Below are 60,213 nucleotides of genomic sequence, written 5' to 3' on the forward strand. Positions count from 1 at the left end.
GATAGTACTGAACCTTATGTACTGTTTTTTCCTATACATGCATACCTATGACCAAGTTTAATTCATAAATTAGGCACAGTAAGAGGTTAAGAACAATAATAGGCCAGGTGCAGTGGCTCATGCCTGTAATCCCAGAACTTTGGGAAGTCAAGGCAGGCAGATCACTTGAGGTCAGGAGTTCGAGACCAGCTTGGCCAACATGGTGAAACCCCATCTCTAATAAAAATACAAAAATTAGCCAGGCGTGGTGGCATGTGCCTGTAATCCAAGCTACTCAGGAGGCTGAGGTGGGAGAATTGCTTGAACCCAAGAGGCAGAGGTTGCAGTGAGCTGAGATCATGCCACTGCACTCCAGCCTGGGTGACAGAGTGAGGCCCTGTCTCAAAAAAAAAAAAAAGAACCATAATGATATAGAGAAATAAAGCGATGATAGTAATATGCCAGCATCACTGCTCTTGAGCGGTGGGGCTGTTATGAAGTAGAATAAGGGTTACATGAGCAGAAGCATCTCCACAGTCGATCTGATAAGGGATCCGGCTACTCAGTGGCTAATGGGTAGGTAGTGTCTACAGTGTGGATACGCTGCACACAGGGATGTTCTAGACATGATGGAGTAAGACGGCACTAGATTTCATCACACTACTCAGAATGGCGTGCAATTTAAAACTTATACATTGTGTTTTTCTGGAACTTTCTCTTTAATATTTTCAGACTGTGGTTGGCTGCAGGCAACTGAAACTGCAGAAAGTGAAGCTGTGGCTAATGGGGGGCTACTGTGGTGTGATTTCCAGGCAACATGAGGGCCCATTTGAGGCTAGTGGCCATGCGTTCGAAACATCAGTCAGCGTGGTTCTGGATTTTTCTGTGGCCACTGTTTAGCTGGGTGAGTGCAGACACAGAGCTGGGGACAAAACAAATTTAACCAGGGTTCTGGTTTAGTCAAACAAGGATGTTGAAGCTAGCGGGAGGCAAGACAGTTGAGGGGTACAAAAGGGAGTGACCCTGGCTGGCCATGGAGCTGAAGACTGGGAGAAAGGAGATAAAGACCGAGGAGGGGCTGCTGTGCACACTCTGCCATGTGGAAAGAGGGGAAGCAGAGCCCGAGTCCCAGATAAATCTTAATTCCAGCACTAATTAATCCCCATGTGACCTCAGGCAGGACACTGGGACTTCAATTTCCTTTCCTTCATCCTGGGAAAGGGAGGCCCTGCCTTGCCTACCTTACAGAGTTGTTGAGGGATTCAAAGGAGGTATGGAGAGAAGGTGCCTTAAGAAGCATAAAGCAGACTAGGTGCAGTGGCTCATGCCTGTAATCTCAGCACTTTGGGAGGCTGAGGCAGGTGGATCATCTGAGGCCAGGAGTTTGAGACCAGCCTGGCCAACATGGTGAAACCGTGTCTCTACTAAAAATATAAAAATTAGCCAGGCCTGGTGGCAGGTGTCTGTAATCCCAGCTACTCAGGAGGCTGAGGCAGGAGAATCGCTCGAACCCGGGAGGTGGAGGTTGCAGTGAGCTGAGATTGCACCACTGCACTCCAGCCTGGGCAACAGAGCAAGACTCCTTCTCAAAAGAAAAAAAAAAGATGCATAAAGCAGGATACAAATGCTAGAGACTAGCTTTTTTATTTCAGAATTTTGCCTAAGACTATCGGGAGACTCCTTTTCTGGGGACATAAGGCCAGGCTAGAGCAGCAGTGACTTGCCATGGGCTAGGAAGAGACATTTAGGAAGTGCCTTGAGGCCCTGCTCATCCTCTTGCTTTGCCCTTGGAGAGCAACAGCTGTTTTGGACTAAGCACTTAAGAAAGGTTACCTTGTTAGTACCTCGTAATACTACCTCTCCCCATTCTCCAGAGAGAGAGAAAAAAAGAAGTTTTAATTGCTAGTAGCTATTAGAGGTGGGATTAAAACCAAACTCTAGGTCGCTTGTTCTATGATATTCTGAGTTTCCAGGCAGGATGTCCTGAGGCTTGATCTCTTGGCCGAGGACTCATTATTTCTGGATCATTGCAGAGATCTTCTTAGTCCCACCCACAGTCGACTTACAGCCCTCAGCAACCCTAGGGCAGGGGAATGCAGGGGTTTGATGGGTGGGGGCGGTGCTGGAGCTCAGGGTCTTGATTTCTAAATCATCTTCCACCTGTGAAGTGCAGGCTGTGCCACCAGGAAATGGGATTGCGTGACTGACAACAGATACCATGTACCCAGAGGCCTGGATACCTGTGTGGAGTTACTAGCCGTGGCCCCTCCTCTGCCCACCTCAGCTGGCTCCCCTGTTACGGTGCAGGCCCAGTGCCTGCCTTGTACTCTGTGACCAAGTCAACAGGCCCTGCCCTCCCAGGCCGTTTCTAACAACATCCACCTGCTGAGAGCCACCCAGAGAGTATAAGGAGGAGGCTGGCTGGCCACTGCAGGCCTCTCACAGATCTATCGCTGCTCGCTATCCTGCAGCAGACAGAGAGACAAGACCCCAGCCAGCCCCTGTCCAGGCAGCATGGTGAGTAGAAGGGGCCTTGCGGGGACTGAGCATGCAAGTGAGGGTCCCAGTGGGCCCAAGATATCTGGCGTGAAGGTACCTTGGGAGTCCACATGGTGATGGGGCTACAGTATGTGGTGAGGTGGGGAGAGGGAAAGAGACTTCCAGATGTGGCTGTGGCCCCCAAATGTGCAGGTGTGGGGGGCATCACAGGGGGTAGGGAAGGAAAGTTTGATGGTAACCAGGTTGTGGGGCTGAGCCTAGGCTGAGAAGCAGGGCTGCTGAGGGGGTCTGAATTTAGGTGCGGGGAGTGTGGGGGAAGCAGGACTTGAGCAGAAAGTGTAGGCGATTTCCTCTGCTGGCTGAGGATCTCCAGACCCTGGGCCTTGCCACAGGTTCACTGTTGGGCTCTGATCCCACCTTCCCACCATGGGGACACATCCTCCATGGAAGCTTCTCCCCTCTGGTTCCTCCCTCCACCCTGCCCATCTGCTGTGCCTTTGACCTCTCATGTCAGTTACAGATCGGTGGGGAGAAGGAGGAGGGAAAAGGGGGTGCTCCCATCTGTCAACAGCTGGCTGTGCCTGGGGCTTATTTGATATCTTTTACGCACCTCCCTACCAGGCAGGATAGAAGAACAGTTAAGAGCATGGTTGGTGCCAGGCTGTCCCTGCTCTAAATATTCTTGGTTTTGCTCATGGCCTTGAGCAAGCTACTTGACTTCTCTGAGGGTCAGTTTCCTCATCTATAAATTGGGGGTAATAAAACTACCTACCTAAGGTGAATGTGGTAAAGATTAAATGAGATAATGTGTATAAAGTGCCACCTTCACCTGGCACCTTATTAGTGCTTAATAAGCAGAACTAAGCAATGTAACAACACAGGCCGCCGGCTATGAGATTCTTCTCTTTCTACAGTCATGAAAAAGGTGCTAGAGAAGCTGAGGTGAAATGACTTGTATTGGATCACAGAGAGATGGGGGTTTGAGGCCAGGTCTGTGTGACTCCAGAGGCTGAGTTCTTTTTTTTGTTTTTTTTTTTTTGAGACGGAGTCTCATTCTGGAGTGCAGTGGCGCAATCTCTGCTCACTGCAACCTCTGCCTCCCGGGTTCAAGCGATTCTCCTGCCTCAGCCACCCAAGTAGCTGGGACTACAGGCGCTTGCCACCACACCCGGCTAATTTTTGTATTTTGAGTAGAGACAAGGTTTCACTGTGTTGGCCAGGATGGTCTCAATCGCCTGACCTTGTGATCTGCCCACCTCGGCCTCCTAAAGTGTTGGGATTACAGGCGTGAGCCACTGCACCCGGCCAGGGGCTGAGTTCTTTGCCCCAAAACTGCTGCCTCCAGTGTGAGACATCATTCCCAGAGGGGCCAGAGACACCTTGCATGGGCTAGTAGTTCTGGGGGCCAGGACGATGTCTGGGTCTGTGGACAGAACTGGTTGGTCAGGCTCAGAGGTGCAGCACCAGGCAGGTAATTGGTGAGCCAAGGCAGCCCCAGGATTGGACCTGGGATTTCTCCTGTCCTTGAGGTCTCAGCTCAACTCATTATCTTTTTTTTTTTTTTTGAGACGGAGTCTCACTCTGTTGCCCCGGCTGGAGTGCAGTGATGCAATCTCGGCTCACTGCAACCTCCACCTTCTGGGTTCAAGCAATTCTCCTGCCTCAACCTCCCGAGTAGCTGGGATTATAAGCATACACCATTTTTGTATTTTTAGTGGAGAGGCGGTTTCACCATGTTGGTCAGGATGGTCTCAAGCTCCTGACCTCAAGTGATCCGCCTGCCTTGGCCTCCCAAAGTGCTGGGATTACAGGCTTGAGCCACTGCGCCCAGCCTCCATTCATTACCTTCTGTTACTATGACATCAGGGATTGAGGGTGGGAAATTGGAAGGGGAACCCAACATGCATGGCACACCCTAGTGTGTGTTAGGCAGTGGGCCAGGCACTTTGCATGCATTCTTTCATTTAATTCTCATAGTTTTTCTAGGAGGGGCTCTTATTATTGTCCACATTTCAAAAGGAGAACATTGACAAAGAGGTTAAGATTTTTGCTCAAGACAAGTAGAGAAGTAATTGGGCTGGAATACAGATTATTTATGGATTGATCTCAGTCATCTAAAAATCATGAAAAATCAGGCCTTTGTGTTATATAAAAATAGTCAATGAAGTGTTACATTTTTGGAAAAGTCATCCTCATTAAACAATTAAGAAATATTTCAGGAATGCAAAAAGGTATAAATAATAACATGATAGGCTGGGCGACGGTGGCTCATGCCTGTAATCCCAGTACTTTGGGAAGCCAAGGCAGGTAGACTGCTTGACCCCAGGAGTTTAAGACCCACTTGGGAAAGATGGCAAGACCTGTCTCTACAAAAAAATTTAAAACTTAGCCAGGCATGGTGGTGCATACCTGTAGTCCCAGCTACTCGGGAGGCTGAGACAGGAGGATCCCTTGAGCCCAGGAGTCCAAGACTGCTATAGTTAACTATGATCACATCACTGTACTCTAGCATGGGTGACAAAGTGAGATTCTGTCTCAAGAAAAAAAGAAAAGAATAATGTGATGAACAGCAGCTATCAAGCTTGAGAAATAGAATCTGTCTCCAATTGCAACTATCTGCTTCCCCTGCCAGAGAGCACCATTATTCCAAATTTGGAGTTAATGTCTCCTGTGCTTTATCTTTGTACTATTTTCCCTTGCTTCCCTCACCAATGGCTCCTAATTTCTTTCTGGACACTGGTGGGTAGATTATCTTGCACTTCTAGATTCATTCGATTCCTTCAATGTTGCTCATTGAGACAGGCACTGAGCAAGAGTCTATAATCTCAGAACTGCCCGCATCTTCTGCTTCCCCCAATGATTTTGGCCCAGCCCCTACAGCCGATGCCTGTTGCTCCTCAGTGCCACCAGTAAATGCTTAGATGCAGGAGGCGAGGCAAGCAGAGTAGAGTCCAGGAACCTTGGCCCTCAGCCAAAGAGCCACTCAAGGAAGGCAGGCAGGAACCATGTCCAGGCATGAAGGCCGTTCTCTGCCCTTTGCCCACTCAGTGTGAGTGCATCTCAGTCCACGTGGGGCAGGCTGGTGTGCAGTTGGCAATGCCTGCTGGGAGCTCTACTGCCTGGAACATAGGATTCAGTCTGATGGGCAGATGCCCAGTGACAAGACCATCAGGGGAGGGGATGACTCCTTCAACATCTTTTTTAGTGAAACTGGGGCTGGGAAACATGTGCCCCAGGCAGTGTTTGTGGATCTGGAGCCCGCTGTGATGATCAGTCCCAGCCACGATCTTGTCCCTGGGTACCACAGCAAGTCCTACTCCATAACTGCAGAGCATGGTGTCTGTGGTATAGCTTCCCAGGTGCTGCAGCCAATTAGAACTCCACATGTACAGAATCACTGCTACTCAGCTCCTGAGTCTGTAGGCCACTCCACATCCCTTTCCTTATTGAAAAACACATCCAAGCAGCACAAACACATCCAAGCAGGTAATAGCAGCCTGAATGCAGAACCTGGGACCCGGTGACCCCACTCCCTTCAGGTCCCCTGGGGCTCCAGCAGCTGGATTGCAAAGGAAGGTGGGGCCCAAAACTCTGCCCACTGCAGACGAAGTCTGAACAGGCACATACCGCCAGATCTTCCATCCAGAGCAGCTCATCACAGGCAAGGAAGATGCTGCCAATAACTATGCCTGGGGCCACTACACCATTGGGAAGGAGTTCATCGACCTGCTACTGGACCGGATTCGGAAGCCGGTGAGGAAAGGACTGAGGGCTGGGGCAGGGAGAATGAATCTGGATTCCTGTTGTGAGGTAGCCTGGACACCAGATTGGGGAAGGACAGCTTCAGCCTCTGGGAGAAACACACAGGATCAGGACCAATGAGGAGAGGCCCTGCACTCTGATCGGGGGGCCAACTGTAGGTTCCAGCCTGGAGCTGGTGTCCCCTGTATCTCCGAAGTGGCTGGCCTGATGCTAGGCAGGGTGTCCATTAAGGCGAACATGTTGATGGGCTGCCTGGCCAAGTTGTGGGGTTCCATAAGCGTTCCCAGAATACCACCTTGTGTTACAAGGATGTGGGCAGAAGTCCCTGTGAAAGGTAGGGATTCAAAGAATGTCAGCCCAAAGCCTCTGTGATTGGCTTTGGCTTCTACGAAGGATGGGGATGAGGTTCCTGGATTGTTGTTCTTAGTAGAGAAACCCTCTAGAAACATCCAAAGTTAAATCAGCGGGGCATGGGTGTGATGGTGGGTGGAGTTGGCAAGTTATGACGACAAGATGAGGGAGCCCTGGAGTCCTGTGCACTGGTCAGCCTAGACAGCCAGCTCCACCCACCATCACACCCCTCTTTTCCAGCACACAACAGAGCTCTGTGTTAAGGGCCTCAGGAGATTTCAGAGGAAGAGGGACAGGGAGGAGAAAGGGTGGGCCCTGGACCCACTCTATGAGGATCTCTTTTGTGCTCTTGGAAAAGTCTTCCAAGGATTTCATGAAACTTTTGGGAATTTAAAATAGCACAAGTTGGTTCTTTCCTGTCTATCAGCTGTGCTCCATGCCCCACATTTCCCCTCCCCTTCCCTGTCTAGGCTGACCAGTGCACAGGACTTCAGGGCTTCCTGGTGTTCCACAGCCTTGGTGGGGGCACTGGCTCTGACGTCACCTCATTCCTGATGGAGCGGCTTTCTGTTAACTATGGCAAGAAATCCAAGCTGGAATTCTCCATGTCTACAGCTGTGGTCGAGCCCTACAACTCTATCCTGACCACCCACACCACCCTGGAGCACTCAGACTGTGCCTTCATGGTGGACAACGAAGCAATCTATGACATCTGCCACCGCAACCTAGACATCGAGCGCCCAACCTACACCAACCTCAATCGCCTCATTAGCCAAATTGTCTCCTCCATCACAGCTTCTCTGCGCTTTGACGGGGCCCTCAATGTGGACCTGACAGAGTTCCAGACCAATCTGGTGCCCTACCTCACATCCACTTCCCCCTGGCCACCTATGCATCAGTCATCTCTGCAGAAAAGGTATACCACGAGCAGCTGTTGGTGGCAGAGATTACCAATGCCTGCTTTGAGCCTGCCAACCAGATGGTGAAGTGTGATCCCCGGCACAGCAAGTACATGGCCTGCTGCCTGCTGTACTGTGGAGATGTGGTGCCCAAGGATGTCAACGCTGCCATTGCTGCCATCAAGACCAAGCGCAGCATTCAGTTTGTGGACTGGTGCCCCACAGGCTTTAAGGTTGATATCAATCACCAGCCTCCCACTGTGGTGCCTGGGAGTGACCTGGTAAAGTGCAACGTGCCATGTGCATGCTGAGCAACATGACAGCCATCACTATGGCCTGGGCCCGCCTGGACCACAAGTTTGACCTGATGTATGCCAAGAGGGCGTTTGGGCACTGACATGTGGGTGAGGGCATGGAGGAGGGTGAGTTCTCCGAGGCCCGTGAGGATATGACTGCCCTGGAGAAGGATTACGAGGAGGTGGGCATGGGTAGTGTGGAGTGGAGGGAAGAAAAGATAGGGGGTGAATACTAGGGGAATACTGTGTGTCTGTCCTACATAAAGTGCTGTGGCCTTATTGTCTCACGAATGTCTTTTTCTCTGGGGGAAAACCATGGGGGGAGGGCTTCTTCTCCATGAGAGATAGGAACGCTGGTGTCTTAGCCTCTATTCCCCAGAAAGCAGATCTGATTTTAGATTTCATTACAGAGTGCAATTACAGCGAATAGAATGGGGGCCAAGGGAAGTAAGGCACAGAAGGAGGAAAAATTCACCCTAGAGAAAATGCAGCTGAATAAATGGCATCTCAGAACCATCCTTGGGTGAGTGGGCAGGTGAGGGCTGGGGGTGGGGTTTATGCACTGGCTGTATTCTTCCACTGGTTAAACTTTCGCCCCATCAAGCATTAATTCCCCTGCACTGGTGGATTGCACACACTTGGGCTGTAGAGTCATCAGGAAACCCTGGGCAAGGAGGAGGTGCTATTAAGTTGCACATATGTGAAGTCACTGGGACCCCACATGGAGCTGCAACAAGAGCCTGGTGAGGCCAGGAGGATCCGAAGTGATCCTTAAAGTAATCTAGTGCCCACTAGCCCATCCTGCGATCTGGAGGCTTGTCTTCTCCAGGCAGGAGGTTGGGGTAATAGAGAGCCCTGACACTGGAGTTGGTTGAGGCAGAAGAATGGTGCAGTGGCTGCCACACAGGGAGAATGGCTTGTAAGGATAGGAGGCTTACTTCCCAGTAATCTCTGTCAACACTCACCACTTTTTTTTTTTTTTTTTGGATGGAGTTTTGCTCTTGTTGTCCAGGCTGGAGTGCAATGGCACGATCTTGGCTCACTGCAACCCCCGCCTCCTGGGTTCAAGCTATTCTCCTGCCTCAGCCTCCCAAGTAGCTGAGATTACAGGCATGCGCCACCAGGTCTGGCTAATTTTATGTTTTTAGTCGAGACAGGGTTTCACCATGTTGGTCAGGCTGGTCTCCAACTCCTGACCTCGGGTGATCCACCAGCCTCAGCCTCCCAAAGTGCTGGGATTACAGGGGTGAGTCACCATGCCCGGCCCTGACACTCACCACTTTTTGATAAAGACAGGTGACCTTTTATCAGTCCTGTGGCATCATGCACACACAGCTTCCCACCCCCACTTCCAAACAGATGGCAAATTTTAAATCCTGAGACTGAGTGAGGCAGGAGAATCGCTTGAGACCAGGAGGCAGAATTTGCAGTGAGCTGAGATAGTGCCACTGTACTCCAGCCTAGGTGACAGAGCCAGACTCCATCTCAAAAAATAAATATAAATAAATACAATACAATACAATAATATTTTTGTAAGGACAGGATCTCACTATGTTGCCCTGGCTGGTCTCGAACTCCTGGGCTCAAGTAATTCTCCCACCTTGGCCTCCCAAAGTGTTGAGATTACAAGCATGAGCCACCATGCCTTGCTAAAAGGGCTGACTTTTAAATCTCCATATATTTGACTTATGCGTCTTTCTATCAACTGGTTTCAAACTTGGGAAGGGAAAAGGTGTTACTCTGGGAGCCCTTCACACCCCAAGAAATAGCCATCATTTAGTGAGTATCTACTATGTGCTAGATCCTGTATCCATAAGATCTTGTTTAATTCTGAGGTTAGTACAGTTATTACACCCACTGGAACAGAAGCTCTCAGACAGGCCTTGGACTGTTTTTCATTGTTCTACTCTCAACACCTCAGTGTTGCCCGGCATATTAGATGATTAACATTTGTTGGATGAACTTGTTCAATGAACACCTATTTTATAGATGTGGAGACTGAGACTCAAAGACTCGCCCAAGGTGGTAAATGGAGGAGTTGGGATTCAAACCCAGGTTAGCCTGCACCAAATCATATGTTGCTCCCCCACCTTTTTCTTAGGTGCCCTCACTTCCTGCTCACAGTGGTTCCAGGCAGCCCTCCAGACACCACCTCTTCTCAGCCTGCCAGATCCCGAGTGCCCAGACAGTGACTCAGGTGCCTCAGGGGCAGGGAGTGGGTGACGCTTCACAATGCCCTGCCCAGGCTCTGGGAAGGAGGGCATCGATGTAGAGGGGAGAGTCCCAGCTTCTGGGTCTGAATGGGGGTAGAGGCTTCTTTGGGGCCAGATTTTGGGGCTATCAGTGCCCTTTGGAAAACATCCCCCAACATCTCCTAGGAGGTGGTGAGGGCCTGGGAGAGGCCAGGATTGGGGGTGGGGAGGGAGGTGAGCTCTTCACCTGCCAAGACGGCTAGGGATTGAAAGAGGCAGCTCGTCTCCCTTCCTGTCTGCTGAACCAGCCAGCCCACCCTGGGCGGCTATATAGCCATCTCCCTGAGGTCTTCCTGCTAGGAATACTCTGCTGGCAGGCCCTGGCAGGCCTGGGTTGGACTGGGTGTGGAGAGGTGGCAACCCAGACCTCCTGAGGCAGCTGGGAGCACCACCCAGCCTGGCTCCTGGGGACTCCCTCAGTGCAGGGGAAATGCTTTCATCCCTGATGATTCTAAGCCAAAGTACAATTGCCTCCTGCAGGCAGACAAAAGAGACAGGTTCCCAAGCTCAGATTCTACCCAACAAATTTATTCCCTGGGCTCTGATGTGTCAGGAACACGCCTGGCTTCAAAGCTGTGTTGTCACCATTCTCTCCTTCTGGAACGCCACCTCCCCCTGCTTGTCTCAATGTTGCCATTCCTTCCAGCTTAGGTCACAGCCATCCAGAACCTACCCAGCCCCAGGGAGCTCTCCCTCTTCTGGATTCTTTTAGCACCTACCTCGGTCTCTATTTTTCATTTGGCACTTTGTGTGGGCTGCCTTGTATGATAGCACTTGGCTTCTTGTCAATGTCGTATTTCCCCAACTCAATTTTTAACAATTGGTATGAATTTGAACAGTTATTAGGTGCATATGCTTCAGAATTCAAAAAGTATCAGAGAGATTTAGGAACAAGAAAAATAAGTCTCTTTCATTTTGTTCCCCTCTTGGCAGCCACCACTGCTAATGTTTTTGTTAGTGTTTCCTTCCAGAGATGTCTACATATATATAGGTTGAATATCCCTTATCGGAAATGCTTGGGAACAGAAGTGTTTAGGATTTCAGATTTTTTCAGATTTTGAAATATTCGCATATACATAATGAAATATCTTGGGGCTGGAACCCAAGTCTAAATACGAAATTTACTTATGTTTCATATACACCTGATACACATTGCATGAAGGGAATGTTGTATAATGTTTTAAATAATTTTTTTGTTTTGTTTTGTTTTGTTTTTTGAGATGGAGTTTCACTCTTGTTGCCCAGGCTGGAGTGCAGTAGTGTGATCTTGGCTTACTGCATCTCCACCTTCCAAGTTCAAGTGATTCTCCTGCCTCAGCCTCCCAGGTAGCTGGGATTACACGTGCCTGCCACCATGCCGGCTAATTTTTGTATTTTTAGTAGAGACAGGGTTTCACCATGTTGGCCAGGCTGGTCTCAAACTCCTGACCTCAGGTGATCCTCCCGACTTCAGGTGATCCTCCCACCTCGGCCTCCCAAAGTGCTGGGATTATAGGCCTGAGCCATCGAGCCCAGCCTATGTTTTAAATAATTTTGTGCATGAAACAGTTTGTGTATATGAGGTCAGGTATGGAATTTTCCACTTGTGGCATCATGTCAGGTACTCAAAAAGTTTTGAATTTTTGAACATTTCACATTTTGGGTTTTTGGAGTAGGGATGCTCCATCTGTACTGCCATGCTTGTATGCACATTTAGTATACACTTTGTTCTACACCTTGTTTTTTCACTTAATAATAAATCTGGAAGATGGTCCATATGAATACTGTTAGCTATGCCTCATTCTATTTGGTCACAATATAACATTCCATCATATAGCATACCAACACTTGTTTTACCAGTCTGCTATTAATGGGTATTTAGATTGTTTCCAATCTTTTGCTATTAAAAAGAATGCTGCAACCCTTGTATGTATTTTTTATGCACATATGTATGACCATACATTCTTAGAATTGAGATTTCTGGGTCAAAGATTATGCATTTTAAATCTTGCTCTCTTTAAAAGTCACACCAGGCCGGGCACGGCGGCTCACGCCTGCAATCCCAGCTACTTGGGAGGCTGAGGCAGGAGAATTGCTTGAACCCGGGAGGCGGAGGTTGCTGTGAGCCAAGATCGCACCATTGCACTCCAGCCTGGGCAATAAGAGTGAAACTCTGCCTCAAAAAAAAAAAAAAAAAAAAAGTCACATCAAATTATCCACCCTCCCACTACCAATCTATAAGAATGCCTGTGCCCTCAGCCTTGCCCATACAATGTATTCAACTTTTTTTTTTTTTTGGTCTTTGTCAATCATCCAATAAGTGAAACAAAGAATTTTGTTAGGGCCATGTGCCCGGGTGCAGTGGCTCTGGCCTATAGTCCCAGCACTTTGGGAGGCTGAGGCAGGAGGATCATCTGAGGCCAGGAGTTTGAGACCAGTCTGGCCAACATGGTGAAACCCCATCTCTACAAAAAAATACAAAAATTAGCCAGGGGTGGTGGCACATGCCTGTAATCCCAGCTACTTGGGAGGCTGAGGCAGGGGAATTGCTTGAACCTGGGAGGTTGCAGTGAGCCAAGATAGTGCCAATGCACTGGAGCCTGGATGACAGAGCAAGACTCCATCTCAAAAAACAAAACCCCAAAGTATTTTGTTGTAGCTTTATTATTATTATTCTTTTAAAAATTATTATTATTATTATTTGAGATGGAGTTTCACTCTTGTTGCCCAGGCTGGAGTGCAATGGCACCATCTTGGCTCACTGCAACCTCAGCCTCCCGGGTTCAAGTGATTTTCCTGTCTCAGCCTGCCGAGTAGCTGGGATTACAGGCATGTGCCACCACGCCTGGCTACTTTTTGTATTTTTAGTAGAGACAGGGTTTCACCATATTGGCCAGGCTGATCTGAAACTCCTGACCTCAGGTGATCTACCCGCCTTGGCCTCCCAAAGTGCTGGGATTACAGGCATGAGCCACCATGCCTGGCCTGTTGTAGCTTTAGTTTACAGCTTTTTTGTGAATGAGATTGAGCATCTTTTCATTTGTTTAAAAGTCAGTATTTCCTCTTCTGTGAGCTGCCTGTCCCTTTGTCCATTTAAAAATGTCATTGTCTTTCATTAGTTGGCATTTCTTTGTGGACAAAGGAAATTAAACCTTTGTCTGCTAGATGTGCTCCATATAATTTCCCTCGGTTGTTATTTGTCTATGTCCTATCCCCTTGAGCACAGAGACTGGAATTTAAACTTCTTTATATTCTTATTCTTAATATAACAAGACATACAAGGTAGGTGCTAGACAAATGTCTGTTGGCACAGCAGAGTAAGAAGAAAAAGGCAGAGATCTGGAAAACTTGGAGTGACTTAACCCAACCACTCCTTCCTCTTATACCAAGTCTAACCCTTAGTCTTTGTGTCAGTCAGGACTCTTGTAAACAGCAGAAGCTAACTGGCAAATTGTTTCAAGTCCCCTGCCCCCAACAATTATAGATATCGGATAGCACACAGAATCAATGCAAGGGCCAGCAAACAAGGGTCAGCAATCAGACAGGCACCTAGGGAAGCTGGGCAGCCTGTACCACAGTCAAGGTTGGGCACAGGACAGCCTGTGTAGGAGACTCCTGTCCCCTCCACCCTCCGCAGTGATCCTCCTAGTCTCGTCCCTCACCTGCGGCAGTAGCGCTGACACTTCCTCCTCCAGACACTAGAGGCCGCTGTTGGCCCCATCGCCTCCACCGCCGCCGCAGAAATGAATTCCTAAACCAGCCTTGCTATTCCGTGACTTGCTCCAGATTCAAAGTCCCAGTTGGAGCATCCGATTGGCGGAGCTCATGTCTTCTGCCTGCAACCCTAGAGCCGAGTCAGGGAGAGCAAGCATTGGGGCTTTGTGGCAAATGGTGGCCTGCTTTCCATTAGGGCCCTTGCGATGGGAATTCCCCAAATGTAGGCAGGAGGTTCTGATGGTGGGCGGCCAGGAAACCAGGACACTCACACCACCTTCTTCTCTCACGTCCGGCTCAAGCCCTTCTCGTTGGCGAAGTATTCGTGGGTCCCCCAGCCTAAAGCACTTTTCTGGACTCACATAACCATTATTGCTTGAGCCAATCACGATGCCAGCGAGGACCGTAGTAACACCTAATTCGTACCATGTCTCATTTGACTTTCAAACAACCCTAGGCACTACCTATATTTAGTGAGAAAAAAAGAGTGCTCAGAGATTTTCCCAAGTCTCACAGTAATGCCAGGTTGTACTCTGTTTCCAAAGCCTCGGGTTTCCCAGCGGGCTACACTGATGGGCTGGTATCTTATCAAGTTCAAGCTCTGCAAAGGCAGGGCTTGGGCCACATTCTTCTTTATACGGCCTGGCAGCATCTTGAACGCAGAAAAATGCTCAGCTAACGCCTTTGGATTGGCCTGGATGGGATCAAGGAGGAGCCAGTTCTGGAAGGTTTCCTAACTCTCCAATGAGGCCTGAACCCAGGCAGCATTTTGAAGTGGAATAGGCCTACTCAGGATCAGTTTGGGAAGACTTGAACCTGGGGAATTCCGTTGTACGGCCCCCTTTACCTCACCTCCCCCAAATGTGTCAAAACTGTCAACAAGAGGTTTGCAGGTGTTCATTATTTATTCATCCCACGGGTAGTTTTGAACCCCTACGACTGCTCTAATAGACCAGTGAGAAAAGACACACAATTCCTGTCCTGTGAAATCGACATTCTAGTGGGGGAGGTGAATGGTAATCAAAATAATCAAACCAATAAATGCTAATTTGTGGCTCTAACAAGCCTGATGAAGGAAATGCCACGAGATGCTGTAAAAGGCAGTTCTGACCTACTCAGGAAAGCCAGGGCAGCCTGCTGGGGGACCTGGGGCTGGAGCTGGGAGCTGAAGAAGGGGGAGGAGTTAGAACCGTGGTGGGGGGAGGGAGGGAAGAGTCTGAGTCCTCGAGGTGGGTGAGTAAGCATGGATCATCGCTCATGTTTATTAGAAAGTGACAGAGGGACCTGGGGGCCGAGCGGCTTGTTTGTGGGCTGCCCCAGGCTCCGTGCGAGCGCGTCTCGCCTGGATGGAAGCGGGGCCACAGTCTCCCAGGTCCCAGCTGGGGCTGACGTCGTCCTGGTGTGTGCCCAAAATAGCCGGCTCCGCCCTCTTCTCCCGGCAGCCCCTGCAGGCCCCCACCCCCCCAGGGGACAGGCGGAGCCGGCCTTCTCCCGGTCTCTAGTAGTTTCCGCACCGCTGACGCATGCCTGCGCGCACAGCTGGGCCGGGCGCGTCCTACGCAGCAGCCGCAAGCCGGGTTGCGGGTGCCAGACGGTTCCCGGCGGGGGGCAGGGGCGGGGCGCCGCAGGAGGCCGGGACTCCTGGCGGAGGAGGTGCGGCCGGGGGCCCGGGTCAGGCTGGGGGCCCTGGATCGGACTGCTGGAGTTGGGGGGCCCCGATAGGGCTCCTGGGCCTGGGCGTCGAGATAGCTCTTGGCCCCGGCCTGCGGGGGCAGATAAGGCTGCCGGAGGGAGCCTAGTCACCGGCCGCAAGCAGATCCCGCTGTGCTCCGCTTCCAACTGGGAGCGCCTTCCGCCACCCGGGAGGGGGACTGCTGCAGCCACAGGGTGGGGCTCTTGGTTCTTTCCGCCTGACTCCTTCTCTTCTGCAGCCCCAAGGAGGCCCGCCTGACGACTGACCAGTTGCCATGGCATCCTACTACGAGATCCTAGACGTGCCGCGAAGTGCGTCCGCTGATGACATCAAGAAGGCGTAAGTGCCTCCGTGTGCAACAGAAAACCTCTCACCCTCCACCCGCCACCACCATGGGGCACTTCAGAGTGACACCTGTAGGTGTCTGAGGGAACCAGGTCGTTAGAAAGCACTGGGGTGCTTCTTCCGAGTGACACCTGCAGGGAGGAAAGAGACCCCTGGTAGAGTACAAGGAGAACGTCCAGATTGTGAAGTAGTTAGTTCCGCTGGGAGCTGCACTGTGTTATGGGTTGTTCTCCAGTTGATCTTCCCCTCCTCCTCCTCCTCCTCCTTTCCCCTCCCCTCCCCCTTCCCCCTAGATTTGGGCATTCTCAGGCTGCAGTGCAAAGATGCAGTGCAAAGAGGCTCTATGAGGAGGAGGGGCCGGTGTCCCTGTACTCTTCGAGGCCACATGTGCCCCAACCTTTGCAGCCCCAGTCCAGTGAGCCCTAGGGAGGGGCTAGGGACCCTGGCATTGTATCCGCTTGTACATGTGGTCCCAGCACTGGTGGCGGAGGAGAGAGGGTGGAACTTGATGAAAATATCACAGCAGCGGCAGCCCTAGCAGCTGGGGTGGACCGGGACCCGGGGGTGAAAGGACAGTGATAGGCTAATGGGAAAACAGGTCGTTCGGTTCCTGGGTGGGAAGTGCCTGCATTTGTCCCCCGACTCTCTCCTCTGCACCCACTTTTTGCAGGTATCGGCGCAAGGCTCTCCAGTGGCACCCAGACAAAAACCCAGATAATAAAGAATTTGCTGAGAAGAAATTTAAGGAGGTGGCCGAGGCATATGAAGTGCTATCTGACAGTAAGGGCCGGGGTCAGGCAGGACCCAGCACATCACCCCCTACTTCATGCCCCAGCTCACATTTTCTTAAAGCAATGTCTCTGCCACTTAGTTTCCTCTGTGCCTTTTTCCAGCCTGACATTTAAGCTCCCCCCTCCCACAGGGACAGCTCAGTGTCTGCTCCCCAGAGTCTGGTAGGAGTGGCTGGCATGAGACCTGAAAGGGGAAGGAAGCAGGGCAGGTAACTCATGTGAGCTGAGCCTCCTGCATGCCAGGCATTGGTGGGTGTCATCTCCATGAGTTCTCACAGCCGTCCTATGAGGCAGGTTCTATCACCCCTATTTTACAGGCAAGGAAACTGAGGCTGAGAGAGGTGAAGTAACTTGCTCAAGGCCACGCAGAGCTGGAATATGAATCCAGGTCTGCCTTTTTATTGATTCATTCAAAAAGTAATTCAGTGAATGGTGACAGTGTCCGGCACTCGCTGGGTGCTGGGGAAACTGGAGGACAAGCAGGCACTGTCTTTGCCCAGAGGGGCAGGGAAGACCAACACCTACCAGGCACACACACAGACACAGTTACAGCTTGTGAAGAGTATTCCGAGGGAAGAAACAGGGCAGGTGGAGTGCTAGGGAATAATGTGCACTTGCTTTAGTTCTGGTGGTTGTAGAAGGCCTCTCCGAGGAGGTGACATTTAGGCTAAGCCCTGGTGAATAATAATGTAGTAATCATTAGCTAACATTTATTGAACACTTCCTATGTGTCAGGCACTGGTAGGCAGTTTATGTGGATGGTCTCATTTTATCTTTGCAACAACCCTGTGCGGTAGGTGTTGTGATGACAGCCATTTTCCAGATGAGAAGAGGCCAGCTGTGTGAAAGGCTGAGTCGCTGCCTAAACTCACGGGCCTATAGCCCGTGTCCCCTGGGTCCCCTGCTGTGCCTGCTTTCCCCCGCCAAGTGTCAGAGTGTCAGTCTCTGGACAATCCTTTGAGCGTCCTAGCCTGGGAGGGTGAAATGATCTGGTCTCTTTTTGCAGAGCACAAGCGGGAGATTTACGACCGCTATGGCCGGGAAGGGCTGACAGGGACAGGTAGGTGGAGTGGTGAGGCCCAGGAATGGAGGTGGGGCAGGGAGGAGAGGGGCAGGGCAGATTCTTGCAATGGAGGCTCTCTCAGGCTCCTGGCTGTGCCTTAGGTGAGGTCCCCCGGCTCAGGGCAGGATGCATGCCCTAAGCTCTCTCCTCATCCTGCCTTTCCAGGAACTGGCCCATCTCGGGCAGAAGCTGGCAGTGGTGGGCCTGGCTTCACCTTCACCTTCCGCAGCCCCGAGGAGGTCTTCCGGGAATTCTTTGGGAGTGGAGACCCTTTTGCGGAGCTCTTTGGTGAGTGGACTCTGGAAGACTCTGAATGGATCAACTTCCCCCTCCAGGCCTGTCCTTCCACCAGCTGGGAGGCCCTGAGGTGGAAGGCTGAGAGGGGACGGGAATGCCACGGACAGAAGATTTTGTGGAGCTGGGTCCAGTGAGAGCCGGGACAGAACCTCACGTGTGCCAGAACCCCCGTAATCCAACAGTGACACTTCACAGACTCACCTTATTAAATTACAACAATAATACATTGTTAGACTTCTATAGTAACAGCCATGAAAGCAAGACTCAAAGCATCTTGTGACAGTATTGTTATTATTACCTATAAAACAGATACTGGTATTTTTTAATGATAGATATGTGCCAAATATTTTACATTTTGTAAGTCTCCAGTGAACCCTGACAGGTGGGCAATTTTCTCCCCATTTGCAGATGAGAAAACTGAGGCACAGTTAATAGCCCAGAGTCACATAACACATGGCAGAGCTGGACTCCTAGCTGTGTCTGCCTGTCATCGCGTCATGATGATTTGCCTGTACTGAAAGAGCCATCTGTCCTCCATCCCTCTTCCCCCTCCTTCCTTCCTTTATTCTTTATTGTGGACAGAATTAACCAGTGAGCGTTTTCGAATTCAACATTAAAAAGGAATTTATAAATAAGCCCAACTAAAAAGCGGAAAAGAAAAACCCTACCCAGTTGCTTAGTGGTTTATACTTCCAGACTTGGGCTTACACACTTTTGAGGGGAAATGTCATTACCAGATGACTGCTAATCTGTTTACTTGTTGCAGATGACCTGGGCCCCTTCTCAGAGCTTCAGAACCGGGGTTCCCGACACTCAGGCCCCTTCTTTACCTTCTCTTCCTCCTTCCCTGGGCACTCCGGTAAGTTCTGCCCCTTCCCACGTTTGCAAGCTCCGATTCCTGGAACCCCTGGCTTGAGCTTGTTGCTTTTCCAAGCCTGTCTCCTGTGTTGGGAGCCCTGCCTCCAGCAGCCCTGCGAGGAGGTCTGGAGCCTCGGTGACCACAACAGGCAGCGCAGTCTTCTTCTAACCACCTCTCCTCCTCCTCCCTTGTCCCCATGCCAGATTTCTCCTCCTCATCTTTCTCCTTCAGTCCCGGGGCTGGTGCTTTTCGCTCTGTTTCTACATCTACCACCTTTGTCCAAGGACGCCGCATCACCACACGCAGGTGAGAGCTCCTTCTGGGGCCATAGAGGGGTGAGAGGTCTGCTGGGGAGCTGTGTTCAAATAGAAAGTTGGCTCCTTGAGGGCAGGGCCCAGTCTGCGCTCTCTACTGCGGTGGCCAGAACTGGGACCAGCGCCTGCAGGATTCTGTCACTGCTCGTTGCCTGAACTGTGCTGTCTCCCACAGAATCATGGAGAACGGGCAGGAGCGGGTGGAAGTGGAGGAGGATGGGCAGCTGAAGTCAGTCACAATCAATGGTGAGGAGCAGCTCCCCTACCCAGCCCCTGGCAGGAAGCCCCAGCCCCAACCTCAGCAGCCTCCTCCCCAAACTGCTGCTCTCTGAACTCACTTAGGGCTTGGGAGGGAGTGGCAACAGGCCAGACTGGTAGGATCAGAGATGGCAATGCCGGGAAGGGGGCGGAGGAGTCTCACGAAGCCATCGCCGTCACTGTGAGTGGGGTGCCTTACATTTGCAAAGCACTTTACTATTTTTAAAGCACTTCCAGATATACGATATCCTCTGTATTCTTCAAGCATCTGGGGGAGTACACAGGGCAGATGGTATCCACTCAGTTTTAATTTGGGGAGCCTGAGCTGCAGCATAGTTAAATGACCCTAACTTCCAAGTAGCCCAGGCCCAAGACTCTTTCCTTCCAAGTAAGGAGTAGAGCCAGGAGTCAAACTCAGGACACACGATTCCCGGAGCAGAACTGCCCCTGCAACACCATGCTGTGCAGGGCCGTCACCACAGCTAACCTTTCACGCCTGCTGACTCCCAGCACTGCGCACCAAGCCCTTTACATGGGCTGACATATTTAATCATTGGAACAATTTGAGTATGAAGGCACTATCATCATTCCCATTTTCTTTCTTTTTTTTTTTTTTTTTTGAGACAGGGTCTTGCTTTTGTGCTCAGCCCAGCACGATTATGGCTCACTACAGCCTCGACCTCCTTGGCTCAAGCAGTCCTCCCACTTCAGCCCCCTGTGTAGCTGGGACTACAGGCGTGTGCTACCATGCTCAGCTAATTTTTAAAATATTTTGTAGAGATGGGGTCTCACTATGTTGCCCAGGCTAGTCTCGAACTTCTAGGCTCAAGTGATCCTTCTACCTCGGCCTCCCAAAGTGTTGGGATTACAGGCATGAGCCACTGTGCCCGGCCATCATTCCCACTTTCTAGATGAGGAAAGGGAGGGGTAGGGATGTTGAGTGACTTGCCTAAGGGTAGGAGCTCCTACCTGGTAGAGCTGAATACTTCCTTGTGCTCAAAATCACAACCCTAGGTGCCAAAATGCATGTGTGCCAATTCCAAATAAGAGACTCTAAGTGGTCAGGGTTGTTACTGTGTGAGGCAGCCTGGCAGTAATACCCCTGGCTCAGGTTGAGGCCTCATGGTGGCTGTGACTCTTGCAGGTGTCCCAGATGACCTGGCACTGGGCTTGGAGCTGAGCCGTCGCGAGCAGCAGCCGTCAGTCACTTCCAGGTCTGGGGGCACTCAGGTCCAGCAGACCCCTGCCTCATGCCCCTTGGACAGCGACCTCTCTGAGGATGAGGACCTGCAGCTGGCCATGGCCTACAGCCTGTCAGAGATGGAGGCAGCTGGGAAGAAACCCGCAGGTGGGCGGGAGGCACAGCACCGACGGCAGGGGCGGCCCAAGGCCCAGCACCAAGATCCAGGCTTGGGGGGGACCCAGGAGGGTGCGAGGGGTGAAGCAACCAAACGCAGCCCATCCCCAGAGGAGAAGGCCTCTCGCTGCCTCATCCTCTGAACACCGGGCCCAACCTGATCTGATCCAGATCTTGACTGGGGGTCTGACTCACTGTGGGAAGAGAAGAGGGGAGTACCCTGAGTTGTAGCAGCTGCTTTCCAACTCCATGCTCCCTCCCCAAGTTTCCCTCCCAGGCCCCCCGCACCCCAGTGTGGACTTGGGATTTGCTGTGCTCAGCCCAGGGCTGATGGGTCCCTGGTGAAGCCCAGGGTGGGGGGTGTCAGGGCAGTGGAGGGGCCCGAGGAGCCAGGTTGCATTTATTGGATGGGGAACTCCAAGGGGCATTAGTGGTTTGGGCTGGGCCTTTTGTGCCCAGGTACTCTGCCACCTGTGTTGCTGATGGTGTCAAGGAAGGAGGACTTGGCCTAGGGTTGTCTGAGCTGGAGCCGGCAGCTCCACTGGAGAGCAGTGCAGGCAGAGTGGAGCCTCCTGCTCTCCTGGACCAGCTGCAGACCCCCAACCCTGGTTTCTGTGCCATGTTGCGCTCTGACCGTCTCTGTTGCTTCTCTTCTGGTGTTGCTTCTCCTCCCTCCCATTCTCTCTGCAACTCCCTGCGGGCCGCATCGCTTGCTTTCACTGCCGTCTGGCTAGGACTCCCTTCTTCCTTTCTTCCCCGAGAAGGCCTCAATGTGGCGAGGAAGATGCTGGGGCCGGTAGGGCTGTGAGATCTTCTGGGGAGGCTAGCCGGGTGGGGCGGGAGCCTCTCAGCTGTCCAGATTCAGAACTGGAGCCCACTCCTCCTCCCTCTCGTTGCCTCAGCCTGCCCTCACCCTCAGGACTAGGCAGAGGTGAGGCTGGCTCACCCTGAAGAGGTGGGATAGGACCGGGGGACCCCAGAGGGAGGCCTAGGAGGGGACTGCACCCATACTGCTTCCCTACCACAAATCAGGGCTCAGGGAGAGGCCATGCGGTCAGCCCAGGTCTGCATGCTGAGCCCCATCCTCCACAGCTTGCAGCTGATGCTCTCTCCTGTCACCCCGCCCCTGCTCTCTCCCCAGATGTGTTCTGAGCTGGATGCCGGGATCCAGAATCGCTGCACAGTTCCAACAGGACAGCGCCTTCCCCCATGCGCTGGGAGGGGACCCTCCATTTCTCCCCCTCACCCATCCTGAGTGTAGAGCCGGGGCCTGGGTGGCGGGCGGGGGCCGGGTGGGAGGTGGCAGTAGTCTTAGTCTGTGCACTCTCTTCCTTGGGTGTTTGGTGCTGGCTCCTGGGGACTACAAATCCCAGAGTGCAGTGTGCCCGGCCTCATTTCCGATAGATCCCGCTTGGGGGAGGTGGTGTGTGGTTACGGAGCTGTGCATCTTGGGACATGTAGTAGCCCAGGTCGGCTTGTCACTCGCTGTGAGATGGGGAGATTTTGTCTTTTGATTTATCCCTGTAGGGCTGGCAGGGTTGTAGATGAAGGGGGAATGATCTGAGCCTTGGTTCCCCTGACACATCTTGCTAGCCCCAGGGTTAGAGTGGGCAGGGCAGAGCCGCGCAGCACCTGGGAGCGGTACCTTTCCCTTGGGCAGCCTGGGGTCCCAGGAACAAGCCAGGGCGAGTAGCATGTCTGCCTGAGCAGGGTGTGGCCCCAGAAAGCTGAGGAGTGTGGGCTGGCAGAGAGCTTCGAGGGCGAGGCCACCCGCGGGGGCGTGTGTGTGGTGGGGCTTGGCATGTGATGGCAGCTCCAGGCATGCCGCTGCTTGTATGGCTTTCTTTGGCCGCTGACCCTGCTGCCCATTCTTTCCAACATCACAGATGAACTGCCTCTCCTCCTCCCTGCCTGGGGAGCCCAGTGGCCAGGGAGGGGAGTGGTGGAGCCAGTCGCTGTAACACTGAGCCTCAGAGACGAACCAAAACCAGCTGGGCTGAGCTCAGATCCAGGGGGAAATGCTGGAAGTCAATAAAACTGAGTTTGGAGAGCTTGGTGGTGTGTTGTGTTCTTGCGTTCCTACTTTCCGGGGTGGCCCAGGAGGGCCTCTAAGGGACAGCGGGTGACACCTCAGGCCTCACACCTCCCTTTATGCCCCTACAGCTAGAGGTGCAGGCCTTGCCAGTTGAAGGCAGAAATGCCCTCTTTGACCAGGCTGCCCTCCCCAAGTATGTTATGGAACCCCAAGCAATGCTTCATTCTTTGCTTTCACCTCTTGGGGGCCTACAACCGGCTTTCCCTAGCAGCCGATGTTCCCCTTATGAGTGGCCTCACCCCCTAGTACTCCACAACACAGCTAGGACCATACTCAAGTTAAGACTTAACTGAGGCTGGGCGCGGTGGCTCACGCCCATAATCTTAGCACTTTGGGAGGCTGAGGCGGGCAGATCACTTGAGGCCAGAAGTTTGAGACCAGCCTGGCCAACGTGGCAAAACCCCATTTCTACTTAAAATACCAAAAAAAAAAAACCCCAAAAAACAACAAAAACACAAAAAGCTGGATGTGGTGGTGGTGCATGTCTACATGCCTATAATCCCAGCTACTCGGGACGCTAAGGCAGGAGAATCATTTGAACCTGGGAGGTGGAGGCTGCAGTGAGCCAAGATCAAGCCACTGCACTCCAACCTGGGCAACAGAGTGAGACTGTCACAAAGAAAGAAAGAAAGAAAGAAAAGAAAAAAAGACTGAAAGCACAGAAAGCTGAGAACACACAGTGAAACCTTTAAACGGTACCCCCATGAGGCCCACAGACTAAGCCCCTGGGTAGGTTTCATTGGCTCAGCCCGAGGTGTGAGCCAGTGGCACGTGGAGTGGCACGAGTCCAGCCCACCCAGGGCCCAGGCCCCAAACTCATCAGGGCCCACGGAAGAAAAAGCCAGGTACCCCTTCCCTTTCATCTCCTGCTGCTGTGCTGGGACAAGCACCTTTCCGTTGTCAGGCAGGGCCAGGTGGCTCCCCAGGCCTCTCTTCCATTCCAGGACAGGCTCTTCACCGTCAATCACCAAAGGGCCTCTACTATATTTTTCTCAAAGTGAAGAAGCAGCCTACCCTGAAAGAGGAATTTCAAACCTCCATCCTGAGTTGGGTGGAAGTTTGCAAATGGCTGTTTCTTCTACGTCTGTCTAGCCCTTGAGATGGCTATCACTGACACTGAGCCTCAGCAGAGTGTGGGTGAGACAGCGGGAGGGCCTGTGGTCTGCTGGCGGGTCCCTTCATTCCTGCTCAGGGCAGATGGTGTTTGCCCTGTTTTTTAATTAAGGAGACTGAGTCTCAGCACAGGTAAGTAGCCCTAACTCCCAAGTAGCCCCAGGCCTAAGGCTCTTTTTGCCTCATTTCATGTCCACCCCATTTGTCCAAGGACACCTCCTGACATGCAGGTGAGTGTGCCTTCTGGGACTATACAGGGTGGAGGGTTTTGGGAGCTGGGGTGAGACAGAAAGTGTCCTTTATCCCCAGGGGAACGCCTGTCCTAGCATCTCACAGGCCTAGCCTAGACTCACTGGCAGAGTTTTGCTATAGTTTTGCCTAAGGTGTGGCAGACACTTTGCTAATATCACTTTGTTCAGGCCTCACCTCAATCTGGCAGCAGAAGGGCACAAAGCAGCTGCCAAGAACTGAGAGGAGGCTAGGCGCGGTGGCTCACGCCTGTAATCCCAGCACTTTGGGAGGCCGAGGCGGGCAGATTGTCTGAAGCTCAGGAGTCCAGACCAGCCTGGGCAACATGGCGAAACCCCGTCTCTACTAAAAATACAAAAAATTAGCCGGGCTTGGTGGTGGGTGCCTGTAATCCTAGCTACTCGGGCGCCTGAGGCAGGGAAATCGCTGGAGCCCAGGAGGCAGAGGTTGCAGTGAGCCGAGATCGCGCCACTGCACTCCAGCCTGGGTGACAGAGCAAGACTCTGTCTCCAAAAAAACCCCCAAAACAAAAAAAAGAATTGAGAGGAGAGGTAGTAGAGAGGAGGTTAGTCAGCCAGGTGCAAACTCTAACTCCACCTTACAATCTTTTTTTTTTTTTTGTGAAACAGGGTCTCACTCTGTCACCCAGGCTGGAGTGCAGCGGCATGCTCTCGGCTCACTGCAAACTCCACCTCCCGGGTTCAAGCGATTCTCCTGCCTCAGACTCCCAAGTAGCTGGGATTACAGGTACCCGCCACCACACACGGCTAATTTTTTTGTATTTTTAGTAGAGACAGGGTTTTGCCATGTTGGCCAGGCTGGTCTCGAACTCCTGACCTCAGGTGATATGCCTGCCTCAGCCACCCAAAGTGCTGGGATTACAGGCACGAGCCACCATGGCCGGCTAATTTTGTATTTTTAGTAAAGACGGGATTTCTCCATGTTGGCCAGGCTGGTCTCCAACTCCTGACATCAGGTGATCTACCTGCCTCAGCCTCCCAAAGTGCTGGGATTACAGGCATGAGCCATTGCGCCCAGCCACCTTACAATCTTACAAGTTGTGTTACGTGTTACCACAAGCAAGTTCTGTGCCTCAGTCTTTCCATCTGTAAAATGGGACTCATCATGTAAAGCACCTTGGAGACTGCTGGCTGCGTAGGAAGCCTCGTTCTAACGTAGTGTTCCCACCTAGAAGGGCCTTACTGGCAGCTGGCGCTCTCCTGCTGTGCTCTCTGCACCTCCTGAGAGACCAGCAGGGACTGGCTCCGGGCTGAGGCTGGGGCTGGAGTCCAGATGCACAGCGGACAGAAATGTGTAGGAGTCTGGGTTGCAGCTGCACAGACAACACACTAACTTTATTCACACTGGTACAAAAGTAGTTTTTTCTAGAAATGTTCTCTTGCGCCAGAAGGAGAGAGGTTGAGCAGCGCATGGTGGGAGGGTGGTGGGAGGAGGCTGGGCATGAGGCCAGGGAGGGCAGAGCGCCCGAGTGTGAGTCAGAGGCAGGCCCAGGGCTGAGAAGCAGGGGGAGCCGGGTGTGGCGACCCTCCACCCCATTCTTCCACACTGGAGCATAGGGGGACACACACAGATGTTGGGGGAGCTCCCAGAACCCCAGGAGAGCTACAGGAGAGCCAGGCCAGGGAATGTAGGCAGGAGAAGGCTCTGGGTAGAATTGCTACCCATGTCCTTTCCTCTCCTCCTGGCTGTAGCACCCCCATGGGATGCCCTGGGCTCTGGGATGCCCCAGGCTCTGGCATGCGTGAGGCTGGGCAGGCGTGCCCCTTCTGGCTTCCCCTTCCTGACTCTTCTAGGAAGGGCTGAGCATGCCCAAGAGGTGGCTGGTGGGGCAGTGAGGAGTGGGTACACAGAGATGCTCATACAGGCAAAGAGGGACAGAGGCTGGGCTGCCCGCCAAGGGGCCCCAGGGTCTCACTGGGGCAGGGCCTTGAGGATGGCATTCACTTCCTCCGCCACGGCTGTCAGGGCAAATTCAAACTGGTCCTGGGGAAGGGCAGTGGTAGGATGGTCATGGAGAGGCCTGACCTCTGCTCTGCCCTCAAGGTGGGGGGCTTTCGGTGGGGGGAGGGCCCTGGTCAGGTCCCCTGGGAGGAAGGGAGTCCTCCTGGAGGAGGCGCAGAAGCAGGTGGGAGAGGTTGGCAGCTGCTGCTTTCCCTGGGGTGGCCAAGAAGTGGGTGCTAGGGAAGGGTGGGAGCTGGGGTTGGGGCAGGAAGGCATGGTCACCTTAGAGCGGACAAGGCCAGGCCGCTGGTCACGGACATGCTCCAGGGTGGCAGCGATGTCAATCTCCTTCACTCCTGGAGATGGAGGTGGGGATGGGGCTGCTCAGGGGGTGTCCAGAGGAGGACAGGACCCAGAAAACCTGAGGCCCCCTGGAGGCGAAGAGCCTTGGAGGGCTGGGCAGAGCCTGGAGGTTGACAACCTGCTCTTTCTGAGCTCCCAGGACCCTGTGTGCTGGGGAGCCTCTAAAAAGGGCCTGGGGGCTGCGGGCACCGTGGGGAAGCTCCCTACCTTTTGCCATGCGGTTCAGGACCATGTCGATGAGGATGTAGGTGCCGGTCCTCCCCGCACCATCACTGAAACAGGAGTTAGTGACAGGTTTAGCTTGAGATGCAGCAGAAAGGGGGAGGGACGGAGGAGGCCTGGAGGCCTGGGGGAGGGGAGGACACTGGGTGACCCGTTTGGGTTGGCTTGGAGAGGGACAGTGAGCCGAGGATGAAGGAAAGCTCATAGCACCTGCACGCTGGGACTTGGGCCTTGAGAGGGGAGTCTGTGACCTGTGGGTGTCACTTGGGCAATGGGACAACCAAAGAGGAGAGCCATGGCTCAGCCCAGAAGCGGAGGCAGCAGGAAGGAATTGGATGGGCCTCTCTAGCCTTCAGCCAGCTTTTTGTGTATAGGGGTCCAATGGTCAATATTTTCAACTTTGTGGGCCACATACAGTTTGTATCACATACTTTTCTTCTTTTTTCTTCACCCATTTAAAACCGTGAATGCCACGCTTAGGTCTTGGCCATTAAAAACAGGTGGTGTGCTGGATTTGGACTATGCCTGCAGTTTGCTAGCACCAAGGGGACAGGCAGGCAATGTGCACAGGAGACGCACACAAGGAGTGGGACCAGAGAGATGAATCTCCTCTCCACCCACCTGCAGTGCACGATGATGGGGCAGGAGCGGCCCCGGTAGCACTTGTTCACCTTCCTGCAACAAGAAATGGGTGTGAGGGCCAGTGGGCACCAGCAGAGAGGGAAAGGGAAGCTGAAACACATGACGTGGGCCTCTCTTTCTTCCTTTTCTCCCCACCTGCCCGGGGCAGAGAGGGAAGATGGTTGGAGAAAGGAGCCAGGGCTGGAGGCAAAGAACCAGAGCTGGTGTGGGTGGCACTGGGCTCGCCTTGTCACTTGCAAGCTAGGTGCCCAAGCTATGCACCTGGAACAACTGATTTAACCTCTTTGAGCCTCAGTTTTCTTACCTGTAAAATGGAGGATAGTAAGAAAAACCTCCTTAGGGTTCTTACAATGATCACATGAGATAACCCATGTAAAGAGCTAAGTGCTAGGTCTGGCACACAATAGGTGCTCAGTACATGGTAGCAGGTGGCAACTATTAATGATAATACATCATCATATTAAGAGCCACCTCTGCCCAAGTCCAAGGGGATAGCTTTCTGGTGACTTCAAGGGTGTCAGTCTTGCCACATCCCTGCTCTGGCCCTCTGCCATTCTTTATGATCACCCAGGCTGTTTTCCTCCCGACTCAGGCTCCAGTGGTCCTTACCAGTTGTGACATCAGGCTGCCCTGGGCATAGTGTTCCCTGGGCCAGGGGAGGACAACCCCAACCCCTCAACTCGGGACATTGTGCTACTGCTTGTCTCCCTGGAGCAGTCTCACTTCAGCACAGGCATTCTGTGGCTGCGTTATATTCAGACTTGGGGTCCCCTTGGACCTCAGACCTTTCTCCACTGCCCCTGACCACAACTCAGTGAGGAGCAGGGGGCTTCTCCGTCTCTCAGTGGACCCATCTAACCTGCCCTTGTCCTTTATGACCTTTCTGCTTTGGGAGTCACCTGCATACTCCTGATATCCCTGCAAGCCAGAACCAGGGAAGACCTTCTTAGGGGTTGTCAGATTGAAGTTTGGAACTTCACAGTCCTTCAGCTATAGGACCAGGTGACTTAGAATGGCTTCATAGGAGTCCACATGGTTTTCTAGCTCATTGGCTGTTATGTCAGAGGGCTGGGGTAGAACAGTCATCACAATAGTTGTTTTTGCTCATTTAATAATGATAATAGGCAGCATCTAGAATTAACTGAGCCCTTGCTATGTATCAGGCACTTACACTAGATTTTACATACTTTATCAAATCTTGCAACAGCCCTCTAAAGCAGGGGTCCCCAATCCCTGGGCCATGGACCAGTGTCAGTCTGTGGCCTGTTGGGAACCGAGCCGCACAGCAGGAGGCAAGCGAACATTACCACCTGAGCTCCGCCTCCTGTTAGATCAGCCATTGCAATAGATTCTCACAGAAGTGCGAACCCTATCGTGAGCTGCACATGTGAGGGATCTAGGTTGTGAGCTCCTTATGAGAACCTAATGCCTGATGATCTGAGGGGGAACAGTTTCATCCTCAAACCACCCCCTCTCCCAGCTGTGGAAAAATTGTCTTCCACAAAACCGGTCCCTGGTGCCAAAAAGGTTGGAGACCTCTGCTCTAAAGTATGTGTAATCATCCTCATCTCACAGGTAGGGGAATGGAGGGAAGCCAAGGAACTTACTCAGGGTCACTTTCTTAGGGTCTCTTTTATTAATTTGTTTTCCTTCTGGGGGGCTTGACCAAACTGCATTTATTTATTTATTTATTTATTTATTTATTTATTTATTTATTTATTTATTTTGAGAGGGAGTCTGGCTCTGTTGCCCAGGTGGCAGTACAGTGGCACGGTCTCATCTCACTGCAACTGCTGCCTCCCAGGTTTAAGAGATTCTCCTGCCTCAGCCTCCCGAGTAGCTGGGAGTACAGGCGCTCGCCACCCTGCCTGGCTAATTTTTGTATTTTTGGCAGAACAGGGTTTGACCATGTTGGCCAGTCTGGTCTTGAACTCCTGATCTCAAGTGATCCACCCACCTCGGCCTCCCAAAGTGCTGGGATTACAGGTGTGAACCACCGCGCCCGGCCCCGAACTGCATTTATTAAGCAATGGTTTATTTGTTCTGGATGTCTAATGCCAACTGAGTTTACATAATTCCAGCCTAAAGCAATCTTTTAGCTTATCTGTGCAGCTTTAAAACAGATCCATGCACTAGTTCTACCAGGATTTTTTAAATATGGAAAAAAGGAAATAGCTCTGATACCCTGGCACTGCTTTCAAGACGCCTGTGTCTCAGGCCTCAGGGACCCCAGTTAGAAACTGCTGTCCTGAGGTTCAGAAACTATACCCACGTCCCCACCCCCAGCTCTGCTCCTCTGTCCAGTACCTAGAGACATCAGGCCAGCTTGGCAAGGGACAGAGAACCAGGAGAAGGGCGCAGTGTGGGTGCGCCCCTGCCCTTGGTGGTGGGCTTCCCAAGTACCTGTCTGGGGCTAGGAAAAGCAGGGGACGCTGGAGGGCTGACCTGTCTTGGTGTCAGTGTTGGAAAAGGGTAAGTCCCTCAGGTAGCCCCTGTCTAGTCCCCACCTGCTCCACTGAGCCCCCCAGAATCCAGAGATCCTCCCACACTCCTTTCGACAGTCTTTGCCTCTTCCCTGTACCCCTTGCTCCCAGCTCGGGGTGGTCCCCGGGCCACATGTCCTGTCTGTCCATGCAGCAGCCACACCTGCCAATGATCACTTTTGTGACTATGCAACTGGAGTGAGAATACTAGCTGCAGATCACAAAAATGACACTGGCAGCTGTGAGGGAGAGAGAGAAAGAGGGAAGAAGGGAGAGGGAAGGACAGAGAGAGGAAAGACAGGCAGCGGGGGAGAGAGAGGGAGAGACGGACAGAGCAGCAGAGGGAAACTGTTAGACAGGGGAAGGAGGTGGAGAAAAACAGGGGAGAGGGCAGAGAGAAAGGAAGAGAAGCGCGGAGAGGGAGAAATGGAGAGAGAGGGAAAGGGTGAGGCAGAGACAGAGTGAGAGAGAGATGGGGAGAGAGAAGAGGAAGAAAGAGGAAAGGAAAAAGAATGAAAGACACAGAAATAAAAAAGAGGCGAAGAGACGGAGAGGGATGAAGGAGGGATGGAGAGGGATGAAGGAGGGGAGACGGGCAGGCGGGAGTGAGAGATGGAGGGGGCAGCAAGGCAGCGCAGTGCAGGGCCTGGAGACAGCGGGGCAGGAGGGAACTGGAAGGGGAGAGGAAGCAGGGGTCCTGGAGGGGGAGGGGAGACAGAAAGCAGAGGGCCCTCTGGAGGAAGCAGGTGGAGGAGAAGGAGCCAGTCCCGGGAGCGTGAGAGGGAGGGAGCAGAGCAGCAGCGGCCGGCGGGGAGCTGGCCCACGCGGGTGGTGGAGGCTCGGGGAAGGGCACAGCCGGAGCCTCAGGCCTGGTTTTAGGGGTGGGAGCGTGGGGTCTGGAGGGGGCGGCCAGAAGTGAGAGGCCGAGGCTCCAGACCCGACCCGGGGCTCCAGGCCGAGCGGCGGGCGGACCCCGGCTCCGCCCCCGCCCCCGCCCATGCGGTCCCTCCAGGCGGGGGCGCCCGCGCTCACCTGCGGAAGTCCAGCAGGGGCCGCGTGGAGGCCGGTGTGCCCTCTGCCGGCCAGCTGAGGAAGTGGAACTGCGTGAGCGTGCGCGTCTCCTGGGTCTGCACGTTCTTCAGGTAGAAGCTCCGCACCAGAAAGTCCTCGCACCAGATGTGCTCCGACACCAGGTTCACCTGCCCGGCAGGGGCCCAGGCCTGAGCGCCGCGGGCTGCCCCAGTCCCCGCGTTTGCGCGCGCTCTAATCGCGACCTTCTCGGTCTCTCCAACCACCGCCCGGCCTCCCAGGCCGGTTCAAATTCTAAGTTCCAGCGGTCCCAGGAACCCTGGCTGCCTGTCACTTATCTACTGCTCAGGACCACTAGTAGCTTTTCCACCCAGACACAGCTATTGTGAGCCTCTCGAGGTCGGAGTTTCTCCTCCCTCTTCCTCGCAGGGTCTACCAGAGTGTCGGTGCTACACGTGCCATAAACTTGGATGAAATTCTGTAGTATTCTTACTGGATATTTTTCGTTAACCACCAGCAGGACCAATGAAAGGCTTTTAAAAAAACCGTCATGTGCTTATTTGGTGGGGAAAAAATTACTATTGAGGCTCATCTGGTGATGAGAAGCTTCTGCTGTGTTCTTAAGGTTTTTTTGTCTTAGTGGGGACTCACGTTCTCCCATTTGTCTGAAATATTTCTCTTTCCCCTGCTTGGCCTCTGCCCAGTTCCCCCTCCTTCTCCACCCCTCCACCTAGTCTCTCTCCTAATGAAAAAGTTTGTTTCTCTTTTACGTTAGTAACATATGTAATGGGTGGTATGTCTTTCTTTGCTTTGGCCACCAGGAAACTCAGAGCTAAATTAGGCTCAATTAACGTAGGTCTTAATCTCAGTCTTTGGGTATCCTTATCTTCCCTGTCTAATATACACTTAGCTGTTAGCTTCTTACCTCGGTTTCGGTGGTTTTATAGTTTTATCTCTGTGCCTTTATCATAAGTCTCTATGAATGCTTTTTGACTCTAGACAGGACACACACACACATATGTATGTTCTGTAAACAGGACACACACATGTATATATGTGAATATATGGGTATGCATATATGTGTTCATATATATATTCATATATGTATGAATCATGAGCAGGGCCAATAAAAGCCTTTTTAAAAAGACTGTTGAGTGCTCATTTAGTGAAGAAAACGTTACGAAAAGGCCATCATCTACTCTTCCCACATCCATTGTCCCCTTGCTGTGGGGCCCTGCTGACCTCATATACGTGGTAGAGGGAGGCACCCTCATCTGGCCAGTAGCGGTCACACTGCTTGACACCATCCTCCACCAGCGGGGTCAGCATGACGATGACGGTGCAGCCGCTCTCCCACACCATCTAGGGACAGAGACCCAGTTGAGCTCCACTCTAACCTCCCTGGGACCTCGCTGGCCCCAAGGACCCCAGCGAAGCCCTCCCTTTAAGAGCCCACCTGCCAGAAGTCTGCGATGGTATGGGACAGCGGGCCCTGCGTGGCTATGTAGGCTGGCATCCGAGGGTCATGCTCAATCTGGAGGCAGGGAAGATACACCATGAGCCAGTGTGGGCAATGCCACTATGGACAGGCGTGGTCAGAGCAAGTGGGTCAGGGTCTGAGAAGGCTGGCAGTTCCCCCTTGCTAGGATATCAGGCCCCACCACTCCAGGGGGTTGGTGGGGTGGCAGGTGACCACGGGGAAATGGAGTGCATAGGGCCAGGATAATGATGGGGCAGAGGTGGGGGCTGGAGTCAGGGCCACTCACAATGGGGCTGGCGTTGATGTAATCGCTCCGAGAAGGGCTGCTTTCCACCTTCAGTTTTATGCGGGCATGGTCATCTGCACAGACCCGACACCCCACCCCGGATGGCCCTCTGGTCATTGACATTGCGGGACCTCTGCCACTCAGCCTGAGCCAGAAGCCCAACCCCTTGCCCCAAGCCCTCCAGACCTCGCAGCAGAGAGAGGGCTGGGCCAGGTGGGCCAGCAGGGTCCACTCACAGGGCAGGAAGTCAGGATGCCGGTTCTTTTTGATGTTGCCCTCCCCCTGCGCGGTGGCACAGGTGTTTGGCTCTGCTTGGTAGGCACAGAGGGCCTGCCACTCCTTGGCAAGGCGGTCCCGGTTCCGCAGGTGATCCTCCATGTATGCCTGTGGGGGCACCACGGTCTGGCTCTGGCCCACATAGCCAGCCTGGCCTCTCTCACCATCCCATTCCTTCACCCACTCTGGGCCCAGGCCCTGTCCTGACCAGAATCATGTGTCCCGTGGAGATGTCCATGTTGGCTTGGGCCGGCTCCTCGCACCAGGACGGGGTGCTGCTGTGGGAGCTGGGGCTGGCCTGGGCTGCGTCGCTGAACTGGGAGGACACACTGCTCACCCGTGAAGGCTCCGGCGGACCCTCTGCCCGGTTGAACAAGGACTTCGTGGCCATGTGCTGGCGGCACAGGTCCTGTGGAGAAAGAATCAGGTGAGGTCCAAGAGTCCCCTGAAACTTTTCAACAGGGCCCTGGGTTCAACTCTGGGCTCCTAGGCTTGCCCTTGACTGATTTTCAGTGGAACTCAGCTCTTCTGGGGTATGGTCTTCTGCCTGGCCCTGATCCTTTCCAGGGCTGTTTTGCTTGGGTGGTGCTTATGTCAACCTCAGACATGACAGAGCGGAATCCCAGAGCCCCAGAAGCACAGCACCAAGAAGAACCTTAGGCACTGTATGCTCCCAATTCCCATGCGTTCATAAAGGCCCCTACCATACTCCCTCCCACTGGGGCTTCTCCAGCCTCCACTGGACCTTCCCAGGGATGAGGGCTCACTCCCCATTCAGTTCCTACCCTTACTCCATGCAAGACCCAGACTCCCAAACCCCTTGCATTTCCTTTGCTCAATCAGCTTCTGGGGCTGCACACCTGGTACTCAAAGGTAGTGTCACCATGGGCCCCCTCAGGCCCCAGGGCTGCCAGGCGCTCCTTGTCTCGCTGCCGCGCATGCTGCCGCACACACAGAGCCACAGCCAGAGCCACCAGCAGCCCAGCCACACCTGCCAGGGCCACCAGAGTGAGCAGCACTGAGCGCATGGGAGAGGTGCTGTGCGCAGTTCGGGGAAGGACTGCAGCTGCCTCCTCCCTCTGTGGGAACAAGGCTAGAATCAAGGGAGGCAGTGGTATAGGGAGGTTTCAGAGCTGGTCCTCACCCCGGTCCCATGCCACACCCCCTGTTAGGACATCTCCTGGGGCAAAGCTGGGAGAGTAGGGGTATGGTGGTAACAGCCAGATGGGCTCAGATTCTCCTTCTCAATCCCCATCGGATCAACTCAACCACAGTGCAGTGCCAGAGGCCCCCACCAGGAGTGTTTGCATTTAAAAACGTACAGAGAACCCTAGGAACTGAATTGTAGAACGTGAGGCATCAGTGTTGGATGCAGAAGACAAAGATATTTTGAGTATAGGCCGGGCGTGGTGGCTCACGCCTGTAATCTCAGCACTTTGGGGGGCCAAAGGTTGGCGGATCACCTGAGATCGGGAGTTCAAGACCAGCCTGGCCAACATGGTGAAACCCCATCTCTACTAAAAATACCAAAAAAATTTAGCCGGGTGTGGTGGCAGGCACCTGTAATCCCAGCTACTTGGGAGGCTGAGGCAGGAGAATCGCTTGAACCTGGCAGGTGGAGGTTGCAGTGAGCCGAGATCGAGCCACTGCACTCCAGCCTGCACAACAAGAGTGAAACTCTGTCTCAGACAAACAAACAAAACATATTTTGAGTATAATGTCCTTTCTGTGCAAGATGTTCCCTTGGAATTTGGAGACTGCGCTCCAGCAGACTAAGGGCGGCTCAACTAGTTCTCAGGCCTTTTTACTACAGAGGGCTGGTCCTGCAGGGAGGGGACACCTGCGCCATCTGCTGGTGAGAAAGAGAACTGCGGGGAGGGGCTGCTTGGGCGAAGGCCGCCTCCAGCCAGCCGTGCCTACGGACACATGAGGTTTCAGCTCCAGTTCTCCCCTCTGGTTTGCCTCCAGCTCTTGCGGACAACATCAGCCCTCTGGGGACTTGGACTGATTCTCCAGTTAGCGCATACCTGTCCCACTCCTGTCTGCAAGATTTGGAGCCCTGTCTGTGCTTCCAGTTCAGACTTCACCAGCCCTGTAGGGAGGACAAAGGTCAGGCTGGCTCCAGCCCCATGTGGTCTCCATCCTCTGTCTTGCTCTGCCAAGCAGCAGGCAGGGCCCATGTGGGCTGGGAACATTTCAAGGGGGCATCAGCAACAGGCCTGGATATATCCTTTTAGGAGTGGGGCTGGGGCCAAGCCTGGGATTGAGGTCGCAGAGATATTTACCTGCTTGTTGGGTCACATCAGCCAAAGACAGGTTCTGCTCATTGTGCCGGATGCGGAAGGTGAGGGCTGGTCCCACCACACTGCCAGATAGGAGGTATGTTACTGCCTTCTCCACCCCAGACCGCAGACTTCAAAAAAGAGGCCAGCTCTGGCCCTCTCCCCATTAGAGGATGGGGCTGGAGCAGATCGGGGAAGCCCTACAGGGGCATCTGAGGCAAGGAAGATGCTGGGTGGGGCCAGCAACGCGCTGGGTGTGGCTGTACCTTCAGTACAGCTGAGAGCATCCCTGAGCTCAGAGCTTGTCTGCTCTTCCTCCCGCAGGCCCCTCCAGCCACCTCCTTGCTCAAGCTGCTTTCTAGATCTCGGCCACTGCCCTAGCAAGATGCCAGCCCCACCTGATGTTGATGAAGCTGCCTGAGGACATGTGCACATGCTCAGCCAGGATCTCCAGCAGCTTCACTCCTGCAGCCAGGCTCAGGGGCCTGGAGATGGGAGAAGGCAGAGGAAGGAAAGTGGGGCAAGCCTCTCAGTCATTTTCTTAAAACAGGCCACTCCAGGGGTACAAAGCAGCCTGCCAATTCCCTGTCCCTGCACGTCTGGATTTCTGCCCTCTGCTTCCGGCCAGGCAGGCCAGCCCAAATCCCAGCAGACTAGAAAGCTTCCCAGGATGCAGCCCTTACTTCTGATCAGTGACGATGTAGCCATATTCCTCCGCTGCTGGGCGGGCTGAGAGCTGTCCTGCCACCGTGGGCTGGCTCTGGCCCAGTGGGCTTTTCTTCTCTAGCAGGACAGGTGTCGCAGGGGGTCTGGCAGCTTTGGGAGGCTCAGAGGAGACAGGGCTTGGCACCTGCTGGACTTCACTGGAGGTGGGGCTGGCAGTGGGGTGTCCAGGCATGGGGGGTGTGCGGGCTGGAAGCTCTGCTGTGTCTCTGCCCTCCACCGGCCCCTCCATTGTCTGTTCAGAAGAGGGTGGAGGTGTGGCCTCTGGACAGTGCTGGGGGAAGGGGTACCCTGGACTCGGAGCTCTCCACAGTGGAGCTCAGGACCTGCTTTTCACTTTCTACCCCCAGGGACCACTTCAGTGCTGGGTAGAGAGAGGACACCAGAGCATCTGAGACAAGTAAGTGGACGCATGAATGAATAAAGGATTGAATGATTGAAAATGGTCTGTACTAATCCACAGAATGGGGCTGGAGACAGAAAACCCCTGCAGCAAGAGAAGCTGGGGTGAGGGTAAAAGACAAACAGGCAGGCGATGGTTTCTAGACTTTTGTTTAGCCACAAAGTCTTAGAAATCCAACACATGAAACAGAAAGAAGCAGAGCTCCTCCTGCTACAGAAGCTCAGGAAGGGCTCTCTGCTCGAAACTTCCCTCCTCCCCTAGGAATCCTCAGAGCATGGTCTGAAATGATTGTAGTGAAAAGAGGAATGAATTAAGAATTCAGTTTTCTGGCTCCAGTTCTGCCATCAACTTGATGGGAGACCTTAGGCAATAACTTGCGGTCTCTGGGCCTTGGTTTTCCCCAAAATGAGGGGTGGGAGGATACAGATTCTGGGTCCTGAATTTGAAATTTAGGTTTGGCAAGGGGGTGTGCTGCCATGGGGTGATTATGAGTCAAGGAGGTGCTGGGGACTCACTTTCTTGATATCAGCTCCAACATTTACAACCCCTCCTGCGAGACAGGAAAAACAAGAGTCTGGAAAAATGGCCATGGCCAAGGTCTACACAACACAAGTGGGAGAAAGGGCCAGAGACCCTGAGCCTGGAACATTTGCTGTGGTCTTCATCTCAGTCGGTGACCAAGACCCTGTTACTGGTCTCATCCTAAGCCTCGCCTCATTCCTTTCTGCTTCCTCCTCCCAATTTACTGTTTTATTAACTCCTCCCTCTACCATTGGCCATCTCTCTCAAAGCTATTCTTTGTTCAGTTATTTCTCTACCCATCAATTACTGGCTTCTTCTTAGCACTAGCTATGCCCGTTTTTAGGCCCTCATTGTCACCAACCCATCCTTCCCGATGCCTCCTTTTCCCTGCTCACACCCTCTGTTGGCTGCTTTTTCCATTACTTCCACCCTCTAGTCTTTTCCTGATCTAACTCCTAAGCTCGCCACCCTACCCCCTTGCTCCCTGCCTTGCTGGCAATGACCCTATGTCTCAAAGGAACTCTTTCCCCTGAAGCTTGACTCTTCCTCTCCAGGCTACTCCAAGTGGTCTCGAGGCAGGGCAAGAGGCCTCCATGGAGCCGGGAGATATTGGTCCCTCCCTCTGCCTGGACACTTACCCGGATTTCTTCCTGCACCCTTGGGCAGTAGCTGCAGCAGGGTCAGGAGTGTGGAGAGCTGCTCAGGGGTCAGCTGACGCAGCTCTACCCCGTAGCCCGCCAGCACAGCGGCCAGCCTCTGCAGAGCCGCATCTGCTGGGAGCCAGACACAGAGCTTAGGGCTGATTGCGCAGTGAACTTGAGGGATGCAGATGAGTGAGTGAGGGTGGGAGGGGACTAGCATGTTAAGAGAGTCTTCCCAGACACCAGGACACCAAGAGATGCCCTCCCTTTCCCAGCCCTTGTCCACACTTTGGGGGAAAGTTCTTCCTGGGACCCAGATCAAACTTCAGGACATCTTGACTCTCCACTGGAAGGAGAGTCACGTCAACTCCACTCCCCACCACTTCCCTAGTGCCTGGCATAGAACAGCTTGTCAGTAGACATTCCTTAAATGTATGAATGACTTTAAGGAGAAGTTAACAAACGCATAGATTGTCAGGGAAGGGCCCCACCATGGTTCCCCCAAAGCAGCCCTCACAGGGAGGTGGATGCTGAGGACCTTGTTACCTGGCTGCACTGCTGGGGAAGCAGGCTTCTCTCCACGACCCTCTAGTCCTTCCTTCTCATAGCCCTCTGGGGAGTCCTCTGCCCGGCTGCTGCCCCCTTGCTCTGGCAGCCTTGGCACCCTGGCCCTGCTGGGTGCTGGCAACTCCTGGGCCAGATAGAGCAGCCCAGAGTCCTGAAAAAGCTGGGCAGGTGAAGGCCCTGGAAGGTCCCCGTAGGAGTGGCCAGGGTGGTCCCCAAATATGCCCTTGGAGGCAGTTCTGCTGAAGAGGGCAGGGGCTTCAGCCTTGGGCAGGGGGCCGACACTGACCATCCCTGGGGAGCCCTCTGAGACCCTGGAGCCATCACGGGAGCCAAACTGTGGAAAACCAGAGATCTGGGTAAGAGCAGAAGTCCGGGCTGAGGGACTGCGGTTGGGGCGGGACCAGAGTCAAGGACTTACCTGGTGGAACAGGTAGGGCTGCAGCAAGGCAGGTTCGTAACTCAGTGAAGGGTGGGGAGGCTGTGGGGGCAGCAGCAGGTGCTCCAAGAGAGGGGGGAGCAGCTCAGCCTGCAGAGGGGACAGAGAAGAGCTGGCCCCAGCTCCACCTTTGCCCACTGGTGGTTGTGGAAGCCGATGCTGGGCAGCAGGGGCGGAGCCAGTGGGGATGTCCTGTAAAAGCAGCTCCTCAGCAGGACCAGGTCTCTTGGGTGCCAAGCCAGACCTGTAGAGAAAAGCAAAGTGTGTGTGTTGGAGCGGGGGAAAGGGCATAGAGAGCCTGCAAGGCAGAACTATTCGGGGCCAGGCAGGCTCAGCGGTTAAGAGCAGGCCTGACCTCTTTAGAAACTGAGTGACTTCAGGGGAAGAGAGATGGGCTTGGTGGGAATGGGGAGGGACCAGAGGGCCAAGCTGAGGGCAGAGGTATCTGCCTCCCTGGTGAGCATGGCTGAGTCTCTGAAACAGCTGCAAAGGCTGGGTAATCATGAGGCTGGGGATGGAGAAGGGGCAAACAGGAGCAGGGGAAGGCAACCAGGAATTTCTCTAGATGAACTGTGGCTGCAGCTGTCCCCGTTGCCCCTGTGTGCCATGTCCCCACACCTGGCTCTCCAAGTATATGTCCAAATATTCAGGACTGCTCCTCCACCCCCCACCACTATGCCATCTTCATCCTGGTATCATCATCTGAGCTCCCTAAATCTCATTTACTTTCCTCTGCTTTGCAGAGTCTGAATGATGCCTTTAGAGGCCCTAACCACAAAAAGATGATGGTGGCTCCTGTCATATAGAAATTCACATAGTAATGAAATGGAATATTGAACAACCTCAGTCCAGCAGCATTCTAATTTCTCCCATGATGACTACATTGATGCTTCTTTTAAAGTAGCCAATGTCAATGTTTTTCAAAACATTCAAAAAATGCCCCTGTTTTTCTGGATCCCTAGAGATGAGCTCAGCTCCTCTTGGTCATGTGAGCATGTCAGAGAGTGACCATTCCTGCACCTCTTTACCTGTGCCCCAGCATGCTGGCCTTGGTGCCCACTTCCTTCCCCTTCTCTCCATCAATTAGGACAACCACAGATTCATCAGCCTCACCATTGCTAGAGTTGTAGAGAAAGGCTGCCTACCTGTCCCTTGGACGGGGCTCTGGGGGGCGAAGCCTGGGGATGCGCTCCATCTCCTGAGAGATCACATACTGGGTGAGGTCATCGTGCCAGGACAATCCTGTCAGGAAAGAGGACAGCGTAAGTTGGTTCAGGAGTCTGGGGATCCAGTAATGGGGACCACTGGGGATCAGAACTGTACCCTCTGCCCTGCAGCTTATGGGGTTTGTCAGAGTAGAGGGACAAACTCAGTGGGTGATCTGAGCTGTCTTCTTCCCACCCTCAGGTACAGCTATTGGAGCCAGACCACCTGGGTTTGAATCCTGCCTTTGCTACTGATGAATTATGTAACCTTGGGCAAGTTGCTGAACCTCTCCAAGCCTCAATTCCCTCATCAATAAAATGGGGATTTATACCTCCTAGGATTGTTATTATCATTAAAATAACACATATACATATCAAACGGTTAGAATAGTGCCTGTCATGTAGTGAACTTTTAACAAATGCTATTACCATAATTATTATTACTATTGTTATTATTCTTTGTGTTGACCCTGAACCTCAACTTTCTCTGTTTGTAAAGTGGAAACGATACATATTTCAGGGGGCTGTTGTGAAGATCAAGTGTGATCAGGGAAATCAAAGTGCTTAGAAAACTCTAAAGCACAATCCACATGTTTTAAACATGTATCATCATCTTCATTGTTGTCATCATCATCATCATCATCACCATTATCATCATCATCTTATTCATAGACAGCTCTCCTGTTTGACTCTTTCCCCCAAAAAAACTCTGCTCTCAGGAAAGTTCAGTCACTTATTCTAAAGGAATAATTTCCCACTTTTCACCCTCATTTTTTCTTCTCTAGTTCTGGATTTAAAATCTGTGCTGCTCTTAACTTGTATTCTGGTATCTACCAACATCCACACCTGCCTCCTTGCTTATTCACATTAGATGAGCTGTCTGTGTTCCTATTTAAAGCCAGTTCCTCTGAGCACTAGACTTCATCCCCTCTCACCTATTCAGGAACATTCTCCTTGCAATTCTCTCTTCTTTCCTACATAATTTCCTTTGTTCTCTACTGAATTATTCACATTATTCCCTTGCAAACAATATGTAATTTCTTCCATCTTAAGAAAAATACTGCTTGATCCCACTTTCTTCTCTAGGGATCACTCCATATCTTTGCAGCAAGACTTCTAGAAAAAGTTGTCTATACTGACTGTATCCAATTCCTTTCTTTCTATTCCCTCTTAATCCACTTTATTCAGGATTTTATTCCCAGCTGTTCTACCAAAGCTGCTCTCATCAAGAGCAGCTGTGTCTGCATGTCCAAATCTAGTGGTCAATTCTCATATCTTATTTTACTTATCCCATAATCATCATTTGACACTGTTGGTCACTCCTCCTCCTTGATACACTTTCTCCTGGCTTCTGGGACACTGAACACTGTTGTTTTTAATCCTACTCCACTGGTTTCCCCTTCTCAGTCTCCCTGAGAGGAAGTTGATTGTTCCTCTCTTTATCCTGGTCCTCATTTTTTTTTTTTTTTTTTTTTTGAGATGGAGTCTCGCTCTGTCACCCAGGCTGGAGTGCAGTGGTGCGATCTCGGCTCACCACAATCTCTGCCTCCCAGGTTCAAGTGATTCTCATGCCTCAGCCTCCTGAGTAGCTGGGATTACAGGTGCTCGCCACCATGCCTGGCTAATTTTTGTATTTTTAGTAGAGACAAGGTTTCACCATGTTGGTCAGGCTGGTCTCGAACTCCTGAGCTCGTGACCTGCCTGCCCCAGCCTCCTAAAGTATTGGGATTATAGGTGTGAGCCACTACACCTGGCCTGGTCCTTTTAATAGAAGAATTATCTAGGACTTGATCCTTGGTCTTCTTCATAGACACTCAATCTTTTGGTTATCTCATCCACCTCATGGGTGTAATTACCATCTATATGCCAAAGAATTCCAAATTTATATCTCCAGGTGAGAACTCTGTCTCTCAGAATCCAGTCTCATGTACTCAACTTCCTGCTTCACTTGAGTAGACATCTTAAACTCAACATATTCAAAGCTGAACACCCCCACCAAGTTGATCCATTTGCAAGTTTCCACATTATAATTATTGACATCTCCACTGATTCAGTTATTCAGTAAATAAAACCTTTGACTCCTGGCTGGGCGCGGTTGTTCACACCTGTAATCCCAGTACTTTGGGAGGCCCAGGCAGATGGATCACTTGAGGTTAGGAGCTCAAGACCAGCCTGGACAACATGGTGAAACCCTGTCTCTACTAAAAATACAAAAATTAGCCAGGCATGGTGGCGCGCACATGTAATGTCAGCTACTCGGGAGGCTGAGGCAGGAGAATCACTTGAACCTGGGAGGTGGAGGTTGCAGTGAGCAAGAGATTGCATCACTGCACTCCAGCCTGGGTGACACAGAAGACTCTGTCTCAAACAACAACAACAACAACAACCAACAAACAAAAAAAACCCAAAAAAATCTTTGACTCCTCTCTTTATAACCATATCCAATATTTCACGAAATAATGCTGACTACCTTAAAAATAAATGCAGAATTCTGTCATCCTTCATTCCTTCCCTGCAATCACCTTGGCCCCATCCACATTCATCTCTTATCTGAGTTATTGTGGTAGTGTTTGTTTGTTTGTTTTAGTAAAGTGAAAGCAGTTTATTAGAGAAGTGAAGAAACAAAAGAATGGCACTCCATAGACAGAGCAACCTATTGTGGTGGTTTTTAGTGGTCCCCCTCACTAACTCTTGACTCCATCTATTCTAGTCTCACTACAGCAGCAAAAGTGATGCTTGTCAAGTGTAAGTCAGATCATGTGCCCCCAAGCTCCAAATCTTGTAATAGTTTCCTTCTTTACTTAGAGTAAAGCTAATGTCCATACATTCCCCTATGAGGCCCTAAAGTGATCCACATCCCTTCCCCCATTACCTACCTGACTGCACCTTCTACTCTTCCTCTCCATCAGTCTTCTACAGTCCCCTGGCCTCCATGGTGCTCTTCAGAATTGTGCTTTTGTCCTAGCTGTTTGGTCTGCCTGAAATACTCTTCCCCTAGATAACCTTCTGACAAACTCCCCCACCTCCTTAAAAAGTCTGTTCAGATTTCATAGTCTCAATAACGTCCACCTTGACCACCTGATTTCCTCATTTACTACTGTAGCTTTCTACCTCACCATTTTGATCACTTTATCCTGCTATAATATTCCATGCTATTTATCGTCTTCTAAGACACTACGTATTTCTAACTTTTTTAGTGTTTCCTCCCCTTATCCCCCAAACAGAAACTCCAGTAAGCAGAGATCTTTGTTTTATTCCCTGATACATTCCAAATACCTAAAACTATGCCTGCTACATAGTAAGTACTCAATAAATACTTGTTGAATGAGGAATTGGGTGAGTGGAATATTATCCTGGCTGAGGATTCCAGAGTTCTTGGCTCTGTAGCACTCAGACAATGCCAGTGAGAGGAACTGGTCCTAAGGAGATGGAAGCTGGCCTTTTCCAGTGACTTCTTCTAGAAGGCTCCTCTGGGCTTCTCCAGAGAGTCCAAATGTGAATAGCCCATCTCTAGGGTTCCACCTCTTACTCTAGCAAGATCTGGGAAGGTGAGGCTCCAGCAGTAGGGGTGATAGGAATATTCCTTGAAGAGAAATCTTCTTCCCCACCCATAACTAACCAAGTTCCAATCTCTCTCCTCCAGTGCACCCAGACCTTACCTTGGGACATGAGTTGTCGAAGCACACCTTGTAAGCGTTGGAGAACTGGGGAGGTGACTTGCAAAAGGGGCCGGGCCTGCCCCACTCCCACCTGGCACTGCCCAAACAAGCCATCTAAGGGCACAAAAGTGGTGTCAGCAGGGGGCTTGAATAAGAGGCCTTCCAAAGTCCAGGTTGCAAATGGACTGTACTCTCTTCACCTCCTCCCCTACCTCTCCTCCTCCAGGCAAGTCTTCCTTCTTCTCAAGCCCAGTAGCCCTCTTCCTTTCTGGGCCTTCTCTCCCCTTCTTGTTTTTTATTGCCCCTCTCCCCCCGATCTTGTGAGTTCTATGCTTGGGCCTCACTCACCCTGAATACAGACTTCCAGGTGAGAGCAGAGCCTGCGGTCAAATAGACAGCCTGTAGAGGAACAGGTGAGCAGAGGCTCAGACACCCACACACAGAGAATGGGCAGATGGGTGGACAGGCTGGGAACGGGAGAAGCAGATGCAATTTATTCTTTCATTCTAAAGAAGGCCTTAAGCTGGGAGGAGAGTAGGAATCAGGCCTGAATTTCTTAAAAGGAAGCATGGGATCTAGTTTTGGATTTTAAGAATTTGTGAGTCTGTATCCTTAAAAGCCTCTGTTTGCTTAACTGAGTGATAGGGAAGAAACCTTCCAGGTGCAGGGAGAGAGATTCATAGAATTACTGCAGGAGAGATTTTGGCCAAATTCTGAAAGAGGAATTTCCTTCCCAAACATGGAAAAGCATCCTATAATGGCCTGGAACTCAGAAGAGGTTCTAGCACACTTCCCCCGGTCGGGGGAAAGAGGGCATGGGTGGGGCTGGGGAGGGTGTCTCTTAGGCATCTCTCCTCGCGCTCTCCCGAGCCGCTGGCGCTGTCCGCGGTGCTGAAGCTCTGAGTCTGGCGCCGCCAAGGGCTCGCCTTGGAGGCGGTTACCAGAGAGGAAGGGGTCACAGAGCGAGGACTCTCCACTAGACCTGAGCCCTCTGTTCTATTCTGCCAACCCACAGCGTCACAGGAAGTACTCTGCCTCTCGGGCCTCCAAGCCCGGGTGGGGAAAGAGGGCGCCAGGCGGCGAGGCTGCGCCCCTTCCCCCACGCGCCACCCTCCTATCCCCCACCCCCTGCCCGTGAGTCAGCGCTGACTGTCTCTGTCCGCACAGATGTGAGTCAGCACCAGGCCTGGCTGTGGGGAGGGGGACAAGAGAGGACCCTCCCCTCTTCATCCTCTTCTGCCCCCTCCCCGTGCTGTCCCCCGTTACAGGAGATCAGATCGCTGCAATCAGCTTCTCTAGGCTTACGGAGAAACCCTGGCGTCTCTCTCTGCCCAGCTGGGACTCTATGTCTGCGGCCCAGGCTTCCACTGCCCAGAGATCACCGTTCCCTCATGCTCCCCGCCACCTCCCCTTCCCATTCCTCAGCGCCTGTCACCACCTCCCAGGCGCCTCGGAGCAAGTGGCTTCTCCTGTGGTCTCGCAGCCGGTCTCTAAGTCCCTCTGCCCACATGCACCCCGTGTCCTTCTCCCGAACCTGCAATTTTCCCCAGAGCCCAATTCTCTTAGGTCCCGCCCCCGTATTCCCAGCCCCACCTCCAGGCCTACGCCCCTTTCCTCCGAGACGCCCTCTCACCTTCCTCATCTCGCATGCCTCCCCCAACCCATATTCTCCCCGAGCTTCATGACATTTCACCCTCACCCCCACCGAGTTTCGCTCCAGGCCCCAAGCTGCTCCCCGCCCCCCACCACCCGCCAGCCCAAGTTTCCTCCTGACCGTGGGCACTAACGGCGCTGCAGCCCCCCGGGCGGCTGCTCAGCAGCAGGAGACAGAGGAGCAGCCGGAGACCCCCGGATCCCCCGAGACCCCCAGGCCGCCGCGGGCGCCGCATCCTTCCGAGCTCCGGGCGCTCGCTCCCGGGCCGGAGCCGCAGCGACGCTGGCGGGAGCCTGCCGGAGGGGCCGAGGCGGGGCTTGCCGCTCCCCACCTCCCTACGAGGCGGGGTCTACATGCCCCTCTCGCTGCAACGCGGCCAACCGCAGGCGGGTGCTGACGACACCTCCACCCCCGGCTCGTAAGCTAATTTGCGTCACATATGGCGTAAGAGCCCTGTCGGAGCGGGGGACCTACCTAGCCCATCTCTCCTCCATCAAATAGTAGGCGCCTCGCTAGAATTCCCACTTGGCCCCACCCCTGTAGCCCTCTTCTAGGATCACCTCTGTCTCCCCGCCCCAGGGTGGGTGAAAAGGGTTAAGTTGAGTGGGGGGCCAGGAAAGATAGGTGGGTCCAGAACGATAAACCCGAAGACAAGAAGCAGAAAAGTGGGTAGAATAAGTACTCTTACTCATTGTCATTGAAGGTACTGTTCTCTTCCTTAAGAAAAAATGGTTAGGCATGCGTAGATTCCAGTTCTAGCAGGGCATCTAGTAAGGGTATGACCTTGGGCACCTTGTTTAACTTGTCTGCGTCCAAGTTTCCTGATCTGCAAAGTGGAGGTGTTAATAGTTACTACCCGCCTCACGCAGTGATTGTGAAGATTTTGTTCGTTACACTAATATGGATCACTTAGAAGGATGACTGGACTGGTGCATACTACATGCTCCATACATATTAGCTGTCATCATTAGCTTTTATTTATTTTTTATTGAGATGGAGTCTTGCTCTGTCGGCCAGGCTGGAGTGCACTGGTGCGATCTTGGCTCACTGCAATGTCCACCTTCTGGGTTCAAGCCATGCTCCTGCCTCAGCCTCCCTAGTAGCTGGAATTACAGGCGCACAGCACCTTGCCCGGCTAATTTTTGCATTTTTATTGGAGATGGGATTTCACCTTGTTGGCCAGGATGGTCTTGAACTCTTGACCTCAGGTGATCCAACGGCCTTCGCCTCCCAAAAATGCTGGGATTACAGGTGTGAGCTACCGGGCCTGGCCTCATCATTAGCTTTGACTCTCCTTTCTCTCCGTCTGTGCCACCTCGAGGCTATCAATCATTTTATGGTTTCCGCCTGCAAAATACATCCCCCATCAGTCCACTTCTGCCCATCCTCACTACCTGAACTGAAACACTGTGCTCTTTCACCACTGCAACAATCAGCTAGTAACTGCTCTTTTGCTTCCACTCTAGTCATCCAATAAGTAGGGGAGTGAGCTTCTTAAGTTCAAATTTGATCTCCTTCGTCTCTTGCTTTCCAGTAAAATAAAATAAAATTTAAAAAGGACAGAAATGCATAATGAATACTTACATACTCATCATCCATACTTAATGGTTATTGATGTTTTACCATATTTGCTTCTTTTTAGTATTTAAACATGAATGATAGACATCATGACATTTCTCTTCTAAATATTTCATTATGCATCTCCAAGAAATAAGGACATTTTCCTGCATAACCCAAGTGCTGTTACGACACCTAAAAAAATTTACAATAATTCCTTAATATAATTTTTAAAAAATTTTTTATTTTTTTGAGAAGGAGTCTTGCTCTTTTGCCCAGGCCAGACTGCAGTGGCACTATCTCGGCTCACTGCAAGCTCCGCCTCCCGGGTTCACACCATTCTCCTGCCTCAACCTCCTGAGTAGCTGGGATTACAGGTGCCTGCCACCGCGCCCGGCTAATTTTTTGTATTTTTAGTAGAGACGGGGTTTCACCGTGTTAACCAAGAAGGTCTCGATCTCCTGACCTCGTGATCCACCAGCTAGGATTACAGGCCTCCCAAAGTGCTAGGATTACAGGCGTGAGCCACCGCCCCGGGCCATTCCTTAATATAATTTAATGCTCAGTTCATATTCAAATTTCTCAGATTGTTTCCCCCAAAATGCCTTTTCTTTTCAGGTGTTTTGTTCAAAATAACAGTCAATTAAGAACAACCACGGCCTTTGTTATGTTTCTTAATCTCTGTAAATTAGCATAGACACCATCTCCTGTCTCCCCTCCCCCATTTTTGACATTGTCATGTTGATAGACCAGGTCAATTTTTCTTTAGAACTCTTCTTCTGGGTTTATCTGATTTTTTTCTTCGTGTTGTATTTCCCTGTATTTCTCCAGTGTATAACCTGTATATCACCTGTATTTCCTGTAAACTAGAAGTTATATATGAAGTCTTGACTGTATCAAATTAAAGAATTTTTAAAGCAAAATGCCTCTCATTGCATCATTTCAGGAAGTACATGATGTCTGACTGTTCTATTAGTGATGTTAAAATTGACCACTGGTTTAAGGTAGAGACAGCCAGATCTCTGTATGTAAAGCTGTGGTTTTCTAATGTGACCAGCATGTAATCCTTGGATGATACTTTGGCACTGTGAGACTATCTAGTTCCTCATCAACTTTTCACCTAATGGTTTCACTATTCATTGGTGATCCATCCTTGACTAAATGATTTCATTAGAGGTTGCAAAATGGTGATTTTTATAATCCTATCATTCAATTCACATTTATCGCTTATTTTACTTTGTAAAGAAGGGCTTTCTCTCATCAACTGGGTTTAGTTTACACTAAAATGTGCAATTCCAACTGGAAAGGTAACATATATTCTTAGCTTTTTCTCTTTACCCTTCTGCAAAATAATGAGTCTGTGTAGTGTAGTGACCTCTAACAGTGACTAATACATTTTTAAACATTTATTTATTTATTTAGAGTCAGGGTCTCACTCTATCACCCAGTCTGGAGTACAGTGACAAGATCATAGCTCACTGCAGCCTTCAACTCCTGGGCTCAAGCAATCCTTCTGCCCCAGCCTCCTGAGCAGCTACCATTGTGAGCAACCATGCCTGGCTAATTATTATCTTTTTTTTTTTTTTGTAGAGGCCAGGCACAATAGCTCATGCCTGTGATCCCAGCACTTTGGGAGGCCGAGGCAGAAGGATCACGTGAGCCCGGGAGATTGAGACCAGCCCGGGCAACATGACGAATCCTTGTCTCTACAAAAAATACAAAAATTAGCTGGGCGTGGTAACACGTACCTGTAGGCCCAGCCAGGTGTGGTGGCTCATGCCTGTAATCCCAGCTACTCGGGAGGCTGAGGCAGCTGAATTGCTTGACCCTGAGAGGTGGGGGTTGCAGTGAGCCGAGATTGCACCATTGCACTCCAGCCTGGGTAATAGAGAGAGACTCCGTATCAAAAAAAAAAAAATTTTTTTTATCCATTTTTCTGCTGATGGACATTTGGGTTGTTTCAGGTTTGGTATTATTATGCATAATGCTATTGAGAGGTGACAGCATGCTGGCAGCCCTCACAGCCCTCGCTCACTCTTGGCGCCTCCTCGGCCTTGGCGCGCACTCTGGCCGCGCTTGAGGAGCCCTTCAGCCCGCCGCTGCACTGTGGCAGCCCCTTCCTGGGCTGGCCAAGGCCAGAGCCGGCTCCCTCAGATTGCGGGGAGGTGTGGAGGGAGAGGCGCGGGCGGGAACCGGGGCTGCGCGCGGCACTTGCGGGCTAGCGCGAGTTCCGGGTGGGCTTGGGCTCGGCGGGCCCCGCACTCAGAGCGGCCGGCCAGCCCCACCAGCCCTGGGCAGTGAGGGGCTTAGCACCTGGGTCAGCAGCTGCTGTGCTCGACTTCTCGCCAGGGCTTAGCTGCCTCCCCACGGGGCAGGGCTCGGGACTTGCAGCCCACCATGCCTGAGTCTCCCCTCCGCTGTGGGCTCCTGCACGGCCCTAGCCTCTCTGACGAGCGCCACCCCCTTCTTCACGGTGCCCAGTCCCATCGACCACCCAAAGACTGAGGAGTGCGGGCACATGGCTCGGGACTGGCAGGCAGCTCCACCTGCGGCCCCGGTGTGGGATCCACTGGGTGAAGCCAGCTGGCCTCCTGAGTCTGGTGGGGACTTGGAGAACCTTTATGTCTAGCTAATGGATTGTAAATACACCAATTGGCACTCTGTATCTAGCTCAAGGTTTGTAAACACACCAATCAGCACCCTGTGTCTAGCTCAGGGTTTGTAAATGCACCAGTCGACACTCTGTATCTAGCTAATCTGGTGGGGAGGTGGAGAACTTTCCTGTCTAGCTCAGGGATTGTAAATGCACCAATCAGCACCCTGTCAAAATGGACCAATCAGCTCTCTGTAAAACAGACCAATCAGCTCTCTGTAAAATGGACCAATCATCAGGATATGGGTGGGGCCCGATAAGAGAATAAAAGCAGGCTGCCCCGCCGGCAGTAGCTACCCACTCGGGTCCACTTCCAAGTGGTGGAGGGTTTGTTTTTTCGCTCTTTGTAGTAAGTCGCTACTGCTCACTTGTTGGGTCCGCACTGCTTTTATGAGCTGTAACACTCACGGTGACAGTCTGCAGCTTCGCTCCTGAAGCCAGCGAGACCACAAACCCACTGGGAGGAACGAGCAAGTCTAGACGCGCCGCCTTAAGAGCTGTAACACTCACTGCGAAGGTCTGCAGTTTCACTCCTGAGCCAGCGAGACCAAGAACCCACCGGAAGGAAGAAACTCGGAACACATCTGAGCATCAGAAGAAACAAACTCCAGACACGCCGACTTTAACAACTGTAATACTCATTACGAGGGTCCTCCACTTCATTCTTGAAGTCAGTGAGACCGAGAACCCACCAATTCTGGACACACTATTATGAAATTTTTTTTTTTTTTTCTGTCTCACTGTCACCCAGGCTGGAGTGCAGTGGCACAATCTTGGCTCACTGCAACCTCTGCTTCTCGGGTTTAAGTGATTCTCCTGCATCAGCCTCCCCAGTAGCTGGGATTACAGGTGCATGCCACCACGCCTGACGAATTTTTGTATTTTTAGGAGAGAGGGGGCTTCACAACGTTGGTCAGGTTGGTCTCTAACTTCTGACCTCGTGATCCTCCCGCCTTGGCCTCCCAAAATGCTGGGATGACAGGAGTCAGCCACCGCCCCCAGCCGCTATTATGAATATTCCTGTACGCATGCCTCTTGTGTACATACGTGTGCATTTCTCTAAGCTAGTAGTTCTCGAACTGTGGTCTCTGGACCAGCAGTATCAGTATCTGAAAATTTCTTAGAAATGCAAATTCTTGGGTTCCTGAACTACTGAAGCAACAACTGTGAATGTGACTCTCTGACTTTAACAATCCCTCCAGGTGATTCTAATGCATGCTGAAATTTAAGAACCACGGTATACCTGGGAGTTAAATTGATGAGCCATAGTAAGTATATGTTCAACTTTAATGGCTAATATAAAACTGTTTTCTAAATTAATTTTACCAATTGGCTGACCTAGCTAACATGGTGAAACCCGGTTTCTACTAAAAATACAAAAATTAGCCAGTCATAGCGGCGTGCACCTGTAATCCTAGCTACTCAGGAGGCCGAGGCAGGAGAATCACTTGAACCTGTGAGGCAGAGTTGAGGTGAGCCGAGATTGCGCCACTGCAGTCCAGCCTGGGCGGCAGAATGAGACTCTGTTAAAATAGAATAAAATAAAATAAAGTAAAAAAATAAAATAAATAAATTTTACCAATTTATACTCAGGCCAGCAGTATGGAGCTTTAGTTAGTTAGTCCATATTGTTGCCAGACCTGGTATTATAAGTTTCTAAAAAATGTACCAATCCTGTTGGAGTGAAATGTTACTTTGTGGTTTAAATTTGCATTTATTTGATGACTCATGATGTTGAATGCTTTTTTTTTTTTTTTTTTTTTGAGATGGAGCCCCGCACTGTTACCCGGGCTGAAGTGCAATGGCGTGATCTCGTCTCACAGCAATCTCCGCCTCCTGGGTTCACGCGATTCTCCTGCCTCAGTCTCCCAACTAGCTGGGATTACAGGCGCACACCACCACACTCGGCTAGTTTTTGTATTTTTAGTAGAGATGAGGTTTCACTATGTTGGCCAGACTGGTGTCGAGCTTCTGACCTCAGGTGATGCACCCGTCTCGGCCTCCCAAAGTGCTGGGATTACAGGCATGAGCCACCGTGCCCCTCCGATGTTGAATACCTTTTATGAGTTTATAGATTATTTGAAGATCATGTTTTAAAGTACCTGTTCAAGTGTCTTGCCAATTTTTTATTGGGTTTAAAAAATATTTGTCTTACTGATTTGCAGGATTGTTTATATATTCTGGATACCAGCTTTTTGTAGGCATATAAGTAGGAAATATATTCTCCAATCTATGGTTTCCTTTTTCACTCTCTTAATGGTATCTTTTGATGATCAGGTATTCTTAATTTAATGGGTCAAATGTACTATCTTTTCCTTAATTTTCTAGCACCTTTGTTCCCTCTTTAAGAAAACTTCATGACCTTTAATTTTGAGGTCATGAGGATATTCTTACACTATCTTCTAAATTCTTCATTGTTGAATCCTTGGCCTATAATCCACTAGATTCCATTTTTGTGTATGCTGTAAGCTACGGGTAAAGGTGAGTTTTTCTTCTACAAAGATACCTAATTGTTTCTGTACTCTTTATTTTTTGATTTTTTTGAGACGGAGTCTCACTCTGTCGCCCAGGCTGGAGTGCAGTGGCGTGATCTCGGCTGACTGCAAGCTCCGCCTCCCAGGTTCACGCCATTCTCCTGCCTCAGCCCCTCGAGTAGCTGGGACTACAGGCGCCCGCCACCACGCCCGGCTAATTTTTTGTATTTTTAGTAGAGACGGGGTTTCACCGTGTTAGCCAGGATGGTCTTGATCTCCTGACCTTGTGATCTGCTCGCCTCGGCCTCCCAAAGTGCTGGGATTACAGGCGTGAGCCACCGCGCCCGGCTCTGTACTCTTTATTGAACATATTACCCTCTCCTCTCTGTAGTGCTATCTTTAATATAAATCTATAAATCAAGTGTCCACATCATTGTGGGTCTATTTCTGAGCTCTTTATTTTTGTTTTGTTTTTGAGACAGGGTCTTGCTTTGTTGTCCAGGCTGGAGTGCAGTCGCATGGTAATGGCCCACTGCAGCCTCGACCATTTGGGCCCGACTGATCCTTCCACCTCAGCCTCTCCCGAGTAGCTGGGACTACAGGTGTGCACCACCATGCCCAGCTAATTTCTGTACTTTCTGTAGATTTGGAGTTTCACCATGTTGCCCAAGCTGGTTTATTTTGTCTTCTAGATCCACCTGACTGTCTTTACATCAATAGCACACTTTCTTAAATACTATGGCTTCATACTAAGTCTTGATATCAGGTAAAGCAAATCATCCATCATCTTTTCAAAAACATCTTTCTCTTATTCATCTTTCACATTTTTATTTTGAAAGGTTCTGTTATTAATATTATTTTGTTTTCTTAAGGCAGGTAGATATGATTTATTATTGAAGTCCAATTTACATTCAGTATACAAACTTATGTTTACAGCTCTGTAATTATATACACATAGCATATATGTAAAATCCTGTAACCACCACCTAGATCAATATGTAGGATATTTCCAGCATCCCAGAAGTATCCCTCATGCTCCTAACCAGTCAGTATACCCCTACATAGCACTATGCTGATGTCAGATTAGCTTTGCTACTTTTTGAACTTGGTTTAAAAAGTGTGTACTCTTTTGTGTCTGATTTTTTTCACTCCACGTTGTGTCTATGACATCTATATATGTTGCTGTGTCTATCGGTGTATAGTTTAATATTTCCTTATATGAATATACCACAGTTTACCCACTGATTGGTGGACTTTGGGGTGATTTCCAGTTTGGAGATTATTGTATAAGATTACTAAACATTTTTGCATATTGTTTAGTGTGTATTGTGTGTGTGTGAGTGTGAAAATAGTGCTCATTTCCATTAGGAATATACTAAGCAGTTGAAATGTTACCTATCTTCTGGTACCAATTCTCTTTCAGTAGTTAAGCCCATTAATGAATTACAAATTTTAGTTCTTGTATTTTTATTTTTTTGAGATGGAGTCTCACTCTGTTGCCCAGGCTGGAGTGCAGTGGCATGATCTCGGCTCACTGCAAGCTCCACCTCCTGGGTTCATGCCATTCTCCTGCCTCAGCCTCCCAAGTAGCTGGGACTAGAGGTGCCCACCACCACACCCTGCTAATTTTTTGTGTTTTTAGTAGAGACAGGGTTTCACGGTGTTAGTCAGGATAGTCTCAATCTCCTGACCTCATGATCCGCCTACCTTGGCCTCTCAAAGTGCTGGAATTACAGGTGGTTCTTGTATTTTTAAGTTTTAGAATTTCTATTTGATTCTTTTTTTTTTTTTCAAAGAACCAGCTTTTGAGTTGCATTGATTTTTTTCTATTATTTCCCTGTTGTAAATTTTATTGGTTTCTACCCTGGTTTTTATTATTCATTTTCCTCCACTTGCTTTAGGCTTAAATTGTTATTGTTTCTTTAGTTTCCTAAAATGTAAACTTTATTGATTTTATTTAATAATTAATAATAATTTTTTTTTTTTTAAAGAGATGAGGTATCACTATGTTAACCAGGCTGGTCTCGAATTCCTGGTCTCAAGTGATCCTTCCATCTCGGCTTCCCAAAGTGCTGGGATTACAGGCATGAACCACCATGCCCATATTTTATTATTATTATTATTATTATTATTATTATTATTATTATTATTTTGAGATGGAGTCTTACTCTCCAGCCCAGGCTGGAGAGCAGTGGTACAATCTTGGCTCACTGCAACCTCCGCCTCCCGGTTCAAGCAACTCACCTGCCTCAGCTTCCCGGAGTAGCTGGGATTTAAGGCCCACACCACCACGCCCGGCCAATTTTTTTGTATTTTTAGTAGAGATGGGGTTTCACCATGTTGGCCAGGCTGGTTTTGAACTCCTGACCTCAAGTGATCCGCCCACCTCGGCCTCTGAAAGTGCTGGGGTTGCAGGCATGAGCCACTGCACCCAGCCAACGCCTGTATTTTTTTGGGACAGGGCCTTTCTCTGTTGCTGACAATGGAGCACAGTGATGTGATTATGGCTCATTTCAGCCTCAAACTCCTGGGCTCAATAAAGCAATCCTTCTGCATAGCTGGGACTACAGGTGTGTGCCACTAAGCCCCGCTATTTTCTTTCTTTCTTTCTTTCTTTCTTTTTTTTTTTTTTTAGAAACTAGGTGTTACTATGTTGACAAGGCTGGTCTTGAACTCCTGGCCTCAAGTGATCCTCCCACTTAAGCCTCCCAAAGTGTTGGTATTACAGGTATAAGCCACTGCAACAGGCCAGTGTCATTGATTTTAGATCATTCTGATTTTCTAATATATGCATTCATCACTATACATTTCCCGTTAAGCAGTGCTTTTACTGCATCCCACAAATTGTGATAATTTGTATTTTCATTTTTGTCTAATTTAAAAATTTCTCTTGGGGTGGGGCACAGTGGCTCACACCTGTAATCCAAGCACTTTGGGAGGCTGAGGCTGGCAGATCACTTGAGGTCAGGAGTTTGAGACCAGCCTGGCCAACATGGCAAAACCCCATCTCTACTAAAAACACAAAAATTAATTGGGCGTGGTGGCATATGCCTGTAATCCCAGCTACTCAGGTGGCTGAGGCACAAGAATCGCTTGAACTCGGGAGGTGAGGTGGAGGTTGCAGTGAGTCAAAATTGTACTACTGCACTCCAGCCTGGGTGACTGAACAAGACTGTCTCAAAAAGAGAAAAATAAAAATAAAATGAAATAAAATATCTCAACTTCTTTGACCCACGGGTTATTTAGAAGGGTGTTGTTTTTCAGATATTTGAAGATTTCAGATATTTGAGCTGTCTTTTTGTTATTGACTTCTACTTTAATTCCATTGTGGTTGGAGAACATATTTTGTATAATTTCTATTCTTTTAAATTTGTAATGGCCAGGCGCGGTGGCTCACGCCTGTAATCCCAGCACTTTGGGTGGCCGAGGCAGGCGGATCACGAGGTCAGGCGATCGAGACCATCCTGGCTGACACGGTGAAACCCCGTCTCTACTAAAAAATACAAAAAATTAGCCGAGCGTGGTGGCAGGTGCCTGTAGTCTCAGCTACTCGGGAGGCTGAGGCAGGAGAATGGTGTGAGCCCGGGAGGTGGAGCTTGCAGTGAGCCGAGATCGTGCCACTGCACTCCAGCTTGGGCAACAGAGTGAGACTCCATCTCAAAAATAAATAAATAAAAAATAAAAATAAGTAAATTTGTAAAGGTGTGTTTTTATGGTGGTCTGTCTTGGTGAAAATTTGTGAGCTTGAGAAGACTATATTTTGGCTGGAAGCAGTGGTTCATGCTTTATAATCTCAGCAATTTGGAAGACTGAGGCAGAAGGACCACTTGAGGCCAGGAGTTCAAGACCAACCTGGGCAACATAGCTAGACCCCATCTTTACAAAAATTTAAAAATTATCCAGGCACAGTGGCACACTCTATAGTCCTAGTTACTCAGGAGGCTGAGGCAGGAGGATCTTTTGAGCCCAGGAGTTCAAGGCTGTAGTGAGCTATGATCACACAACTGGATCCCAGCCTGGGTGACATAGTGAGACCCTGTCTCTAGAAGAAAAAGAATGTTATTTTGCAGTTTTGGGATGGTGTATTCTACATGTCAATTAGGTCAAGTTGATTCACAGTTCTGTTCAGATCATTTATAGCCTTATAGATTTTCTGCTTACTTCATCTATTAATTACTGATAGAGTGGTGTTGACATCTCCAACCATAAAAGTGAATTTTTCTATTTCTCCTTTAAGTCCGATCAGTTTTTGCCACATGTATTTTGGCATATTTAGTTCTTTTAAAAACCTTTTTTTTTTTTTTGAGACCAAGTCTCACTCTGTTGCCCAGGCTGGATTGCAGTGGCACAATCTCGGCTCACTGCAACCTCCGCTTCCCGGGTTCAAGCGATTCTCGTGCCTTAGCCTCTTGAGTAGCTGGGACTACCGGTATGAGCCACCACACCCAGCTAATTTTTGTTTTTGTGTTTTTTTTTTTTTGAGACAGAGTTTCGCTCTTGTTGCCCAGGCTGGAGTACAATGGCGTGATCTCGGCTCACCGCAACCTCTGCCTCCTGGGTTCAAGCGATTCTCCTGCCTCAGCTTCCCGAGTAGCTGGGATTACAGGCTTGCGCCACCACGCCTGGATAATTTTGTATTTTTAGTAGAGACAGGGTTTCTCCATGTTGGTCAGGCTGGTCTTGAACTCCTGATCTCAGGTGATCTGCACGCCTTGGCCTCCCAAAGTGCTGGGATTATAGGTGTGAGCCACCATGCCCAGCCTAATTTTTGTATTTTTTAATAGAGATGGGGGTTTCACCATGTTGGCCAGGCTGGTCTCGAACTCCTGACCTCAGGTGGTCCACCCGCCTCGGCCTTCCAGAGTGTTGGGATTACAGGCATACGCCACCATGCCTGGACACTGCACTCCAGCGTGGGCAACAGAGCTAGACTCCATCTCAAAAAAAAAAAAAAAATCTTACTCTCTGTGGTTTCTGGTTTCCTGTCAAAAATTATAGTTTGGTCTTTGTAGGTTTGAACATAGCAAGCACAGATGTTTTATGTTGGAACCAATGTTTTTCAATGAAATCACTGTGAGTCTGTTTTTGTTATCTATTGTGCAGAGCATAGTATTTGGAAAATTATCTGTAGAAATAATTTAAAGTTTTGATGGATTTTCATTTATGTCTGCAGGTGCCTGAAAGCACTAGCAGTCTAATATAACCTTAATCCAATTTCAGAGCCATACTGCAGACTGAGCTAGGGTTACTACTTATTTATTTATTTATTTTTGAGACAGAGTTTCACTCTTGTTGCCCAGGCTGCAGTGCAATGGCACAATCTCAGCTTACTGCAACCTCCACCTCCTGGGTTCAAGTGATTCTTCTGCCTCAGCCTCCCAGAGTAGCTGGGATTACAGGCATGCGCCACCATGCCCAGCTAATTTTACTTTTTTATCTTTATGCTTGGAGTTTGTTTCTTGTTCCCAGGCCAAAACATGGAGAAGGTTACTAGAATTCTTCCTTTCACAAGCCCTGGATTCTAACATCTACTCCTCTAGCTCCACAGGGTACCTAAATCAGTCTTTTCTCGGCTTTTTTTCCGCGCCCCCGCCCCCGGCTGAGAGAGGGTCTTCCTCTGTCACCCAGGCTGGAGTGCAGTGGTGCAACCTTGGCTTACTGCAGGCTCGACCTACCAGGCTCAATCAGTGTTGCTGCCTCAGCCTCTCAAGTAGCTAAGACTACCAGTGTGTGCTGCCCTGCCCCACTAATTTTGTTTTTTGTTAAGACGAGGTCTCACTGCATTGCCCGGGCTGGTCATCTACCCCCTAAGAATGGAAAATTTCTCCATTGCAACCCTGAACATTGGATCTACTATCTCTGGATTCTGTTCCTTTCTTGGATCTTTTTCTGTGTCAGTTTCTCCTCACTCTCTTGCTCGCTCCTTGATGGTTTAAAAAAGATTTTGGTAATTTTTCACCCACATTTTTTTTTGAGGCAGGATTTCACCCTGTTGCCCAGGCTGGAATGCAGTGCTGTAATTTCAGCTCACTGCAACCTTGAACTCCTGGGCTCAGGTAATTCTTACTTCAACCTCCCAAGTAGCTAGGACTACAGGCACGCACCACCACGCCCAGCTAACTTTTACATATTTTTTTGAAATGTGATTTTGCTATGTTTCCCAGGCTGGTCTCAAACTCCTGAGCTCAAGCAATCTGCCTGCCTTGGGCTCCCAAATTGCTGGGATTACAGGTGTAAGCCACCTTTCCTGGCCTGAGTTATCTTTTAACTCCAGCCATTGCTGCAGCCAGCAGCAGCATGCAGGCATCATTTGACACCACCTGCCTCACCTGCAGTAAATATCTCTTGTTTTTGATTTGAGTCTGCTCTGCTACGACAGCATTAGGCACTCCTGGGAATCTGTTCAGTCATTCTCATCCATGAAAAACCTGGAAGTATGAGGAAATTAACATCCCATAGGTCAACTCTTGATCCAATGGCGGATGGAAACTAGAAGATAAATACTTCTCTTTCCGAAGGACAATCGTAGGGTATATCTTGTACCTGATGCTTAAAGAGTCCCCAGAAGAACTGATTCCCAGTGGCCTACAACTCATTCTTGCACCCTTAAATTAGCTTTCCAAGCCCTCCTGTTTCACTCTTTTCATTCTCCCACTCTTGATCTTGTGATATCTTCCCAAACTAAACAACCTCTATACAAGCCCTTATTTCGCAGTTTGACTTTGGGAGGAATCAGTCTAAGACAAGTTGTCTTCAGCAGAGGCCTGAGGAGTATGAGCTTGAGGTAATGACCTAGTGCATTATTACCAGAAGCAGAAATTGAGGAAAAAATAAATATAGGAGATATAACAACATGTGTCGATGAAAATGATCAGACATCCAAAAGGCTTGAGGTAATGACCTAGTGCCTCATTACCAGAAGCAGAAATTCAGGAAAAAATAAATATAGAAGATATTACAGCATGTGTTGACAAAAATGATGAGACATCCAAAGAAAAGGTAATGAAGTAGGAAAGAGACCGGAGGACACAGCTGTGTGATGTCCTTAAATGAGCTCCCAGCTTTAACTCTTAAGAGTAAATAAATTTTCCTTCTCCAACTAATTCTCCAGATATTCCTATTCTGTGAATGGCACTTTTATTCCCTCAGTCACAAAATCTCTAAATTCAGGTAAGCCGCCTCTCTCAACAAGGCCCAGTCATCTGTACTAGTTCGCTAGGGCTGCTGTAACAAAGTACCATAGGCTGGGTGGCTTAAACAACAGAAATTTATGGTCTCACAGCTCTGGAGGCTAGAAATCTGAAACCAAGCTGTTGGCAGGGTTGATACTCTGAGAGCTGTGAGGGAGAATCTGTTTCAGAACTCTCTCCTTGCCTTGTAGATGGCTTCCATCTCCCTTTATCTTTTCACATCATCTTTGCTCTAGCTATGGCTGTCTTCAAATCCTGCCCCTGCTTTTTTTGAGATTGGGTCTCCCTCTGCTGCCTAGGATGGTCTCAAACTCCTGTGCTCAAGCGATTATCTCGCCTCAGCCTTGGAGTAGCTGGGACTACAAGCACTGGCCACTGTGTGTTTCCTCTTTTTATAAGGATACCGTGATTGGTATTGAATTAGAGTCTGTCCTAATGACCTCATCTTAACTAACTACGTCTGCAACAACCCTATTTCCAAATAACATCACATTTGGAAGTACTGGGGATTAGGACTTCAATATATGATTTTTTTTTTTTTGGTGTGGGGACAGAATTCAACCTGTAACAGTTGCCAAGGCTTATTAACTCATCCTTCAAAATATCTCTCATACATGTCCTCTTTCAGTCTCATTCAGGTTGTGTATGGGACACCCCCACCATTGCAACAGTCTTTCTAAAATGTTTCCACTTTCTCCTGCTCTCTAATCCATCCTTAAACAGAAATGTAAGGCTATGCTTAAGCACAACTTTCATTGTGTTCTCTTGCTCAAAAACATTGTGTCTCCTCATTACCTATCAGATACTACCCAAATCAGATAACCTGGTCCTCTGCAATAGGAACTGAACCTGCCTTCCTTTCTAAAAACTCCCCATCTTTCCTACCCATTCACCATGTCCCAGAATTATCCGATTATTTAATGTCCCCTATAGGTTTTATTTTTCCAGCCTCTGCAACTTTGCTCTGGGCATGGGGGTGATGTTATGAGGGTCAGGGAATGGACCACAGAGGAGAATTTAGATTTTTCAGGTAAGATTGACAAGGTGTGCTGGGGATAGGACACTTATATGCAGAGGGAACTGCTGATACAAGGGCCCAGGAGCATAAAACAGCTGGGTATGTTTGGGGAAATGCAAATAGGGCTGAACTGCTGGTGCACATAGGACAGCAGGATGGGGGAAACACTGCAGTTTTGAAGAGGTTGGTGAGACAAGAACTTGAATGCTCTGTGGGCCAGATAAATTGCTTAGATTCTGCCCTATACCCAGGCAGTTAGTCAATGATTTATAACCAAATCCATGCAGTGGATACTCTGACTTGTTCACAACTGTATCCCCA

The 60,213-nt window shown here is 50.6% G+C and overlaps 2 protein-coding genes and 1 pseudogene across 13 annotated transcripts; 2 read left to right on the plus strand and 1 right to left on the minus strand.

Moving 5' to 3' along the window:
* Positions 1–5,461: 5,461 nt before the first annotated feature.
* Positions 5,462–8,029, plus strand: LOC101149222 (tubulin alpha-1B chain-like; annotated as a pseudogene).
* A 7,144-nt stretch (positions 8,030–15,173) lies between these two features.
* DNAJB2 (DnaJ heat shock protein family (Hsp40) member B2) lies at positions 15,174–22,758 on the plus strand. Of its 4 annotated transcripts, none has more exons than XM_019022379.4 (10): positions 15,174–15,384; positions 15,663–15,763; positions 16,440–16,549; positions 17,567–17,620; positions 17,789–17,911; positions 18,687–18,779; positions 18,983–19,085; positions 19,269–19,339; positions 20,496–20,699; positions 21,850–22,758. In XM_019022379.4, exons 2-10 carry the CDS (start codon positions 15,699–15,701, stop codon positions 21,858–21,860), a joined length of 834 nt encoding a protein of 277 aa, XP_018877924.1. In that variant the 5' UTR covers positions 15,174–15,384; positions 15,663–15,698; the 3' UTR covers positions 21,861–22,758. The 4 variants fall into 4 exon arrangements, with proteins under 4 accessions (XP_018877924.1, XP_004033296.1, XP_055235592.1 ...); XM_063695228.1 differs by lacking the exons at positions 15,174–15,384; positions 15,663–15,763 and adding exons at positions 15,803–15,924; positions 16,878–16,948; XM_004033248.5 differs by having other exon boundaries at positions 20,496–22,758.
* A 2,734-nt stretch (positions 22,759–25,492) lies between these two features.
* On the minus strand, positions 25,493–45,400 carry PTPRN (protein tyrosine phosphatase receptor type N). 9 transcript variants are annotated; one of them, XM_055379619.2, is made up of 23 exons: positions 45,121–45,400; positions 43,695–43,745; positions 43,347–43,460; positions 39,628–39,724; positions 38,465–38,726; positions 38,026–38,380; positions 37,477–37,611; positions 36,832–36,866; positions 35,874–36,148; positions 35,589–35,675; positions 35,194–35,273; positions 34,936–35,000; positions 33,769–33,987; positions 33,117–33,317; positions 32,869–33,016; positions 32,633–32,706; positions 32,323–32,400; positions 32,109–32,228; positions 30,870–31,036; positions 27,334–27,387; positions 26,698–26,762; positions 26,410–26,483; positions 25,493–26,169 (listed from the first exon to the last, which is right to left on the minus strand). In XM_055379619.2, exons 1-23 carry the CDS (start codon positions 45,233–45,235, stop codon positions 26,098–26,100), a joined length of 2,943 nt encoding a protein of 980 aa, XP_055235594.1. In that variant the 5' UTR covers positions 45,236–45,400; the 3' UTR covers positions 25,493–26,097. The 9 variants fall into 9 exon arrangements, with proteins under 9 accessions (XP_055235594.1, XP_018877925.3, XP_055235599.1 ...); XM_019022380.4 differs by having other exon boundaries at positions 37,477–37,608; positions 45,121–45,399; XM_055379624.2 differs by lacking the exon at positions 45,121–45,400 and adding an exon at positions 44,785–44,909.
* Between the last annotated feature and the right edge of the window lie 14,813 nt (positions 45,401–60,213).

The sequence above is a fragment of the Gorilla gorilla genome, chromosome 11 (genome assembly GCF_029281585.2).
Source record: "Gorilla gorilla gorilla isolate KB3781 chromosome 11, NHGRI_mGorGor1-v2.1_pri, whole genome shotgun sequence".
Taxonomy (NCBI): Eukaryota; Metazoa; Chordata; class Mammalia; order Primates; family Hominidae; genus Gorilla; species Gorilla gorilla.

What these genes read in the sequence shown, in the direction of transcription:
- PTPRN (XM_055379619.2), bottom strand. Translation starts at nt 45,235, where the DNA reads ATGCGGCGCCCGCGGCGGCCTGGGGGTCTCGGGGGATCCGGGGGTCTC. An exon ending in TGCAGACAGGAGTGGGACAG is followed by an intron (nt 33,988 to 34,935) that starts GTATGCGCTAAC and finishes TTGTTCCCACAG; the next exon opens with AGGGAGGAGGCAGCTGCAGT. An exon ending in ACATCAACGCCAGCCCCATT is followed by an intron (nt 32,401 to 32,632) that starts GTGAGTGGCCCT and finishes CCCTGCCTCCAG; the next exon opens with ATTGAGCATGACCCTCGGAT.
- DNAJB2 (XM_004033248.5), top strand. Translation starts at nt 15,699, where the DNA reads ATGGCATCCTACTACGAGATCCTAGACGTGCCGCGAAGTGCGTCCGCT. An exon ending in GCTGATGACATCAAGAAGGC is followed by an intron (nt 15,764 to 16,439) that starts GTAAGTGCCTCC and finishes CACTTTTTGCAG; the next exon opens with GTATCGGCGCAAGGCTCTCC. An exon ending in CGCCGCATCACCACACGCAG is followed by an intron (nt 19,086 to 19,268) that starts GTGAGAGCTCCT and finishes TGTCTCCCACAG; the next exon opens with AATCATGGAGAACGGGCAGG.